General features: G+C 36.9%; 1 protein-coding gene across 1 annotated transcript; it reads left to right on the top strand.

Moving 5' to 3' along the window:
• The first annotated feature begins 6,936 nt into the window (after positions 1-6,936).
• Positions 6,937-45,205, top strand: LOC149416501 (trypsin alpha-4-like). The gene is made up of 7 exons (XM_089642011.1): positions 6,937-7,054; positions 36,772-36,933; positions 37,631-37,752; positions 39,139-39,318; positions 44,553-44,718; positions 44,939-45,066; positions 45,107-45,205. The coding sequence occupies exons 1-7, from the start codon at positions 6,985-6,987 to the stop codon at positions 45,203-45,205; spliced, it is 927 nt and encodes a 308-aa protein (XP_089498137.1). The 5' UTR covers positions 6,937-6,984.
• Positions 45,206-72,089: the final 26,884 nt, after the last annotated feature.

Here is a 72,089-nt window from a genome sequence, read left to right on the forward strand (position 1 = left end):
ACAATGTTGCTTCTCATTAAATATAGGGTTTCATCACAATATCAGCTTAATATGATTAAAGGTAATACATTTTTTTTGAAGTGTTTAAATTGGTCATTAAAAATATCTATTACATTATTAGAGCCATGTATAATGTTATAGTTTCTTAATGTTCGCGGTACAGGGGAAAAATATCCTGTATTTGTGTGGTAGGCTTTAATATAGAAAATGTCGTTTATCCTCCTTGTTGATTTTCTTGATGGAATATTGATGTTAATTTGGGATAAAATGTTTGGTGTATCAACTGATGCATGTATAATTTTGTGTAGGAGCAGTACATCAGAAAGTTTACGTCTGTCGGTCAGTGAGTGTAGTTTGTAGTGTAAAATTCGGTCATTATAAGTTCCAAATTGATCAGATAAACCTTCACGATAAGCAATTACACGGGTTAGTTTCCTTTGTATGGATTCAATCCTATAATATTATGAATCTCGTAATTGGGAGACCAAATAGTTGATGCATATTCGAGAATACTTCGCACAATTGATTTATATAATGTCAAAGTTAATTCTGTGCTTTTAAAACAATTTGTAATTCTTAGCGTTAATCCTAATACTTGTGATGCACTTTTTGAAATTGTATCTACATGTTTATTGAAGCTAAGTGACGAGTCGAAAGTCACGCCTAAGTCTTTGATTGAAGTTGTGTTTAGTAAAGGGATATTGTTAATGTGATGTGTTTGAGAATTTATTAATGTTCTTTGTGAATGAAATTACGGCACATTTGTTTTCATTAAAATATAAATCACATTGAAGAGGAAGATTAGAAGTACCAAAAATTAGACACTTTTTACAAAATTCGAACGTTTTAAGATAGTTTTTAGGATAAAAGAGGTGAATTGTTTATATGGGAAAATAAATATTGTTCAATTTACAAATATTTTAGTATGGGAAAAAGATGAAATTTATAAAAATTTATTTTTCTTTTTTACTTCTACCATCATGTGGAATCACCTCCCGAAGTTAGTGCACTTTACCCCCGGACACCCTGTATAATCGATTCAAATATAAACACACCATCTCGTATGATATTAAGAACCTTTGAAAATATAAACAAACTATGAGAATAATATAAACAAGCCATGAAAATATATAACATAATAACCTAACCTAACCTGACCTATAGTAACGTAACTTAACCTAACCTTTAATAACCTAACCTAACCTAACCTTACCTAACCGGACCTATAATTACCTAACCTAACCTCACCTATAATAACCTATCCCAAACTTACATTTAAAAACCTATCCTAACCTAACTTAACCTATAATAACCCAACCTAACCTAACCTATAATAACCTAACCTGAACTTACCTTAAAAACGTAACCTAACCTATAGTAAACTAACCCAACCTCACCTATAAAGGTATGCTGTCCCTGTTCTACTGGTATTACAATGGAAGATGTTCCGAGGAACTAGCGTCATCCTGATCCTTTCGGCACCGGTGCATGGTCGGAAAACACGACAAACGCGCGCCCAACATATGTAATTTGTCACATGAGAACGGGTCTTGAATTCAGTTGCTCGGCTGTGGCACGTTTCTTCATGCTCACTGCTTCATCTCCTCTAAAAGATTCAATTCTGTCGACTGAGAGTATCTTCCACTATGCATATTATACGAAAATAAATGTTAAATCTCTGTTAACACATTGTCGTCGTGACACGGCATTTGCCGTTTTTCGCGGACTGTCGGTCAACTGAGTCAACTTTTGTCGAGTGTCGGTTTTTGGCGGTAAACGGCATTATACGGGTTTGTTATCATCGTGAAATAAAACGCCTTGAAGGGTAATTTGCTACCTGGCTGCTAGGCGACAGTCTGTCCACGTTATTTGAGATGCCTTGTCCGGATTGGCTAGTGCACAAATTTAGAGCTTTTATGCGATCTCAATCTCCAGTTTAGTTTGAGTCATTTCACGTATTGGACTATTTTTCATACCGCTCGCACTGTTTTGTTTACTGTTTGGTATTTTATTATTTGAATATATTATAATTGTACAGGACTTTATCCCTACAAAAATGTCTTTACAAGCACTTATGGTGTGTGATGGATTATCAACATATGAAGTGTACTGATTCCTTGAAAGAATAAATACTATGATTCATAAGTGGAATGGGCTCTTCAATTCTTCATTAGGCGGAGCAACCGCCAAAGACTCTTTTTTGATAAGAAACAATTAAACTTATGAGTTATTGAGTTTTCGCCTTCGGCCTTAGGCGACACTGTTCAATATTTACGCGATCAGATTTCACACATCCAGCGATTTTAAAATTGCGGGCATGGCAAATATATATTATTATTTATTATATAACTATATGATATAAATAAACATGTTATCTTTTACATGGAATTTTCAAATATTGAATATTGAATGCTATTTATTGAATTGATATCAGATTTTTATATTCAGCTTTGAAATGTGGTGTAATTATGATTTAATCAAAGCAATTATAATTTATTTTTGATGATCAAATGTCATATATGATTTCTTTGAAAATTTCAATCGAAAATATTATTTGGTTTAGAAATTGTATCAATTTTAAGAAAGCGATATATTTTTGCGCTAATCGCGAAAAATACAAGCGAAAGGCTAGAGTCTATTGTTTGAAGCGCCCGACTACAATGTGTTAAAAATGTATTAAAAACATATTCATATCTCAAATAAACCCAAGTACAAAATATATTATGGTGTAACTCTTGTTGTAATTATAGATATATAATATGTAAAATCTTCGCCGTTAAATTGTTAAATACATAATTGGTTTCTCAGTAAATATGCATAAACCAACATTCCTAAATTAAAATAAATCGACTAGACTTTGGTAAAAACACAGTCCTTGAAGGTAGTATGCTTATCTATTGATACTAGGGGACTTAATCTGTAATCTGATAACAGACTTGACATTGCCTAATATGTGATATACCTACTTTTGAACTTTGTTCTGCGTTTGTTGCGATAACCCGATGCGAGTCGACTAATTCAGGAGAGGCAAACCAGTTATTGTTTATTTTTAGGGTAACTCTCTCGACTAGCGAGCTTCCTCTCAGGTGTAAGACCACCATTCACAATTGAAACGGCTTTGGCCATGTTTGGTGATTAGCCAGGTACTTCCGCGCTTTATTACCAACATCGTCGCTGAAATGATGTCGTTCATACCTGGTTCGTCGCTGGAATGACGTCGTTCATACCTGGTTCGTCGCTGGAATGACGTCGTTCATACCTGGTTCGTCGCTGGAATGACGTCGTTCATACCTGGTTCCTCACTGGAATGACTTCCAGCTAACCCAACAAATACACATTATATTACATAACCCAAAAATTACATGTTAACAAATATATGTAAATAAAAAATAAAAACAGAGGTATTTAATTTATGTAAGGTATTCATTTAAGGTGTAGTGACATTTGTTTAAAAGAAATGTTTTTAGTGATGATTTAAATTTAAGTATGTCGGTTATTTGTTTGATGCTACGTGGAAGGTTGTTATATACTTTAATGGCCATGTAGTGTGGTCCTTTTTGAAATATAGTTTTGTTTGCTTTTGGGATTAATAAGTTTTCTGTGAACCTTGTAGCGTGTTTATGTGTTGAGTTTTTCTGTGGGAACTTTTCTGGAGATGATCGAACTAACAGGCATAACTCCATTATATATATGTCCGTCACTGTCAGAAGTTTGAGATTTTTAAAAATTGGTCTACATGAATCCAGGTGATCAGAGTTTGGCACCTCTTTTGGATGATAAAAACATCTTTGGCGTTTACTGAGTTTCCCCAAAAAACTATTCCGTATTTTATCATTGAGTATACGTATCCATAGTATGCGGTGATTACTGACTCGATGTTTAAGATATTTTTAAGGGTGCCTAGAGCAAAAGAAAAGCTACTGATTTTTGCTACAACTTTAGATACATGTTCTTTCCAGTTTATATTTGCATAATAATAATAATAATAACATAGCATTTATATAGCGCAGTTTTGTGTTGTTTCACTTCAAGTGCGCTTAACTATAATAAACTTAAAAATAAAATTTCCTATTGTATTCCTTTAAAAAAAAAAAAAATTTATAACGTAATATGAAATAAAGAATAAACGGTTTACACAAAATCACAGAATAAAATTTAACAATAACAGTGCTATTTTAGTAGAGGACAACAATAAAAGACAATAACAGTTAACGAAAAATAAGAACTTTAAAATTAAAATATTATATAAAACAGGAAAACATTAAAATATTATATAATAGGTGGACATTAAACATAAAAGTACAATAAGGAGGAAACCGAAACCAAACAATTACCGGAAACTTCAAAACCTGGCTTATTATAGTATATTGAAAAGAAGCTTAGATTCATGAGAATATAAATGATTTTTATATTATTAAATATGATTTTTTGAATAATTTTGTTTTTAAAACCCGTTTAAATTCAGCCAAATTTAGTATATTGGTAAGGGCTGGGGGAAGTTTATTCCAAATGAGTGGGCCAGCTACACGAAAAGAGCGATCATAGTAAACAGCTCGATTTGACCGAGAAAGTTCGATTAAACGATTGGTAACATCTAGATCTGCTGACCTCAGAGTAAGCTGTCTATCGCTTAGGTTTTGTCGGACACATAATTCCGATATATAGGCTGGCGCCATTCCCTGCAATGCTTTGAAGGTCATTAAGCAGATCTTGAACTCTATTCTTTCAGGGCATCGAAGCCAATGAAGACGATCCCTTAGAAGCGGGGTTATAGGACAATGCTTAGATTCACCAAAAATCATTCTCGCCGCAGCATCGAAAACGGACTGGATTCTGTTGAATTGTTTCTTAGGTAGGCCAGCATATGCACTATTACAATAGTCTACTAGTACAACACTATTACAATAGTCTACTAGTACAACACTATTACAATGGTCCATATCTAGTTGTATTCCCAGCAGTGAACAAGATTGGGAAGGTTTGATATGATTGTTATCAACATTTATGTTTATAGGTGTAGCTTATACTGGACAAAATTTTAGAAGTTCAGTTTTGTTTGTGTTAAGCGACAGATTTTAGCCAGTTTGCTATTGATTGCTATCTTTTTCTGTTTCGCGGCATCTGACGAAATAAAAATACAATAGCTTTATTAAAATCTCGATAAGACTTCAAAAACTTAATATTTGTTTTTGAACAAGCATACATAAAGCGAGAAGGGTTTGGACAAAATGTTACGAACGGACACGCACTTGAGATCATAAGACTTAGGAGCTGTAGCTCACAGAGCACGGGGTCGATTGTACCGGTACAATCATCACCCGATAAATCGGTACAACTATACCCCAACAGTCATTTCAAATAAATACTTTAAAACCGGACCTGAAGTAACATCGTTTTACGTTTGGGTCGCTACTAATCCATGGTACATGGTACAATCCCCGGTCTCCCCTACCTACTTAATTATAAACCATATCATATTTAAATTAACAGGGTTTGTTTGTCAAATACGGAATAATACAATTTGCCCACAGTAACGTCACAAAGTAGGTACTATGATATTGATTATGTGAATCCAACACGGTCACCATGTTGAAGCGGAAACAGAACACACAAACAAATTTACAGACAGTACGTCATGTCAGGTTACACATTGTTATTGTTGAAAAAAGGAGAAGTTGGTTAAAATTAGGCCAGTTGGTCGGAGTCTCTCTTTTTGTGTAGTGTTATAAAAAAACACTTCTCTGTTTTATTAATAACAATCTCAGGGATTTCTAGTTCAGGTTAGTTACTAAATTATCGTAAACTATTGCATGGAACAAGTGTGCGCTGGAAATTACTGGCTCTGTTTACTCTATCTCCGGCATTACGTTTGTTAGAGGTACCACACATTTAAAAGCGCTTAAAGTGAACCGATGTGGGACGTTGGGGATTCTTTTCTCGTGTCCATCGCGTGGTTCAACCCTCCAGAGTAAATCTGCATTCAGCCTCACAGCTATGTGTGGGTAATAACCCACACAGCTGACGGCTGCTCGTCTCCTGACTCCCACCTGAAGTCCACGGCTCTCTGCCCGGAAGTGCCGAGTTCTCCCAACTCAAGTGCAGTCCCACTGTGTGTTCCCGCTTTCCCTCCAGTTTCGTCTCTCCGTCTCTTATTTCCCCCTCGTCCGTAGTTAATCATTCGTTTTAGGGGCATGATATTTTCATTAGCGCTTATTGCTGTTTATCGTCGATCACCATATAAGGTGATCCTTTTGATTGCACGTGACCAAGGCATGTTTTACACTTTATTGCTATGTGATAGATGTTGCGGTGTATCCTCTATGATTTGTAGTCGTAAGGATGCTTGTTTTACGGAGGATATGGGCAACTCATAACACTAGGATTTGAACAAAATTATTCAAAAGGTGTATCGGTAATTAATTTATCAACTATTTTAAGTACGTACCGGTGTTATGGAAATTTTCTGATAGCTTTCTTGAATACATCTAATTGAATTTTGATTTTGTTGTCTAGAATGAATGACTGCAAATCTTGTAAATTAACCCGAACTGAGACTCGGCAGATAAACTTGTTGTCGATGACAATGCATTCTTTTAACATTTGGTGACACACATACACGCACACACGCGCACACATTTCTCTGAATTGGTTACTGGCCGACCTAAGAGATGGCGCGACTAGGTCGTGGCGTTCGATGCGACCGTGGAGGACCATAGCGGAAAGTCGAAACTGTTTAACTATATAATAAAAAAAATAGATGCCTTTTAGTAAAAAAAACCTTTTCTGATATTACTGGTTAATATTTGAAATTTGAGCTCAAAAACCAATGTTTGCTGATCACTCGAGTTTTATCATTGATGAATTCTTTATTTTGTGCGGCGAAAAAACGCTCATTCGCTCATAAAAGTTAGTATCTCTTGTGTAATTAATGCGGATTCAGTGATATTTAGTTGCTTGCGACGCGTCGTTTTAATTCTTGCTAAAATGATTTTAGTGAAATTTTTATTATTTTTGTGTTTTTGTGGAATCAGTGAAAGTGATAAATTTGAACATGGTATGTATATTACAAAATGTATTTATTCTTATTTTTTAATGATAAACTAATGTTTATAAGACAAGGGTTTTATGCATAGCACAAGGGATAATAAATTATTATAAGCAATAATTAGTCGCCTGTAATATCAATACAAATTGAGTCCAGAGCGTCTGACCGGAAATCAGAAGGTGCGGGTTCAATTCCCGTCGGCGACATTTATTTTTACTCGGGAAATATTTTCAATTTATATTTATATTACAGGCGAATAATTATAGCTTATAATAATTTATTGCATTTATCCTGTTCAACATGCTTAGTAAATTATAGCTTAGTAAAAAATATATAATGCATTGAGTACCGACATAAAGTCGTATAATTCTAACTCTCTTTTTATTGCCAGAATAAAACATTGGTTATTTGAAAGGGGACGAACTTTCTACTAAAACTCCTTAAGCTCATAAAACTATTCAAAAAATAATATATATATATAAAAAAAAATAAGATAAATAACTTACTCTATAAAACCTTTTTTCCAATTTTTTATATGGCACGAATTTTAAACATGTACTTTTGTAGTAGAATACTACAATTTTTATTTCAACTTTCAGTTCTATTTCAATCAAAATATAATTTTTCTTTATTTCTCACCTAACTTTTAATTTCTATATTTGCATTTAGTTTTATTTATTCTTGTATGTTTTTATCTTAGATTTTCTTATTTTCATATTAATACTTTTTATCTTTCAATTATTATATTTTATTAATGAAGTATTTTATGTATGACACGGGCATTAGCCTATTGTGATAGTCAAAAGAAAATGTACTGCATCATCGTGTAAATATTGTACATGAAATATACAAATTCTTTTGAAAGCTACAGGATTTCTGCGTACTATTAACGAGTAATTTTAATCTTTGCAAGGCCAACACACACCCATATTATAACACCAACTTTATACATTTTATAGCGCCATTTTTGTGATCATGGTGATGAATTGAGGTTTCAAGGGCGTTTTACAAATTTTACTTACCACCTTATTATAATTTCCGACTTTATGTCCGCGTTAAATCTCCCAATAGGAAAAACTAAAACCTTCCACACACTTTTCCACAAATGAAACAAGAACAACACGTCAACTCACCAGAGATCAAATGGGAAAATAATTCACCGACTCCAGATATTTTCATATCAGAGGGTTCGGCTCGGTAGAACTTCTAACAGGGCCTATAAATCCTACTGATCCCTCAACATAAATATTTAAAAAATCTTTCGTAATCCTACATGTGTTTAAAATGGCTGATTTTTGCATTTTTACATTTAATTTTTTTGATAGATCTAATACGCCTAAATTTTTAATGAGAGAGATAGGTATAATGCCAGTAGCCGAAATTACAAATAGTAATGTTTTTATAGTCAAATGAATGCCAAATTCTTTTTATCTCCTTTCCTAAATCTGTGTATTTTCTTATTTTTTCATTAACAGATTTTTGAATATTACTGGAATTTGGAATAGCGACATCAATGATATGAGTTATTTTTTTTTAATTTAGTCATTTAAAACTATATCGGGTCTATTATGACTAATCGTTCGGTCTGTTGGTATAGTTTTATCATAATATATTTTATAAAATTCTTTTTCTAAAAATGAAGTTGATTCGTATTCATAATATGGTATTATGTTACGGCAGTCAATCAAGTTATGTTTAATTACCAAACTTTGGTGAATTATTTTTAAAACTTGATTGTGCCGAAATGTATACTCGGACGGTGCTAATATAGAACATCCCGATATAATATGTTCTAGATTTTCCGGAAAATCCAAACATTTTCTACATACATCATCGTTTTGATTTGTATCTTTGATTATATGCTTCCTACAATTTTTATTATTAACGACTCTATCCTGAATGGCAAGCATAAATCCTTCTATTTCTGCCCTCAACTCTCCAATACTCAACCATTTGTTTGAAGAAAATTTATCAACATACTTTTGATTGAGATGACCAGGAATTTAATAATTCCTGGTTGGGATTTATAAAAATGTTGGCATTCTCGTCGTATAAAAATGTTGGCATTCTCGTCGTATAAATTTAAAGGTGTAATGTTTCTATCTGCCTTGCAAATTATTTTGTGCATTTCTGAGCTATGAGCTTTCCTTTGGAAAAAAAAATATTTGCATTTCTACCTGATAATGTTTCAAAGAAGTTATTTTGACTATTCCTCTACCTCCTAAATTTCTAGGTAAATTAATTCGTTCTATAGCTGAATTTGGATGATGGTAATTAAATTTTGTTAGCGTAGTTCTAATTAATCGTTCTAAGTTATCTAAATCTGTATTGGACTATTTAATTATGAAAAATGAGTACGTTAATAGAGGTATTGCCCAAGTATTTATTGCTTTTACTAAATTTTTAGCAGATAGATTGCATTTTAAAATTTTCCTGATCCTAGTTTGAAATTTAATCCAAATATCATTTTTAATACTAGTATGGTCTAATCTATTTGATTGTGGGTATCCTAAATACTTATAAAAAAATAAAGTAATTTAATAAATTCCTAAATACTTCGTTATTGATGCTCTGACTTGTAGTTATTTTCTATATGTACATTTTCTATTTTACATTGTCTTTGCCCTTCACATTCATGTACTCTCCATTCACTGTCATCTATGTTTTCTTATTCGTGTCAATATTATGGTTTTAATGGACACATTGTCCGTAAATTAATGAATAAATAAATAAACAAACCTCATCCCCTATCATACTAGTAATTTGGAAATTTATAAATATACTCTCATCCCCGTCAAGTTTTTAACTACCTCGATCATTTTCTCTAAATTATGTTCAGAATTCTAAAATAATTTTATATCATCGAAAAATAATAAATGCGAAATTTTACTACTCTCCCTTGTGTTACCCTTAACTTTTATTCCAAACTTGCTTTTAATTAACATTTTAGATGGAGGATTCATTGCTAAGCAAAACCAAAGAGGACTCAATGAGTCTCCTTCAAAAATCCCTATTTTAATTGAAATGCCCGGTATTACTTTTTCTTGACTTTTAAATTGAAAAGTAAATTGGTATTCCAAAAGGACATAATATTTTCCAAAAAGCTAATAATAATGGGGTTAATTTTTTTTTTTTTTTTTTTTTTTATTATTTAATAAATGTTTACAAGTTACATGTTTAGACATTTTTTTAACTACCATACTAGGCTAATGCCCGTGTTGTGGTAGTTATAATATATATAATATGTGATAGTTATATATATATTTAATACTTCGATCAGCCACGAGTGCGGGACACTATCGAAAGCCTTTTGGTAGTCTATATAGTATTATATAGGGGATTATTGAAGAATAAAAGACAGTTGACTCAGACCTATGACGTTTATTGAGACTCTGCACATAAGTTTTTATCTCCCACGTGACGCATCAGGACTGCCAACATAGCAATACATATCATCCTTTCCTACTAACATTTTTTAAATTTTTTTTTTTCAAAAAATTTACAATGACAAAAAAAAACTTAAACATAATCACTATGACTAAATCTGACAGGGGGTTTCACCAATCATTAAATTGTTGTTCACTTGGCAAACGTGACATTACATCAGCTTGAGGAATTTTCAGTCCTTTTTTAAAAAATAATTTATAATTGTACGCGGACAATATTATAGACCATCTTATGAGACGTGATTCAGCTAAAACGGGGACTTTTGGCAAATATCTTTGGCTATCATAGCCAATTGCACAAGGAAGCCCTTGCTATTATTTTTGGAATCAAGAAATTACATAAATATTTAATTGGTCGTCATTTTACTATATATATATACTGATCTTTATTTGCCAAAAGTCCCCGTCTTAGCTGAATTACATCTCATAAGATGATCTATAATATTGTCCGCGTACAATTATAAATTAGTTTTTAAAAAAGGACTGAAAATTCCTCAAGCTGATGTAATGTCACGTTTGCCAAGTGAACAACAATTTAATGTAGAGGAATGTAATTTTGTATTCATGTCAACACCCTTAATTCCATTTCAGAAGTTGAAAGTCATTCTGCAAAAGATGAAATATTATGTAAAGTCATTAAGTATGTTTCAATCGGTTGGATTGAAAACTTGTCAAGTCCAGAAATTAAAAACAATTTCAAGTTCAGAAATTTACTGTCGGTCTTATATTTGGTGACAGAATTGTAATACCAGAATCTCGTCTAAAGTCTTAAATTTAATACATTATGGTCATCATGATATAGTCAAATCAGTTCTTATGTTTGGAGGTTAGGTATGAATCAAGATATTATTTATAAATGTGTCAGTCGGTACAAAAAGCTAACAGTGCGTCATAATTGGCCTATCGCTGAAAGTCCATGGGAAAGAGTCCATTTGGATTGTTTTTTTATTTTATTTTTTTTTTATTTATTTATTAACTTTCAAAAATACATTTTTTACAATTAAGTCCCGTTAAACTGATTGATATCAGTTTGTCAACGGGTTCTTTTAACAATTACTTCTTAAATACATATACAATTTTAACAAGTACATAAAATATACACATAATTACATTAGTACAAAAAAATTCTTTCACATAACCAATTTTTTAACATACATTTCCTTCTGTGAGTCAATTCACAGCTTTTTATTGAGTTTGGTAACATGTAAATTATTGGAACGAGGTATTCTAGAGTTCTTTGACCATATTTATTCAGGTATCTGGGAACTACAAGTCCATCGTTTGCAATTAGTCTTGTATTATGAACATGTGTCACTATTTTATTATGTTCAGATTGAGATGTATGCTGACTCGCAATTTTAAGCCACAATAAAGCACGAACAGATAATACATTTACAGAGTTGTATAGTAATGACTTTGGTACGTCATTTCTTTGTTCGTATTTAGTTCTGTTTAATAATAATTTTACCAAAGAATATTGTACATTTTGGACGGAGAGAAGATTTGTTTTTGTTGAATGTCCCCATGAAGTTATTCCGTATCTTATTAGGGATTCCGCCAATGATAGGTATACTATTTTAAGGGTATTTGGTGGAACAAAAAACTTCAATCTATAAAGTTTGCTCATTATAGCTCTAAGCCGTGTGCACACTTTTTGTATATGTATATCCCATTTAAAATTACAATCAATTGTTAAGCCTAGATATACGTATTTTGAAACAAGTTCAATATTTTTGCATGAGAATGGTTGTATTACAAAGTTATGGATGCAATTAAAGTCATGAGAAATAATTTTAGGAGTTATGGTGATGTTATTATGAGGAGATCTGATGTGCATAAGCTTCGTTTTTTTAGCATTGATTATTAAACCTACATCGTGTGACCATTTTTGAAGAGTGACAAAGTCAATTTGCAGTAAAGTACTCGCTATTAATAAATCCTCATGTGAAATAACTAATGCAGTGTCGTCAGCATAAACGTAATGTTTTACATGAGAAGAAATAAATTTCATTGCAGTAACATATATTATATACATGGTAGGGCCTAGTATGGACCCTTGTGGTACGCCTGCGAAAACAATTTTTTTTTGCTAAAATGATCAAAAAATTTTACACAAATCTTTCTATTTTGAAAGTAGTTAACAAATAATTTATGTAGGTTTCCTGTAATTCCAATGTTTTCTAGAGTTTTAAGTAATTTACTATGATCAATCGTATCAAAAGCCTTTGAATTATCAATAAATAATACGAGTACATATTTTCTTTTGTTAAGATCATTATTAATTTTATTTGAAAATTCTTGAAGTAGTAGATCTGTGCTTTTATTTTTTTGGAAACCATATTGATGGGTATCAATAATAGAAAATTTTTCAAGGTAATTTATTAGTTTTACAGATATATATTTTTCTAGGATCTTTTCAATTGCAGGTAAAATACTGATCGGTCTATAGTTTTCAATTTCACTGTGTTTACCACCTTTGTAGATGGGTCGGATTATGCTACATTTAAGATCTTCAGGTATAATTGCCTCCGATAAAATCATATTAATTAATAGAGTTAAAATAGGTCCTAAGATATTAAAGTGTTTTTTAATGTCAGACATTCTAATTTTATCTATCCCCGGCAATTGACTATTTTTTAAGCTTCTGACTACTTTTTCAATATCACAAAGTTTTGCTTGTGTTAAGAGCATGCTGTGTGGAAGTCTATGTGTTTGAATATGAAAAGCTTTTTTGTCACATTTATGTAATAGTTGCTTAACATTGTCAGAAAAAAGTTTGTAAAATTGTTAGATGTTTTTTCAGTCGTTTGTTCTTTTTTTAAAAAATAGTTTGATATTACTTGGTCGCAATTACTTTTGCTCTTCCTTCCTAACAATCTGTTTATTTCGTCCCACGTTTTTTTAGAGTCGGCAAAGTAATTTTTAAATTTTGAGTTGAAGAATTTTAATTTACATGCACTGATTAATTTTGTAACTTTGTTTCGATTACATTTGTACTCTCTTTCATAAAATTTATTTGTAGGATTATTTTTCCATCTTTTGTAAAGTGTATCTTTTAATTTGATTTTTGATAATAAATCTTCATTTATCCATTCATTTATGGCATTAGGTCTGATTTGAGGTTTATAAGACTTTACTACAGTACTTTTTTCATAGATTTCATTAAATTTATTTTTTGAAGTGAAACTTCTTTAGGCGCGTAATGTTCGGGGACGGAGTAAAACCGAGTCAGGATCGACACGAAAATGCGGGTACCCCCACCACCGCTCACCGTTCACTGTCCCTCTCTCACCATATGCGCTTGTTGAGGTGGGGGAGCCGCTCACGAACGTTCTCTCTCTTCTCTTCTTTCCTCTCTCTCAGACACCAGCGAACTGCGCCACGCCAAGCATCAGCTGCTTGGTTAGTATACTGCGTCGTGAGTGTAATACGAGTGAAATACGTAATTGATTGTGGTTCATACGGTTAATTTGAAAATAGAGAGAGAGGAATACTAGAAGTTTCACTTCTGTCTTGCGTAGGCTTGACACACCCACTTTTTAATTTTATTATACAGAGTAACGCAATCCACTTCTTTCAAAAGAATATTCCAACTATATTTTTTTATTTCTTTATCAACACGTTTTTGAGACAGAATTGTGATTTTTTCATTTTGTTCAATATTTTTGACGTCATGGTATTGTAAATTTAGTCCCGTCATAAAATGATCAGCAATTCTCGAATCAATTACACACGCGGACAAGTTACATTTATTAGATCTAACATATATGTGGTCAATACAGGATTTGGTTATTTGACCAGCAACGATTGCTTCTCTAGTCGTATCATTAATACATTTTGTTAAGTAATTACTGGTAAGTATATTTTCATAAGCTATTATATTTGAATCACTTTGATTTAGTATGTTAAGATTAATATCCCCAAAAAATATTATATTATCATTAAAGTTTACATTATTGCAAAAAAAATAAGAAATTTCATTTAAGAATCCCTTTTTATTGAGGTTAGGTGGTCTATAAATTGCTAAAATATAAAAATTACATTTATTAGGTAATGTCAATATTCCAAACACATTTTCAAAGTGAATGGTTTCAACTATTTTTTTGTTTAAAATGTAAATGTTCCCTTATATACAGTAATATTCCACCTCCTTGTTTATTTTTTCTGCAATAATAATACGATTTATATCCTGGAATATCATATAATTTAATAATTTCCTCGTTAATTGCAGTTTCTCAAAGCATAATTACATCTATGTCTTTCAAACAGTTTTTCAAATAGGCATGAAGAATATCCCAATACTTGTTTAGTGATCTTATATTTATTTGGACACAGGTTAGGTTAGTATTGCATTTATTAATATTTTGTGCGTGAATCCAACATTCTAAATTGCTTACACGGATAAATTCTACATCAGTATCATTTTCAATATAGTTGAAAGCCATATAAAAATATAATATAATATAATATTATACTCGTAACATTCAGTATAATGGTTGGAAGTTGAAATATAGCATCTATCAATAATGTACAAAATAATAATGATGTACAAAATATACTTGAATATTGTAGGCTTGTAAAAAATAAATTGAAAAATAGATTTTAATTTTGTGCATCTTATAAAGAAAAATATCGAACTGTTTGTAATAATAGTATAATCCTCGTATATTTTAATATTATGGTTGTTGGGTTTAGTATTATTTGATACTATTTCCCGAGAAGCTATGTACAACGTACAACCTAGTATTGAGTAATACAAAACAAATTTGAATAATATCGGCGTGTAAGTAGAACATTTCAATGAAGTAGAATATATAAAAAAGAGATATGTTTCAATAATAATACGAGAGAATACTGCTGTAGAGTTATGTGCAAAATACTACTACAAAATAAACTTCAAGAATATGGATTTGTAAAACGTAGTTAGAAATGTCAATTTTATGACATCCTGATGAAGAAAACATTAAAACATTACGATTTTCAATAATCAATTTTTTGGTGTGCAATTTCAAGCATTTTTTTATAAAACTTACAATTAATTTTGTCATTTGCTCGGTGATTTGATGGAAATGTCAGTTTATTTTTTAGGTTATGTTGTTCACAGTTCAGACATTTGGGTGCTTGGCTTATATTAATACAAGCCGTATGTGTGTGAGGGCCTCCACAATAGCTGCAGCTAGCTGCGTCCTTTTCTTTCCCAAGGCATCTACTTGATGTGTGTCCAAAGCGTAAGCAATGGAAACATTGTACCAGCGGGTTTGCATCTTCGGCGTAAATTCTTTGATATCCGATATTTATTTTTTCTTTTTGTATTATAGTTCTTCGGATGTCCTTGTCTACCTCTACAATGAAGTTCATCGTGTCGTTGTATTTATTTTTAACAACCTTTTTCACATTTATTAGTGATTTGATATCTGTAGTGTGTGTAAAAACTTTAAGATATTCGTTTTGTTCAAATAGGTCATCAGTAAAATCTTCAGTGTTGTAGTCATTGAAGATGCCTTTGAATATAAGTGTAGGTTTTTTTTTCATAAGTTCTTTTGCTTCTACATCCTGTAATTCTTTGGAGATTTCTTTTTGCAGCATCAGTGCGTCCTCTTTTTTAAAGCATTTTATGATTAATCTGTTTTGAGAAATTTTTTTAATGCTGTCAATATTAATCCTTAATTTTCCGTTTTTAATTTTTTCTTGGATTCATTTTTTGGAGTTTTTCATTTGTTTCTTTATTATTTTGATTCGGGGTAATCATTAGGGAAAATTCGATTTTTCGATTTAAGTATCGTTTTTTATCTACTGATTGGTCATACGACTCAAGTTTGACATTGTTTTCAGTCATTTCAATGGCGACGTGACCCATCAGTGCCAATATTGTATTCACTTTTAAAGTAATTAAGTTTTGTTGATCCTTGGTAAATTTTTTTGTTGGATCTTGTACTGCCTCCAACAGGTCTTGAATTGCCGTCTTGCATGATTCCATAAATTGGTGGTTATTTGTGTGCGTCATGTTTACCCTAATTTACACTGTGTTGTTTATTTCGTTGAGTTGTGTGTTATTGTCACAATCACTGACTTAAAAGGTTCCAAATACTTATTAGTTTGCGATTCAGATTCAAAGTGGATAGAATGTTTTTAAATGAAAAATACTAAATATTCGGATTTGTTATCAAAATTAAGTGAAGTTTTTTCCAGATTTGCGTTTCCGAAAACTATTGTTTGTGATAACGGTCCTCCATTTTCATGTAAAGAATTTTCTATTTTTTGTATAGAAAAATCTATTAAATTATTATTTTCTCCATCGTATAATCCCGAGTCAAATGGATTAGCAGAACGATCTGTTCAAACATTCAAAAAGATTTTAATTAAATTTATGTTTTCAAAAAATTATTAATTTTTGTCACCAGCTCAACGTCTAATAGATTGTTTGTATACTTATCCCTACTTCTGTGACGGGTTTGTCACCAGCTCAACGTCTAATAGATTGTTTGTATACTTATCCCTACTTCTGTGACGGGTTTGTCACCAGCTCAACGTCTAACAGATTGTTTGTATACTTATCCCTACTTCTGTGACGGGTTTGTCACCAGCTCAACGTCTAATAGATTATTTGTATACTTATCCCTACTTCTGTTACGGGTTTGTCACCAGCTCAACGTCTAATAGATTGTTTGTATACTTATCCCTACTTCTGTGACGGGTTTATCTCCTATGGCTAAAATATGTTCGTATGAGCCACGTACACCTCTTCATATTTTTTCATAAGAAAATAATGTAAATAAAAGTAAGCAATCAAGAAAAAATGCATTGAAACAGTATGAGGAAAATGATAATGTATTGGTATACTTAAGGCGTCTGAAAGGTCCTATGAAAAGGGTTCAGGGAACTATTAAGGTAAAATTAAGTGCATGGGTGTATTTAATTCATTTAATCGGAGGAAAGGAAAAAAGTTCCACGTTAACCAAATAAAAAAAGTTGTACAAAGTTTAAATCAAATTATGAAAATCCCGATAAATGGTACGACTTGGGAAGTCAAGAAAATTAAAGTGTTAGTGATCTTTTACCCAGCACTAGTGGGAAAACTGGTGTAATAACTAGGGCTGGCAGATTGGTGAAACTCCCGGTCAGATTTAGTCATAGTGATTATGTTTAAGTTTTTTTTGGTCATTGTAAATTGTTTGAAAAAAAAAAAAAAAAATGAAAGTAGGAAAGGGTGATATGTATTGCTATGTTGGCAGTCCTGATGCGTCACGTGGGAGATAATAACCAATGTGTAATAGCAAAAAAAATAACAAAAATAACACATCTGCCCTGATGATGGACACTGCAATGCTGTCCGAAACGTTGGCTAAAGAAGGAGTTAGCGCAACACGGCATAACACCCCAAAAACAAATAACAAAAATACTTTTGGCCGTGAAAATCTTAAATCATATTTAATGTGTAATAGGTCTGAGTCAACAGTCTTTTATTTTTTAATAATCCCCGATATAACTTTTTTTTCTTCATTATTTTGAAGAGCTGTTACAATCTCGTTACAAGTTAACTCTTCAATATTTTTCGGAAGAACTGTTTTTTTTTAAAAATTATATTTCTCCGCACCAATAATCATACAAAGATATCCAATTTTCTCTTTGTCCGTAATATGAATTACTTTTAAATAAATTTTTTTTTTTTTGGTTTTAGGCCTTTTAAATAAATTTTTTTTTTTTTTTTTTTGGTTTTTAAGTAAATTTGAACACGTTCTAAAACATTCCGAAAGTATCACAACTCGGCTCATATTGCGGCACAGGTAAAGTACTCTTAGATATGTGAAATGATTAATATTACTCGTTTTTAATTCAACTCGTCGCCAATTGTTATTTCAGGGATTAAAAGACTGTTGACTCAGACCTATGACGTTTATTGACACTCCGCTCATTGGTTATTATCTCCCACGTGACGCATCAGGACTGCCAACATAGCAATACATATCACTATGGAGACAACATTATTTATCAAACACAATGTCATGTTTAACAAATGCCTGTGTAAATGTGTGATAATGATTCTAATATTCGACTTCACGAACTGATGGATCAGCTATCAACAAACACTTCACAACAAATTAATATCTCCAATGAATTCATACAAAAATGCAATATAACAATACATAGAAAATATTACCTGACGCCAAAAATCGAAGTCACTGTTGGCACCTAGCATCGTGCTACCTACCTTTATATCCTTTATAAAATTATTGTGGCCTATCGACCTCTCCCCTCCTCTCCTCTCCTATGCCGACGTTAGTTGAGTTAAAATATTCGTCCTGTCAACATCGTTTGATTACGGAGCCCCCTTTATCGTGTCGCGCGTTGGACCTGGGGTGCCCTGACTTTCCCTCGGCCAGCTCAGAGCGGGGCATGAGACGTCTCTCTCATAGTCAGGGTTCGGGGTCAGCGCGAGGCTCAAGAATCCATATCCCACCGTCTACACAAAACACTCCCATACGACTGCTATCCCCAAATGAAAGAGGTTAGGTTTTTTATGAATCAACATTGTATTTGAGCGGCAAAATGGACATTACATGGGTGAATAACAATAGAATACAGGTTGTTACATTCTAACTGGAATTATCATCAAAGGGTTCCCTAATCTCTCTCTGGGGAGTAATTAACAGCTCTCTCTCTAGACCGACAGGCAGCGTGGACGAATTTAGGTTATTAGCGGACACATTCAAGGGGTAATAGGAAGCGTAAGAAACTCACAGCGTGGCGTGGTCGGGACATGGGAGTCCTCGGGGCATCCTGTTGATTGTAGGGCTGAGCGCCGTGTTTCAAACAAGCGGTGCCAGCCTGTCGATGTTCAAAGCGCGCCATTCTCGTACATTATGCTTTTCAACCGTGCGGTGCGAAATTGGGAACGCGGGGCCGGAACGCGCACACGTCCAGCTAGGTCAGAGGTCGGGGCGTAAGAAGGGACGAGGCGCTTGGTCGCCGGGGGTGGGGGAACTCTAGCGGATCTTTTGTGCGTTTTCAACTCCGTTTGGTCCAGCAACCAACCTGATAGTTCCCGCTACTCAGGCTAGCAACTGTAGGATCTTCGCGCCTAAAATCTGTTATATGACACCTCCCCCCACGCTCGTAAAAAAAGGCGACGTGGCAATGGAGCATCAGGGTTAAAAGATCCTCTATATGCCTCCCTTGGGGTTTTTTTGACAAAACAAAAGTTGCCCTTAGTTTGAGAGACTTGGATGGCCAGAGAGATGCCTAGCTAAAACATAATGACTAGCTTATGCCATAGGCTAGGTAACAATATTTGTGGGGAGAAATGAGGAAGGGTACATAGCATGTTTGGAGCAAATAATTTTGGGGAGAGAGCAGGTGTGGAAACAACAAGTAAAATTATGCAATTAGAAAACAATAGACATGGTTATGCAATTGAAAGACAAAAGGCAAAATTATGCAATTGAAAGACAAAAGGGCATGGTTATGCAATTGAAGAAACAATAGACAACATTATACAATTGAAAAAAAAACAAAAAAGCATGGTTATGCAATTGAAAAAACAATAGACAACATTATACAATTGAAAAACAAAAGACGGAATGTTAAGGTGTGATTCTAGGGTTTCATTGGTCTGGAAGCTAAGTTTGCGTTGCGTTGGTTTTTTTGGTTTCGAAGAGTTGCGAAGGAAACGAGATTTCACTGACTCTAAAAGATTACATTATCACTGTAATCTGACCCATTGAGATAACACTCAGGAGTACACTTAGGCCTTGGAAAAAAACACTTTGCTTCGTTGTGGGCGTTGATGTTTGCGAAGTGGGGCTGTGGTTTGCGGGGCTGCGGCTATGGTTACAGTGGTCATTGGAGAGAGTAGTCCAGGTTCCGTAGTTATGCCAGTACGAGTCCTATGTGCTATTATGGTGGGCACGGGTCGTATGTGTTGGTTATCGGAGCATAATGTAGCTCAGGATAACTTTTTAGAGATGCGCAGTTTGTGTTTACTGGAGGGGCAAAGGGTAATTATGTTTCACCCATGACCTGGTATGCGTCACTGCATGACAGAGCAAGAGACGGTATAACTGGCATTGGCATTGAGGGCAAGAATTTGAACTCCGGGACTAGCGTGTCCGAAAGGTAGTTCAGAGTGTCATAAAGTATAGTGGGACAACTCGGCTTGCAGTGGTGCGACAAACGTCATACATATGAGTGGTATGGTCTGTGCTTTCAGGAACAAGATGGAACAAGTGTGTAGCGAGTAGTAGTCGAGGGACCTTTGTAACCACAGCGCAGGCTGCTAGGAGGTGAGGCTCAGCTTGGCTGCCGGAGATGGCATCCGCCTGGGCTTCTTTTTAAATCCGGGGGGAATTATTATTAAAGCAAATTTCTTGAAGTTTACCTGCCTAGGGACCAATGAAGAAAAGTTTGGAGAGAAACAAAATGTGTCCAGAAAAATAAACAAACGAGGTTTAGCTGCCGGTCCAGAGAGTGACGAAGAGTGTGAGAGAGAGGTAGAGAGAGGTTCCTAACTAGTTTTGATTACATAAACATTATCCTTTATTAGGATGACTTGGCGTTTGCCGAATGACAAACTGTCTTGGTTGAAAAAAACAACCGGCCTTCCTTGGCCTATGTTAACATACAGGTGGTAACATTTTCGTAGGATTTCAAAGAACAAGACAAAAAATTCGTGAACGAGTCACGGCAACAGCAGGGAAACTAATTCATGAATAAAGGTTGTCAGAAGAGACAGACGATACGCCAAGTGCGTATCATACATATTCAAAATTCATGAATGTGTTTCGTTGAGGAGAGAAAAAAATGACAACATACGTGAAAGGTGAGGTAGGAAGCCTGTTGGTGACCGGAACAATTACCGATTCGAACTCGAAGTGAGGGCGAAATATGGTCGACAACAGATTTTCCACTTCATACATATGCCTGAGGGCATGGGGGTAGGGAGGGGGAGGAAAAAGGACGGGAATTGAGTTACGAAATTTGCTAGAGACTGGACTAATTTCCAATTCAACCTCTATGTGAGAGTGAAACATATTCAACCAGCAGATTTCCTGACTCTTTACATTTTAATAAAGTGGATTAATTTTAAACAGCATTTGAATACACATTGTACTAAAGAGGCTAATCTTTTGCGTGTATTTGGCAAAAGATTAGGGGTCGTTTTAAACTTCTACATGATTGTGAGAAAAGACAGACCCTAGTTCCAATTTCACAAACCTGGGATTCTTCTTATTCGTTTCCCAGATGACGAGTTTAGTGGTTTTGTGCCCATCGATTAACTCCTGCGGCACTATGCCCCATAATTGACAGTGAAGCTGAAAACTAGTCCTTTTGGGATAGTAGATATTCCTGGGCTTCTTTTCTTTTTGGAAAGCAGCAAAAACAGGAAGTCCACGGGCATTGGCGTTGAACAAAGGGGTTTCTGTGAAATACTTACGTAGTTCACATATAAAGGTTTGATATTATTTCGTTCGCACGATTCATGGTGAGTATTGTAACGTCTTCACGTATAGTGTACAAGTATGCAGTATATGCAAGGTACAACTCAATTATAGACAGAAGTCAAAGAGTGTAAAAACAGTTCCTTAAAGGAGATGACGATGTCGATATTATGTCGTTCACACGAATCACGGTAAGTATTATTATTACGTCTCCACGTCTCGTGTACAGGGTTGTACACAATTATACACAAAAGCGGTTCTCATGACATGTTAATGACACACGACCAAATTATACACAAGGGCGGTACTCATGGCAAATTAATGTCACACGACCAAATTATACACAAGGGCGGTACTCATGGCAAATTAATGTCACACGACCAAATTATAACACATGGTTATAAGTATTAAGTAATTGTAACGAACTTCTCGTGTAGTGGTGGATTTTTTAAGGATCTCTCCTATCGCGTGACAATTTTTTACATTTAAATATAATTCAACAAAAGCTAGCAGTATCATTTGATACTGTTTGCAAAGATTTGTTAGATTGACTAACTCCGTAGCCTGGAGAGGCGTACGATGGAACAATAGAGAAGATAAACAATTTTAATGTTACTTCATGTGTTACAAGGTGCAAGATGATGGTAGAAGGTATTTCTACTTACATCGTGCGATGGGTGAGAACAGGCCCATAATGGCTTTACATACTGTTCATTGTAGCGTGCAATTGGGTTGCAAACACTTGGTTAAATGGTGAGACAAAGGTTGGGTGTTTATATTATGCAACGATGATCGAACAAAGTCCTGTTGATTTACGTTGTGATATAATTATTTGCGTTCGAAGATCAGGATAACCGTAAGGTTTTACTAACCTGTCCCGTAGGGTTGAAACGTGAGGTACGAGACATACGTGACGTAACAGTAGAGAAAAGAAATCGAGATCTCGTCATACAATAAAAGACCTTAATGGGTTTTACGTACTTTTAGTTGAAGCGAGTCCAGTTATTTGTATGTGGTTTTATAGGACCGACATTTGGTTTTCTTTTATAAATACAATTTCCCAAAATGGATGTGTCAAAATCCGATTTTTGGTAAATGTGAGCTTGGGTAGGACGCCATCAATTTTTGAAAGGAAAAAATTGAAAAAAATGAAAAAATTATATACATACAAAGAGGACAATTATGTGATTAATTGCTACTTGGTTCTTGCCTTTGAGACCACTATAGGGTTTTACATACTCAAGGCAAAGTTGAATTGGACAAGAAAGAATTAATGGCTGTACTTGACAGGTTTTCTTTTTTTTTTTTAAAAAAAAAAAAAAGGGGTCGGTATTTAACACTTTGGAATTTACAAAATCCGAACTCTTTTGGATGGCACTCTTATGAGTGATTACCAATCGTTATTTTACAAGGACAAAAACAAAAGTGGGGTGGTTCTTTCTAACACGACGAAGGGAACAAAATGAAACGAAAATGGGGTGACATGACATAAACATTGCATAGTGTAGAAGTTGAGAAGCAAAAGCGGGTTCGCGACTTCCCGGCGATTGTAACTCGAAAACGTGTCTCTATTCTAAAATGATCAGTTTCAGAACAGGTGAGAAAATAAAAGGTAAAAAGGGAGAAAACGATTGTCGTGAGGGAAAGAACGTTATTACAGGAATAATACTTCATGGTCATAATATGTTAATATACATTTATTTACAAAGGTAGGTTAAACTCGTTTTTGACGAATAGGTTGACATGTAGTTGACACTTTACACGCCCAATTATGGTAAGACTTCATAAGCTTACAATAGTTTGTGATAATGCACAATGGGTTAGTTTAAAGTTGCTGGGGTGGTGGGGCAGTTTCAACTGTCTCCTCACTTCCAGACTTTACAATGTCCTTAATATGGTAATTACCAGTATGTTTGCCAGAGGAGTCGGACAGGTAGTAAACTAAGTCCGATATTTTTCGAAAGATATTGATTCAAATTTATTGATCATTTCCTTTAATTGGAGAGCCTGGTCAGTGCTTAGGTTTTCGTGAGGTATTATTGTACGAATCTCACCAACTTGAGCGACCGGAGGTTTTTGGCCAAGAGTATTAAATACTTGTGGAGCAACGTTAAAAGCCTTCCAGAAGTCAACGCCAAGGATGAAATTCTGGGATATAGAGGGTACTATTAGAAAGTTAATTGTAACTGTGTTATTGTTACATTTAATTGGTAAGGACAGAGTACCGATGACTGTCTGGGGAGCATTGTCCGCAGTTGTCACGAGTGTAGGTTTGGAAAAAACTTTAAAACCGTTGTTAACAAAAGGCAGGTGGGCATTGTTGCCAAGGCAACTAACAGATGCACCACTATCCAGTAGTCCAGAGAAGGGGACATTGTTAACGGAGAAAAGGGCATAAGGTCTTCCATCTTTAGCTTGTTTGCAACAAACCGAAGAAACATTTAAAGTCTGGTTAAAATATTTAATGTGTGATAACCAATCAGTCCATTCCTTAGACCTTGGTACAGAATGAATACCTGAGAGGTTATTATTTAGTTTTTTGGTTTTCTTGCATGAAAATTCGGTGGGGGTTTAGAGAAATCCACTTGAGGTTTAACAAAGTGAGGGTCTTGCAACCTTTCCATGTTATTTCTTGATCTTTTGAAAATTTCACGCAGTTCGTCGCGTGGAGGAGAACGATCCCTGGAGCGATGTCTCTTTAAGGTTCTGGGTTCTTTAGCTTCCAGAAATTTGGCCTGCTTGAAACAAGTGGTAGCTAGGTGACCTACTTTTTTGCAAAAGGAGCAAACTTTTTTGTTGTCAAATTCTGGTTTTAATCCAGAAGGACGGCTTGGTACAGTGATATTGTCCGTGGTGGTTTTGTTGTTTTTCCTGTCTTGGTGGGATTCCAAAATGAGGCAAACTTCGTTTAAATGGGCCAACGACACAATTTTCTGTGAGGTGATAATGTTTTCATATCTTTGTAGGAGGCCATCAGTTATAACTGGTAATAATTCGGCTTCCGAGACAGGGTGGGAAAGTTTGATGTTGATGGACTCGGCCCTCTCTATGAATGTTGCCACAGTTTCGTTTACTAATTGTTTAATGGATAATAACGATAATTTAATTCTGTGTTGGGCCTCTGATTTGCCGAAGCTAGTGATCAGGGCTGATCTGAGTTTATTCCAGTCCTTGCATTTTGATTTTTGTATTCGGTGCCACGGGATTAATTCTGGAGATATTAGTTCTATAAAGTTTTTCTGCAGCACGTCAAATGGAACATTTTTAATTGAGGCCGTTTCTTCGATTCGGTCAATGAAATCCAGTATATCAGAAACACCGTTATATTTGATCCTCCAAGGAGTGAGATCGTATATTTTTTCTTGTGCCGTGATGGGTGCATTGTCTTGTTTTACTGTAACATGTGTCCTGGTTTCTTTGTTAGAAACGGGGATTTCCAAAACTGGGGTATTGGGTGCCTTGTCTTCACTTGCAACGGATAGGTTTATTTTCCTGATGAACTTCTTGTTGAATAACAAAGCGTATGCTTTCAATGCTGACTTTGATTTGTTTAGTGGTGATATTCCTCTGTCTTTTAAGACGGCTTGTAGGTGCACTTTGGATAAGTTGTGTACATTGGGAATGACACCCATGTCCAAAGATGTAGCCATTTGATTGGAATTCATTGTTAAAAATGGTTTAAAAAGGAAAAAAAAACTCCGAAATTCTTCTAAGTCTTTTTGAAGAAAAATTGGCCAGGGGGACACTTTAGGATTTGCATTATTTAATTTTTGTGGGCACTATTCGCACTTATATTCACTGCACTTGAGGAAAGGCACGAAAAAAGGCACAAAAAAAAAAAAAAAAAAAAAAAAAACAGCACTTCAGGAGCGAAAAAACACTTTTGATGGAAAGATTTTATATTTGCTTCATTTACTGGCACTAAATCGTGAGATTGAACACACGTTCTTATTATTGCGTCGAGAAAGCACTTCTTTGCAAAAAAACACTGCACTTCTGAAGTTAATTTGAAACAATTCACTTAAAATCACTTTTATAACAGTCAATGCTGAAAAAAAACAAGAATATGGACAAACACCGTACCTATATAATTAATAGGGATAAAGAATTATTTGTGTTTTACAGGTTGTAGCTGATATACTTTTTAGAAATCAGCTTCGATGGGCCGTTGAGTGTATTGTGCTTTTTTAAAAAAGTCACTTCCGGTGTAAAAATTGGCTTCACAGTTCTAAATCCTGACTGTTATTATTACGGTGCAATTTATGCCGAAATTAAAACAGTGGGTTTGTTTTGTTAAACAAAGAACACAGAATCTAGGTTATTGAAACAAAACATTATGTTCGAACTTTCGTTATCACAGCATTTGGCGGGAATTTCGCGCGTCTCTTTTATTCGTTCGAGAGAATTCCTACCGTTATTTTTTTGCGGCAAAATGCGCTTGGCAACAAAGTCACGACGGGATTGCGTGCGTTTCTTATTTATTCGAGAAACTTCCACCGTAGTTTTCGCGGCAAAAATGCTCTTGGCACAAAATTGCGCGCTTTGTGTGGACAAAATTGCATAGTACATGTTTTCAAATTGGGGACAATCGTAAAGGTAATTCTGTGCAGTCGGGAAGGATATGTTTAAAAAAATTCTGCCCCATGTTGGTCGACAGTGTCGCGCGTTGGACCTGGGGTGCCCTGACTTTCCCTCGGCCAGCTCAGAGCGGGGCATGAGACGTCTCTCTCATAGTCAGGGTTCGGGGTCAGCGCGAGGCTCAAGAATCCATATCCCACCGTCTACACAAAACACTCCCATACGACTGCTATCCCCAAATGAAAGAGGTTAGGTTTTTTATGAATCAACATTGTATTTGAGCGGCAAAATGGACATTACATGGGTGAATAACAATAGAATACAGGTTGTTACATCCTAACTGGAATTATCATCAAAGGGTTCCCTAATCTCTCTCTGGGGAGTAATTAACAGCTCTCTCTCTAGACCGACAGGCAGCGTGGACGAATTTAGGTTATTAGCGGACACATTCAAGGGGTAATAGGAAGCGTAAGAAACTCACAGCGTGGCGTGGTCGGGACATGGGAGTCCTCGGGGCATCCTGTTGATTGTAGGGCTGAGCGCCGTGTTTCAAACAAGCGGTGCCAGCCTGTCGATTTTCAAAGCGCGCCATTCTCGTACATTATGCTTTTTGACCGTGCGGTGCGAAATTGGGAACGCGGGGCCGGAACGCGCACACGTCCAGCTAGGTCAGAGGTCGGGGCGTAAGAAGGGACGAGGCGCTTGGTCACCGGGGGTGGGGGAACTCTAGCGGATCTTTTGTGCGTTTTCAACTCCGTTTGGTCCAGCAACCAACCTGATAGTTCCCGCTACTCAGGCTAGCAACTGTAGGATCTTCGCGCCTAAAATCTGTTATATGACAATCGACCGTGTCGAAAATTCAAAGCCACCGTGAGCTCGCGCGTGGTGAAATTTGTGAATTGTTGTGAACCAGCGCAAAGAAGGAAAGAATACCGTGGAAGAATAGAAAAGGGTAAGTCGGCATTCCGAACCTTTCCATTTCCTATGATTCCGCGTTGCGACGGTGCGTTTCCGTCCCCAACATTGGTCATTCGAGCCTGATAATTTATATTAATTGAAAAAATTGTGGTTAATTTAATTATTTCAAGGTTAAATTGTTCATAAAAGTTGAGCTATGTGTAAAATTCGCGTCAGCCGTGCTGTTAGCGAAAATTGCCTGTAGGTAGTAAAAAATACTTAACTGGTGACAAATTTGTTAATATTTAAAATAAATTGTTGTATTCACTCGGCATTTTTGTGCAGATTAATTTCTCAATACAATGGCTGAGAAAAAAGTACTTTTGTTGCAATCCCGACGTGAGCGAATAGTATCTCGTATTCGTATTACGCAAGAGCTCATAGCGAGCACTTATGATGATAGTAAGAAAAAAGATACGTTTCTTGCTAGATGTGAAAAGTTAAAAGATTGGTTACAAAAATTTGAATCAGTTCAAAACGAGATTGAGGAACAATTACTGTCGTTAGACAAGATTACAGAAATGTCAGAACTGGGAAACATTGCGAATAATGTTGATTCAATGTATTTCGAGATCATGCAAATGAAAAGCGTTATCACTAGTAATAATGAAAATTCAATTCCTAAAACGGCAAGTAATTCGGTGATTCGTGCACCAGTGATAAAGCTGCCCACTTTTGATAGTAACATTAAAAGTTGGTGCTCATTTCATTCATTATTTAAAAGTCTTATACATGACAGCAATGCATATACTAAGGTAGAAAAATACCATTATCTTTTATCAGTTATTACAGGGCCGGCACTGGCACTTATACAATCATTGCCTCTTATCGAAGAGAATTATGACATTGCCTGGAATATTCTGGTAAATCAATACCAAAATTCTAGAATTCTTTTCACGCATTATGTTGATGAAATTCTTAATTTCAAAATATTACAGAACGAGTCTGCGTCAGGTATAGCGCGGTTACTCAGTACGTTTCAAGAGAATTGCGCCGCTATAAAGGCGATGAAGATAGAAAATATCTTTGATAAATTTGTTGGTCATATTATGATACGATCGATGGATCTGACAACTAAACGTCAATTTGAATCCAAATTGCCCGGTGAAGAGATTCCAGAATTGGATTCAATTTTCGAGTTTCTGAGAAATCAAACGCGAATTTTAGAAATGTTATCTCCACATACTACAAAAGAGAAAAAAGGTTCGTTTTAAACGTTGTTATCTGCCAATAAGAATGATAATAACCTTCATTGTCCATTATGTAAAGGTGCACATTTTCTTTACAAATGTGCATCTTTTACATCTTTAAGTCCCCATCAAAGGAGGGACAAAATTAAAACTTTAAACCGCTGTTTCAATTGTTTGAAACAACACCATGTAAAAGATTGTGTATCAAAATTTACATGCCAGGTTTGTAATAAAAAACACCATTCAATGTTGCACATTGCCGCCGAACCATCGGGCGAAAATGAATTTAATAATTCAAGTGCAACCCTGACCGCAACAACGATTCCGAGCGTTTCTACCGTTTTGTTAGGAACTGTACAAATTGAGGTCCGAAATCAATATAATGATTATATACCTATCCGCGCCGTCGTAGATTGTGGGAGTCAAGTCTCTCTGATTACGGAAAGATGTGCTCAGCTTTTGGGTTTGTCAATTAAAAAACATCGTATTTCACTGAACGGTTTAGGAAATTCTAGTATAAATTCTTGTCATGGAAAAACAAAATGTTTTATAAAACCTCGAAATAAAAAAGGGCCTATTCTTCAATTTCAAACTGTCGTGATTACAGAAATCACTTCTAATCATCCGTCATATGATTTACCATCGAGTGGAACGTCACAATTTAAAAATTTAAAATTAGCTGATGAATCATATTACAAGTCCGGCAAAATAGACCTTTTGTTAGGAGCTGACGTATACTTGGATATATTTAATAGTGGCCATGAAATAATTCACGGCTCTCCATGTGCTGTAAACAGTGTATTCGGTTACATTATAATGGGGAAGATGGAAAATTCGTCATTTCAAACGCCTTCGTCTTTATTTGTTGAAACAAATTCGTTAAGCAATACTCTTAGAAAATTTTGGGAAATTGAAGAAACACATTCAATTGTGACGAGTAATCCGGACGACGAATTAGCCGAAACAATGTACGCTTCGAATCACTATCGAGAATGTGATGGTAGATATGTTGTACCATTATTAACAAAATCTGAAATTATGCCTTCTCAAAATTCCTTAAAACTTGCGGAATCGCGATTGAACAAACTAGAAATTCGTTTTAAAAGGGATCCCATGTTAGCAATTAAATATGGAAATTTTATACAAGAATATGAGGGTCTGGGAAACATGACACGGGTACCTCGGAATTTAGATGCATTCTATTTACCTCATCATTGTGTTTTGAATCCTGACAGTAAAACTACAAAACTACGTGTGGTTTTTGATGGGTCGGCAAAAACCCAACCAAATAACTTATCTCTAAATGACTTATTATTGAACGGTCCAAAATTGCAAACTGAAATTCGACGTATGATTTTAAATTTTCGTTTTCATAAGTATGTATTTACAGCTGATATTTGTAAGATGTATAGGCAAATATTATTAATTCCATCTCAGCGTAAATTCCAAAATATTTTGTGGAGAGAATCTCAGAATGAACCGGTTATTGATTTCGAGTTACAAACTGTAACGTACGGGTTGTCTAGTTCACCATTCTTAGCCATTCGTACCCTTCGCCAGCTAGCACAAGATGAAGGATCAAAGTATCCTGACGCTGCCAAGGTTCTATGCGATGATTTTTATGTAGATGATTTGGTAACAGGGACAGAAACGATTAGCACAGCCCTCAGACTAAAACAAGATATCATTGGATTGTTAAATCTTGGGAAATTAGAACTTAGTAAATGGCAATCTAATACACCGTCACTTTTGGATCACGTTTCGCAAGAGCACCAGCAAGATGGTCATTCTTTTGATAACGCCGGAACTGATCAAATTGTTAAAATATTAGGCATTCAGTGGAGTCCAACGACTGATAATTTTACCTACAAGGTCGATCTACCTTCAAATAAGATATGCACAAAAAGAACAATTTTATCAACGGTAGCTCGTTTATTCGACCCACTTGGGATCATCACCCCAGTGACATTTTTCGCAAAATGTCTATTACAGGAACTATGGAAGTTAGGTGTCGATTGGGACGATCGTGATGTTCCACCACATATTCATAATACGTGGAGTAAATTTGTAAGTCAACTTTCATTACTTCGAACATTGAATATTCCTAGATATTACAACACGGTGATGACAAGTCGTCTTTTCCTCGTAGGGTTCTGTGACGCTTCACAATTGGGTTATTCTGCAGTGGTATATTTATTAGAGCGTAATAGCAATACCACTCACATCTTAATGGGAAAATCGAAGGTCGCTCCTTTGAAAACCCTGTCAATTCCACGACTAGAATTATGTGGGGCCGTTCTTCTCACGAAACTTGTAAAGTATATTATGTCATCTGTAAAGTTTGCCGAACAAATAGAAAACGTTTTTCTATTTACAGATTCGACTATTGTACTAGCGTGGCTAAAAACGCCGCCATATTTATTGAAAACATTTGTCGCTAATAGGGTTGTACAAATACTGGAAAATACACCAAATGCTGTTTGGAAGCATGTTGTCTCGGAGGAAAATTGTGCCGATTCTGGTTCAAGAGGGCTTTTCCCAGCAGACATTATATCACACCCTTTGTGGTTTACGGGACCAAAATGGCTTCACCAACCAATAGCACTCTGGCCTTGTTCAGCTGTGTACAATCAATCTGACGGAGAAATACCAGAACTCAAAAAATGCAACCTTAAAACGTTTGTATCATCTCAAATAGTACCTAATTCGATTATTAGTAAATATTCTTCATTTTATAAATTGCAACGCGTCGTCGCTTGGATAATGCGTTTCGTAAATAATTGTCAGAAACGTCCTGGTAGTGGAAATTCAAACTCGACTTATCTAAGTTCTCGCGAACTAAATGATTCGCTTATGAAAATCGTACGCATTGAACAGGAAACGTATTTTTCTGTTGATATACGTAATATGCGAAATGGGAGTCCATGTTCAACGCAAATTCAAAACTTGAAACCGTTTCTTGATAGCCACGGTATTATCAGGGTGGGCGGTCGACTCAAGTATTCAAATTTGTCATATGAAAGTAAATTTCCGATCTTACTTCCGAAAATCTGTCATTTAGCTTATTTAATTATAGATTATTATCATAAACTATATCTTCATGTTGGGCCACGAAGCCTTCAATTCACTATTCAGCGTAAATTTTGGATAGTGGCTGCACGGAATAAAATTCGCTCACAATTGTCGAAATGCATTGTCTGCTATAAAATGAAATCTTCGGTGCTACCTCCCCTAATGGGTGATTTACCTTCCTCTCGAGTGCAACAAAGCCGGCTTTTTCTCGAGTTGGTGTAGATTTCGGAGGACTTTTCACGTTGAAAGATCACAAACGTAGGGGAGCAAAAACGTCAAAGGGTTATTTATGTCTATTTGTATGTATGGCGACGAAAGCAGTTCATTTAGAGATCGTGTTTGATTTATCTTCTGAAGCTTTTATTGCAGCCCTTAGCCGGTTTACAGATCGTCGAGGTTTATGTTCTGAAATCATAAGCGATAACGGAACCAATTTCGTCGGTGCAAATCGGTACCTACTCGGTATAAATAAATTCTTGGCATCACAGTGTGATGTTATATCCAATCATCTAATTCAGAGCGGCATTATTTGGTCTTTTAACCCTCCAGCAAGTCCTCATTTCGGAGGCTTATTTGAGGCAGGGATAAAATCTGTAAAATACCATTTAAAACGGGTGATAGGTGAGACCGTTCTAACTTATGAAGAATTTGCGACAGTTCTCACTAGAATTGAGGCCATCCTCAACTCCCGCCCTTTGTGTTCAATGAGCTCAGACCCCGAGGATGTGAATGGACTCACCCCGGGCCACTTTTTAATCGGTGGATTCCTACTAGGTTTGCCTAAATATGACTTTCTTGACACCACGTCTAATCGTTTAAGTAGGTGGCAACATCTCCAAAAGATGTCGCAACATTTCTGGAAACGTTGGCATTTAGAATATTTAAATACGCTTCAACAACGATCAAAGTGGTGCAAAATCAATCCAAACATTAAATTAGGTCAATTAGTGTTAATAAAGGACGATCGTCTTCCACCGATGAAGTGGGTATTAGGACGAATTATCCACGTTCATCCCGGTAAGGATGGAATAGTTAGGGTAGCTACTGTTAAAACTCAATCTGGTTCGTTGGTTCGACCAGTGATAAAGCTTTGCCCGTTACCGGAAGAATAAAATTATTATTAGTGATAAATCTTAAGATATACATCTAAAATAAAAATACGTTTTCATTTTCCATATTTTTGTTGTGTTTTATTTTTTATTTTATTTACCATTGGGATCTATATTTTTTTTTGTTGTTGTTTAGATGTCTATACTCTAATTCTCGTTTTGTTTCTTACTCAGATTCTAGACCAAAGGAATATTACCAATTTTAAATATTTTTCAAAACCAAAAATTTTGTTATGGTCCAGGAACCATTCTTTGAAAAGTTATACTTAATTTAGTAAAGAGTTATTTTTTTATTGTTTTCTGCGAGGCATTACGGATACAACTTGAATGAACAATTTACCCATGTATATATATTTAAATTTACCTTTTATTAAATTTTGTATCATAATTATTAATTCGTTCAAATTAGGTGGGCGGAAATGTTGGCACCTAGCATCGTGCTACCTACCTTTATATCCTTTATAAAATTATTGTGGCCTATCGACCTCTCCCCTCCTCTCCTCTCCTATGCTGACGTTAGTTGAGTTAAAATATTCGTCCTGTCAACATCGTTTGATTACGGAGTCCCCTTTATCGACCGTGTCGAAAATTCAAAGCCACCGTGAGCTCGCGCGTGGTGAAATTTGTGAATTGTTGTGAACCAGCGCAAAGAAGGAAAGAATACCGTGGAAGAATAGAAAAGGGTAAGTCGGCATTCCGAACCTTTCCATTTCCTATGATTCCGCGTTGCGACGGTGCGTTTCCGTCCCCAACAGTCACCATTAAATTTTTTAACTAACTAACTAACCATCACGCCGTTTCCCCGCAGGGGTAGGCTGAGAGGACGGACCGCCAAACAACTCGGTCTTGGCACATACTTCTTGCCTCATTCACATTCATACATACTCTTCTATTATTCTGACTCTTGACATGGCCCGACTCAAGTATCTGATACACTTAGTCGTGCCGTGTCTTCCTCGGGCGTCCCCGACTTCTGCTACCATTCACCTTTGCATCGTATATTCTTCTTAAACTCCTTTCTTCGCTCATTCGCTCTACATGCCCAAACCATCTAAGCGTCCTTTTCTTGATCTTACTCGTTACGCTTACATCAGCGTTGTACTCTTTGCGGATCTCCGCATTTCTCACACGATCGTACATGGTGTTACACACAAACGCCTCAGGAATCTCTTAAATTTTTCAGCTGGTGAAATAGCATTCCGAAAACGAGTATCATTATTTTTAATTAGCGCTCCAATCCTTTCCAATATGTATTAGAAGTCAGTTGCTGTCATTTGGATAAAATTAAAGAATTGTTGTTGATTCTCAATTCTTAATTCTGCCGTTAAACGAACGAAAGTCCCATCAGTACTTCTTCTTTGAAGCCAACTCCTAATCCAACACTCTGCGGGCCATTACGTTATTGTTTGACTAAATTGTGCATATTATCGCAGCGGCAATCCGTTGTGTGCGGAAATGGGTATTATATTATATGGGGATCCATGATCTAACTGTAAATAAACAAATCGCTGTCATCAAATATTACTAACTGACAGCCATAAATCAACTATTTGATAGCTGTCAAAGTCGGCGGCAACGCGTTGTTGTCAGGAAGCCATCTTACCAACAATAGAATTACTGGTGTAGAGGTCTCTGTGAGAAGTTCGTAAATTAAACTTCCAAACAACTTCCGTGAGCATTATTTACGATAAGTTGGACGCATATGTAATCGCTCCTGTGAGTAACTTATCAACAATTTACGAAAGTCGTAAAATTTACTTACACGTGTAAACCCAGCCTTATAGGGTACTTGAAGCAGCTAATGCTACGTATACATCTGCGAGCGGAACTGCTGAACTGAACCTCAACTTCTTGGAAAGAAACGAAGCAAACGCCGCTTGCAGTTGATTCGTTCCATGTTCGTTCCTTTCCCGTCGTTCGTGGTACGGTTCGCGTTTCGGTGTAAACGTTAGTGGTTACATGTCAGATATGTTAGTACTCACTTTAGCCTGTGAAGTGGTCCGATTTGTTTCCGAGTTCAGTGTTTGTGACGGACGTACTGCTCCGATAATGATAATGGATAATGAATAAATGAATATGGATAATGAATAAAATTAAATGAATCCCAATTGTCCTGAAATTGTATAAAATGTATAATGTAAAGATGTAAATGTATGTAATAATGTAAGAATGATAATGAAAACAATAAATAAAGCGTCGGAGCTTGGTTAGAAGTATACGGGCAGAGAAGTATGGTTAGAGCTGGTAAAATCATGAGCATTTAATTCGGGCACGGTTATGAGAATCGTGCTTATACGAGAGGGAACGTTCGGCCGCGACCCGAAGCAAAGGGCCGTGCGCCGTCATAGCGTGCGAGGTGGTTTGCCGCCCGAACGTTCCACAAGCGCGATTCTGAGGACCGTGCCTGAACAAAGAGATGCCGTGGTCACGTTCGACCACAGGGCCCGAAATTACCGGCCGAGAGGCGGTAAGCGGTAAGGCGGTAGCCCGGCGGCGGGCCGCGGGCGCGTCACAAAACACGGGCCTCGATTCCAGGAATCAAAGAGAAAGCAGGCCCGTGTGAGCGTCGCTCGGCCAGCGAAGGCCGCCGGGGTCCTATAAAACGGGCAACAGTGCCTTGAAAAGACAGATATCCAGCAACCACCACCAGCTCTACACTTCTCTCTGCTCAGCCTTCTACCTCACTCCGACTTCTGACTCTACTCGCCTTCTCTTCTTCTTCTGACCCTCGCCTCACCCCGGACCTCTCTGCCTCTACAACAAGACCCGGATCTACGACAAGGACCAGAATCAGCATCGGACCAGCTACAACGGCTTCAGAGACGGCCCCGTTCTACCCCTCCACGCCACTGAAGGAAGACATCTCACGCCTCCACGGATTGGGATCACCGCCCTGTTTACAGTCTTGTGTGTCACACATTACGTCTGGCACAGTGTTTATTGAGGATTTTGAAATAATTGAAGCAATTGAAGATGCAGAAGCACACGAGAGGGCGGCAGAACGAGAACACCGCGACTTCTAAGAGCTCGCGTTAATGTTTTGAAAGTATTGGGCGATATTGATTTCGAATCACGATTTCCACTCACGAAAAATGCTTTTCATCTAATTCATGACCAAATTAAAGATAAAATCTCTCAAAGGACCACCCGGTATGTTATTTTATATAAATATATCACGAAATTGTTATATTTACATCATATTTCAACAAAATTAACACCAGTTCATTGCGTTTTACGTTTCTAAAATCATTATGTACCCAAATAAATACTGACATTTAATTTGATCGTTAAAAATTAAATCTTTGCACACATTTATATCTGATTCCATGTTCCAGTACTGTTTATCTAAAGAATTTATTTGATTTTTAGATATAGACCAACCTGTAATACAGTAATTTTTAAATTTAGCTGAGTCGTCCATAGTTACTTTTTTTTAATTTCTTCTAATTAGTGTGGTGTTACTGCCATAAGGATGATTCTAGTGTTTACATGTAAATTAATATCGTTTTCAAAAGTTAACGTTGACAGTGCTTACCTTGACAGTGTGTCTGCATTCTGCGATCTATAGATATTATTGTCTGGAATGTGAGACCATGTAATCTGGCTGGGTATGTCATATAACGAATTTTTAAATAATGTAAATGGTTTATGATCGGTTTGAGAATATAAATATTAATTAAATTTATGACATCCACATACTATTGCAAATAATACTTTTTTTAATTCGTGCATATCTAATCTAAGTATTTGCTACTGGTCTTTTGTCTTGCCTAATGACCATACCTACTGCTGATTTTATCCAGTCAACAGATAATGGTTTGTGTTTATCGCAATGTGCATTGGATTGTGATACTGTAGTGAAGATGTCAATGTACTAGTATCGGTGCGCGCGTCCTACGTGAAAGGCTATAGTTGAAGATGACGTATTTATGTTTCCAGATTGTGGGTTGGAGGATACACACGCGACTACAATGATAAGGGGGGGACAGAAGGTGAGAGCAAATGAGTTTCCTTGGCAGGTGGCCATATTCCGCAAGGAAGGAGAAAACTTCATCCAGATATGCAGTGGCAGCCTAGTGCGGAGCAGGCTAGTGATCAGCGGTGAGTTTTTAGACAATCTATTTTATTTTAAAATATATATTTACATGATGCCTAGTTTAACAAATGATTGTACAAGTTACGAATCGTTGCAAGCAGCTGTAAAGATCACCTGTGGGTGGTAGAAATTATAAAGGGGATTTTCCTATTGAATCTCTCTTCGAAGAGGTAAACTAACCATAGATTTAAAAATAAATTTCAACATAGAAACAATAGTTACCGACAATAGCGTTGGTAGTCAGTCTTGGATACTCATCAGGAACAGATTAGCGAATGGTCTGCCAGAGCTCTCTGAATTATCCCACAAACTGATCCAATATAGTTGTCTTGTAGGCTGAACAAGTGTGTAGTTCTTCCTTCTGAGCTGTTAATGTATATGTTCTATACAGTATAGACATTTTTGTTGTTGTTTTTTTGTATGTTTTATTAACTAATAAATTAACAAATAAATAAAGTAACAAATTATTTCTATGTCATTAAGGACACTTAACACTTCATCTTAAACTTACTCTTTACAGTATTTAAGGATAACCTACGAAAAGCAGCAAGGCTTTTAGCTACATTAACATCTGTCGGTAGTGCATTCTAAATCTTAATTCCTCTAAAACAGAGATTATTTTGGGTTCCCCACAAATTTGTGTCACATAAATGAATGAAAATATAGGAACCTTAAAAGCTTGTTTATTATTTTGCTTTTCAGCTGCTCACTGCTTCTCTGATGAAACTTATAACCATCGAGTTAATGTGAGTAATTATCTAGTGGTTGCAGGAAGTCTCTCTTCTTCATGGACTGTACAAAGGCCAGGCAGACAGCAAAGGAGGGTTGGTTACAAAATACACTTTCATGAATAACAAAATATTTCTTTTCCGTATTTAAGAAGAATCGGCATAACCCTGCAAGCCTCTGAAGGACATTACTAGCCACAAGCATCATATTCCGTAGAGCCTCTGAAGGACATTACTAGCCACAAGTATCATATTCCGTAGAGCCTCTGAAGGACATTACTAGCCACAAGCATCATATTCCGTAGAGCCTCTGAAGGACATTACTAGCCACAAGTATCATATTCCGTAGAGCCTCTGAAGGACATTACTAGCCACAAGTATCATATTCCGTAGAGCCTCTGAAGGACATTACTAGCCACAAGCATCATATTCCATAGAGCCTCTGAAGGACATTACTAGCCACAAACATCATATCCCATAGAGCCTCTGAAGGACATTACTAGCCACAAGCATCATATTCCATAGAGCCTCTGAAGGACATTACTAGCCACAAACATCATATCCCATAGAGCCTCTGAAGTTCAGATCTGAACAGGCATTTAAAAAGTATTTTTTTATTTTTTGTTAGTCGTCATAAAAGAGAAATTAATATTCTTCTTAGTTATAATGAAATTAAATCTAAGTTAAAGATAAAAGAACATTAAAGAAAAGATTAAATCTTAAAAGTCTCTACACAAAAGGAATGTGTTTTCTTAATATGGAATTCTTTCAAAATTGAATTCGAATAAAAACAAATCTGTTTGTTTTTTTATCAACATTTTAATGTTTGATATTAAAATGTTATTATTAAGAAAGATCAATGTTTATTTCACACGCAAATATCTGAAAGATAATGTTATCTGGTTTCTAAAAAAGTATTTGTTTTTACGACAACTTCAAAAGTGATAAATACATCTGGACGCTTGTTGGAGCTGGATGTTGTCCGCCATTATCAGTTAATTGAGATCCGAAAAACAATTTGAGAAATGAGTAAACAGTTTTATTGCAGTATACAGTATTCTACATATATTTAAAAATACCTCAGAAGCATTTTGAAATTCAATACGAAACTTAACCTTCGCACGGTGTCTTCATTCCATAGAACCGATGGGACATACTGAATTTTGATGATATAACGAAATTAACACCTTTTATGATTGAAAAAACTTTTTGAGTGATTTGAACGTTATTTTTTTATGCAACCAGCTTGAACATATTCATGGTTTTAGTGGAAGCAACTAATTTTAATTTAGATGTTGAAAGTGATGAACAGAGATATGCAAATCTACTTACATATTCTAAATACTATTAAATATTCTGCGTCACTCCAATATTCAACAGAATTTAAACAGCGTTTCAGCCAGTTTCTGTTCAAAATTGATTTGTGTTTCACAATGATTTTTTTTATCCATTATCAATATGAAAACATATTTTTTTTTTTAGGTGCTTGTTGTTCGTTTGGGGGAGCGGTACGGAGGATATGGCCGAAACCTTCAGGATGACATCGCCCTCGTGCAACTCGAGACCGGTTTCACCTTCTCCAGCGTAGTGCGTGCAGTCTGCTTGAATCTGGTAGACAGAGAGCTGCACGATACGCAAACTAGCCCAGGCAGTGTGGGGAAGGTAATAAATCTACAACTGGAATTTACGCTTAACTAGAACTATGCATTCTGAAGAGAGGACTGATTTTAATGTCCACCAGCTTTATTTATCATCGCATTCAGAACAAGTGAATGGTTTTCAGCATTTTATTTATAATACGTTCAACACAAAGATGATTTTGTATTTTTTTAACTTTTAAACTAACATAAAAAGGTATTTGACACACTGTAAAAGTAAACCTTTTTCGCATTCTGGATGTCATATATTTCTTTATGTAGGTACGTAAATTACCAATACAAATAAAAAAATGGAACTAAGACTAGATGAAATTGAATATACATCAAATCTGCACTACCTAGAAATTGCAGGAATTCCACAAAAAAATGGTGAACAACTGGAGAAAATTATAAAAAAAGTCGCATCTGCAGCTGGAGTTCAAATCAAACACGCTGATATAAACAATGTGACCAGAACTACAGACCGAAGACTTAATGCTCCGCCAAAAATCCTAGTAAAATTTACAGAAATTAAACTAAAAGAAATCCTTCTATCTAAAAAAAGAGAAATGGACCTTAATTTACTAAAGGATTTGACAAACGAAAAAGTGTACATAGGTGAAGTAATAAGTCCCTACAAAAAAGAGTTGCTTTGGAAAGCAAAGCAACTAGCCAAAGAAAAAAATTATGAATTTGTTTGGATCAAAAATGGGAAAATAATGGTTCGTAAAGGTCATGATCAAAAAATTTTGTACGTAAATCATCTGGACGACCTCGATAAATTAATATAACAAATCACTTACTTGAACACACCAAACTGAAATACCTACTGAGAACATTTCTTTTCACCATATATGTTAACGACATTTTCTTTCAACCACTACATGGCCAAATTACTTCGTATGCCGACGACACAGTTCTAATAATAAGCGAAAAAACTTGGGAAAACGTAATACTTAAAGCCACTGAAGACATAAATACTCTTAAGAATTTCTTCGACATTAATTTGCTATCACTAAATAGCGATAAAACATATGTAATTCCATTTGCAATACACACAAAAGACATCCCTAAAAATTTTAACATTATCATTCATGACAATTCCAAAATACATAATAAAAATTACTGTCTCCAAAACTGCACAATACTAAAAAACACAAACACAATCAAATATCTAGGAGTAATTATCGATAAAAATTTGAATTGGAAGGAACAAATATGTCGAATTGTAAAAAAAATCAGAAAACTGATATATGTATTTTTAAGAATCAGAAATTTTTTGTCTTTAAAAAACCTATATTTAATATATTATGCCTTGGTCCAATCAACGCTACAATATGGTATCATTAGTTGGGGATCCACATACAAAACTAACCTTACTCCAATAGAAGTGGTACAAAGGTTAATAATTAAAATAATATTACGAAAACCTTCCGATTACCCAACGGATCGATTATTCGAAGAATTTCAAGTGCCTTCATTTAAAGATCTTTATATTAAAAATGCACTAATTCAAATCATAAAAGAAAAAGACAAGTATCAATTTCTAACTGAAAACCGTACTAGACTTAAATATATTTTTCCATGCCCAAAATTAAACACTTCCTTTGCACAAAATTATTACACTTACCGGGCAAGAATTTTTTTCAATCGACTACCTGAAGAAATTAGAAACATTAATGATAACATCAAAATAATAAACACTGTAAAAAAATATTTTAAAGACAAACTCACAAAAAATAAAAATGTTTCCAATTGAATTAATCTTTAGAATAACTCACTTCATGAAAAATAACTCACTTCATTTAAATAAGTTTAAAATCATTTAATTTTTAATTACTTACTTATTGCAATAAAACAATGTACACTCCTCTTCCAGCCACAAGCTAATGCTTCTATGGAAGAGGGGTCCTGAAATATTTTATCTTATATTGTAACAAACAAACAAAAATGTACTTATATAATAAATGTAACAAATAAAAAAAAAAAAAAATAAAATAAAATAAAAAATAAAAAAAAACATGGATAAGGAAACAATAACTACAAACAAACCAGACGAACTGCTAACTCTTAAAAACAATTTTAATATATTAAATAAAAATATACGAAGTATCAACAAAAACTTCGATGAACTTCAAATACTAATTAAGAATCTAAAAATTAATCTTGATATAATTATCCTCACTGAGTGCTTGATAAAGGATAAATATTCACCCTCACATATTAATAATTACACCTCATATGCAACCAATTTGAATTACACAAAAAATGATGGTGTGATAGTGTACATTAAAGATGACACTAAAACTGAAGTCAATGAAATAAAATTCCCAAATGCAAACTGTTTGAAAATCAAAGTGGGTGATGAAACCACTATATTAGCTCTGTATCGATCACCAGCTACAACTAATATTAATCAGTTTCTTGAAACGCTTTCTAATGAACTCAATCTTCTAAAAAACAAAAAAAATGTCTTCCTCATCGGAGATATAAATATTGACATACTAGAAAACGGTCATCCAAATAGAACTGATTATCTGCAAACACTGGCCGCCCACGGACTTGAAAGTTTGATAAATAAACCTACGCGTGTTACAAATGACAGCAAATCTTGCATCGACCACATATTCAGTAAGACTGTTAAACCAACCAACTCTATCATATTCACCTCTACTATAACCGACCACTATACAACAATTTTATCTATTACAAAAAAGAAAATACAAAGATCGCAGCCCTACCCAATTATCGTGCAGAAGACAGAAACCATATGGAATGAAGTAAAACAACAATTACTAAATACAAACTGGATAAACCTACTGGAGAACCTTGATACAAATAGTGCCTGGAGTAAATTCATTGAATATTTAACTCATACCATCATGTCAAATACCAAATCAATAGAAAAAAAGATTTCACATAAAAATCAACATCTCAAACCATGGATAACCCAAAGCGTTATAAATTGCATTAGAAAAAGAGATGAACTACACAGGAAAGTTAGTTTAAATCCTTGTGATATTTTTATACAACGATATTATAAAAGATACAGAAATATTTGCAAAAATGTTGTACGCAATGTCAAAGAAAATTATTATAAGAAAAAAATAGATGAATGTAACAATGACCCACGCAAATTATGGAAGATCATTAATGAAATTACAAGTGCAAAATCATCCCATAACAAAAGCATAGATGAACTAACAATTGAAAATACCCAAATCTCTTTCGAAAAACATCCGGACAAAATTCTCGAATACGTAAACGAATTTTTTACAAATATAGGGTCAAAATTGGCAAAGCAAATCAGACATCCAAAAACTAGCATTTTACCAGAAGAAAAGGAAAGTATGAACCAGATAGATAAATTAAAGTTAACTAATGTAACCAATACTGAAATCAGAAACGCAATTGTATCCCTCAATGTTAATAAATCATCGGGAAATGATATAATCTCAAATAAAACAATAAAACAACTCCAAAATGAACTGACCTTCCCTTTGACATACTTGGTCAATCTGTCTATATCTACAAATGTATTCCCCTCATGCCTTAAAAAAGCAACAGTTATACCTATACATAAAAGTGGTAACAAAAAGGATATATATAACTACCGACCCATAAGTCTCTTAAGCTCCTTTTCAAAAATCTTGGAAACTGTAATGAAGAAGCAAATTGTTCATTTTCTTGAACAAAACAAATTATTATCACCATCCCAATATGGCTTTAGGGAAAATCTAAGCACCAATGATGCCATAGAAAATCTAACAAGCATAGCCATAAAAAACATAGATGAAAGGAAAAAGTGTTTGGCTTTATTCATAGATCTTCAAAAAGCTTTTGACACAATAGACCATAAAATACTACTAACTAAGCTAAAAAAAATAGGAATGGCCGAAACAACAATGAACTTATTAGAGTCATATATAACAGGGCGAGAACAACAAGTACAAATTGGCAAACAAAAGAGCAAACTACTATCTTTAAACTATGGCGTCCCTCAAGGAAGTGTACTGGGACCGATCCTATTCATTATCTATATCAACGATTTAACTAACCTTACCATTAAAGGAAACATAATCAGTTTTGCTGATGATACTGTTTTATTATTTCAAGAAGAAAATTGGACGGATACATTTAATGAGGCTGAAAAGGGGCTTAGTGCACTTCAAAATTGGCTTAAAATCAACTCGCTTACCCTTAATATAAGCAAAACAAAATATATAACATTTTCAATAAACGCAAGGAGCCAACCAATAAAATCACTAGAACTAAAACTACACGAATGCCATGGAAATAATATACAATGTTACTGCCCCGTCATCGAAAAAACCGAAATAATCGACGAAAATCTTAGATGGGACCTACACATCAAAGGTATTACGGAAAAACTCACAAGCCTTATATATTTCTTTAAAAATCTAAGAAACGTATTAAATAAAAAGGATATGAAAAAGGTCTACTACGCATTATGTCATTCTCGAATTGAATATGGAATCATAGGATGGGGATCTGCTACACATACGTACCTACACAACCTGAATACGATTCAAAAAGGAATCATAAAGACCATATTGAAAGTACCAATTAGAACGCCTTCAATTGAAATATTCAATTCCTTTGACGTACCAAATGTACAGCAAATATATGCCAAAAATATATTATTGAAGCTCTTCAAAAATAACAAATCCTCTACTAGACTGTGTATGCATAACACTAGATCGAACAAAAATGATATAAAAAATATTCCAAGTTATAAAACCACATTCGGACAAAGAAACTATACATACTTTGCAACAAAACTCCATAACATCCTTCCCCAAGACATAAAACTAATAAAAAATCCTAATGAATACAAATCATTAATAAAAATATGGCTGAAAGAGGTCAATGAAAAAACCCTAATGAAAACACTAAAAACGATATAGAAGACACTAAAAACGACATAGAAGACACTAAAAACGACATAGAAGACAAATAAACCATATTTAAATAACTTTAGTCCGCCTCGGCACAGGACCCCCTAGTGAGGAGGACTAAGAAATACAATATTTTATACTTAATTTCACCATTATATTTTGTATGTAACAAATATATTTTATATAGTCGCTAAAATAAAAAAAATAAAAATTGGTCCAATGATAGTCCATTGCAGAATTCCTTAATATAATGTATTTTTAAATATTATTGTACGTAATTAATTAACCTTTTTACCCATTGTTTAAGATCAAAAGTGAATGAAAGTAATTGTTCCTGCAGGTGGCGGGCTGGGGGCTGACGGAAACGGGTCAGGTGTCCGACAGACTCAACTTCCTGAAGGTCCCTGTGGTGGGGGATCTAGAGTGCACGAAGCAGCTTATCAACACATCCTTCTCATATTCTAGATACATCACCGCAGACAAGATATGTGCGGGACTCACTAACGGTAAGTAACGCGCTTCAGTGACATCTATAATCCCTGTCTAACCGATACTTTATTACTGAATACAATTCCAGGATCAGCTGGTGCGAGCTGGTGTTACTACTGCAGAACACACCTGAAGATCCCCCGCGCTGGTACCTGGGTACAGTTCTGAGACGACTTCTTACGATCTCAAGAATCCCTGTCTGACCTACACTTTGATCACCATGTAATTCCATTCCAGGATCAGCCACGTGCCCGGGAGACAGCGGGGGCGGACTGGTGTTCCCGCTGCAGAACACACCTGAAGATCCCCCGCGCTGGTACCTGGGTACAGTTCTGAGACGACTTCTTACGATCTCAAGAATCCCTGTCTGACCTACACTTTGATCACCATGTAATTCCATTCCAGGATCAGCCACGTGCCCGGGAGACAGCGGGGGCGGACTGGTGTTCCCGCTGCAGAACACACCTGAAGATCCCCCGCGCTGGTACCTGGGTGCAGTTCTGAGCAATGCGCCGACTTCTTACAATCTGGATAATGCTTGCCGGATTAACGTGCTCGCCCTTTATACCAGTGTATTTAAGCACCGTGTATGGCTGTCCACCAATATGGAGGGCCTTCAACCGCAAGGTAAATCTAACTTCACACAACTAACCCAATATTAGATCGCGACCTTCTTATTATAACATTTAACAAGTTACAGCGTTGGAAGACTTTGGGAGGCGGCTCTAAATAGAAAGTCTTGGCACATTTATGATTTAAAGTTTTTATGCCGTGTTGCGCTAACTCCTTCTTGGTAAATTGTTGATTTGGAATTAACATAGAATCCACACATAAGACTTGGTAGAAAAGAGAATATTTATTTAGAGAGGGACAAGAAAAATACATGAATTATAAATTCCCACTTCTGTGGACTCAGAAAGTACAATATGGATAGTCAAGTAGGTGAATTTTATAAATATTTAAAGAAACGCAATAATTTCCAATTCTCATTGAAATATGTGAATATTTTTTATAGAGATTTTTTTAAATTGTTGGAACCACAGTTTTGATGGGATCTCATTTGTACAGATGCATTGGAGAAACAGATAAAAATAAAGTTTTTTTTTTTCGGTTGGTGTCCTTTCAATTCCATTATTTATTTTTTTTATTTATGTGATTTTCAACTGTTTAAAGTTTTATTTTTATTGTTAACGTCTAAAATCATTTTGTAATATAAAATTGTATACTATACATATGTAACACAAATTAAGTTGGTTTAATTAATATTATCTAATGTAAAGTAAAGTGACTAGTTGCCACAACACGGCTCAAGCTAGCGTAGCAACTTGGAAACATCTGTACCTACCTATAATATTATCTCATATAAAGTAAAGTGACTAGTTGCCTTAGTTGTCACATTGCATCTTCTTCTGGTGAGCAGACAAATGAAGCTGCCGTCGCTGTTTGACGGTCTCCGTGGTTGAGTGCTTACGATTCTGGATTATTACGGCTTCCATTTCGTCATGATTTGTGTTTACACTATGATTGAAGATTTTCACTAATCGGTTGTTGAGTTTGGAGTGATAATTCCATTATTTCCCTATCCCTGAATAACAGTTGTATGTTTTGGTTCTTGCAGAAGGTTGCAGACTAAAGGAGTCCGTCGGTGTTTGCAAGATTTACTCTGACTGCCCGAGAGCCAAAGAGCAGGCAGCACATGGAATTCTACCGCAGGTATAATAATATGTATTACCCGGGAATATAACACGAGGATGGCTGATAAAACCCTAGATCAATACGATATTGAAAAAATCCGTCGTTTGTGGTCAGTTAGTGATATTTGCGATGGCACTGATTCCAGCTAGCCTCCAAGGTGTCAGATAACCTGTCATTATACAAAAAATATTGTATAATTTCGTTCTTTACGCAAAATAACTGACTTATTAATCAATGGAGGTGAACTACCGAAGCTCTCAGGCAGCTTATAAGCAGCCGATCCACGAATTACGGGAAATAAACGAAGCAATCGAAAATGCGGCGTAATTCGTGTTTCGGCTTGCGCAAACTTCGCCGTGTTTATACGCACCCTTAAAATTGAAAGAAATTGTATACACAATCCTTAATTAATTCATCTAAGACACAATCAATTGATTCCGTTCCTGATTGGAGAAACGAAAGTTGTCAGTTATGACTAAAGACCTCAATTAATTCTCAGCTTAGTAATGTCAATTCATGAACAGGTCCGCTAGTGCTGCTATTTCTTATTTATTTCGTGTCAATATCGGTTCGGTTATCGATAGCGCAACCGTGCTAGGAATATCAGTATACAATTGTAGGAAGTTGAGCTAATAGATTCGATATTGTCAAGTGATCAATTCGATCGTGTTAGAAAATAAGTTAGGACCTCAGCTTTGTGTGAGTGACCGCTAGTTACCTCGCGGTAGAATACGTCAGGCGATGGATCTCTCACCAGCACCATCAGCTCACTGATTCACAGGTGCAATAATGTTTGTGTGAGTGACCGCTAGTTGCCTCGCGGTAGAATACGTCAGGCGATGGATCTCTCACCAGCACCATCAGCTCACTGATTCACAGGTGCTATAATGTTTGTGTGAGTGACCGCTAGTTGCCTCGCGGTAGAATACGTCAGGCGATGGATCTCTCACCAGCACCATTAGCTCACTGATTCACATGTGCTATAATGTTTGTACTATAAGCAACTTTACAAAATATGATTCTCATTTTTTTAATTTTTACACAATTTCCCCACCCATTTCCAAAATCAATTTTCTCAGAAGATATTTTTCAGATGATTTTTGAAAAACTTCCATACTTCGAATAACAAAATCTAGGAGATAAAATTTGAATAGAAAAAATTGTAACTTATGAACCCAACTTCATGTAGTCTGATATATATTTTTTTTCATATACATACATTTATTTTTTTAAATATAGATCACCTCCATAGATATAAAAATGGCTCATGGAATGAAAAAATAATCATTATTATTTTTTTATTTTTTTATTCACTTGATGCTACTAAAATAACAATAAATTAGCTTTTTCAATGGTTGCATCCTTTTCAATACATTTGAAGTGCTGCACAAGGATCCCAAAAGCTTAGCTCTTAGAACATCTTGCTTGTAGTATCCCACGACCAAGTCTTCAGGAATCTTTAAATGTTCGGTCACAAACAACAAAACACGATGCGACGGTTCCCCAGGCAGACGGAGTTGGTCCAACCGCTCAAAATACGCTGCAGGTGATCCAACTTGGTTGGCGGTTCGCTGGTTGGATGCTTTGGGGTTGAACAACCGTTCAACTTGAAAGCCACGCCCCTTATCTTACTTTTATCCTTACGAAGAAACCATTGCTTTAATAATATAGCTATTATTTTGATAAAACTTTTATTTACTGTCAATAAATTAAAATAATGCCACAAAGTGTAGTATAAGTATTTTTATTTGTTTTCTGTTCTTCTGTTGAGTTTTGGCGCAAATAACTGGCTGTCCCGATAAACTGTCTGTGTACATTTTAATACAAGAGTGTCCCTTTTCCCAGCTCTGCTCGCCCTCCAATCCAAAGATCTGCTGTGTGGAGTCTGTGGAGTTAGTGGAGACCTGCCCGCCTCTACCCCGTTCTACTGTCAGCCAGCGGAAGACTGGTTCAAAGGCCAACGACTGTAAGTTGCATTGCTCTGCATTCATTCTGGATCTAATAATAATGCACACACTTGAGATGACTTATTGCCTCCATCATATTATTATGTATCGTGTCACAAAAGCAAGTCCAAGCTGGCCAACATTATCATCACCATCTCCCTCCTCTAGTGGAGCTATGCTGGGCATGTGACAGATGACCGCTGGAATCTCAGTTTCATCGAGTGGCGTCCGTGGTTAGGAAAGAGAAGCAGAGGTCGCTCGCAGATGAGATGTGCTGGCGATTTGACGAGATCTGCATGCTCCATACGTAAAAGATCCGCCATAAATCGAAAAATCTGATTATATTTGAGGGGCGACTATATGCAAAGCTGGACGCTGGAGGCTGGAAGCTCATAGAGAAGAAGAAGTTACGAATGCAACAATTTAAGGTACCGCTGCCCCAGCAACCATTTATCGGTTAACCAATACCTCTGCCAAAGGTCACCCCAAGTGGCAAGCTACGTTTTGTGACTTAGCAGGAGTGCCCGGGTTCATCTCGTGAGGTGTGTTCAGGATGCGCCTACTCACGGAATCGGGATAGATTGGTTTGGGGAGACCCTTTGACCTCCTCAACTGATCTCTCTTGACCCATCGCCTTGCGCTGCTGCAGGAAGGATACATAATACGTCCATCAGTCCTGAATATACTGATCTCTAGGTTCCTACCAATACCTTTTTCCTTCCCAGAATTTCCACTCCTTCCCTTCCTCAAAAACACCCTCCACACAGCATCCTCAAAGATAACATAGGTCTTGGTGGGAAATTATTTTCTCAGGTCCACCTGGGTGGGGTCAGTGGTTCCAGGAATTCGCCCTGGAAGACTCACACACAGATACATACGTACACCATTCGCCCATCCCGAGTGGAAGTTGTGCCATTGTAGGCAAGTTGTGCCATGGTAGGCAAGTTGTGCCATGGTAGGCAAGTTGTGCCATAGTAGGCAAGTTGTGCCATGGTAGGCAAGTTGTGCCATGGTAGGCAAGTTGTGCCATGGTAGGCAAGTTGTGCCATGGTAGGCAAGTTGTGCCATGGTAGGCAAGTTGTGCCATGGTAGGCAAGTTGTGCCATGGTAGGCAAGTTGTGCCAAATGGTAAAATTTTATTTACATGATCAGCAGTTAGAGAGATGAATAGAATGGTACTTGTGTAGATATGGAGGCATGATGCGTGTCTTCGGCAATTAGCTAATCATCACCGCATCACACTAAACACCATTTAATAATAAAAAAATAATTAATCGAACAAAGAAAATTGCCATTGGATTAGGTAAGTCGTTTAAAATATTATTATTATTATTATTATTATTACAAATAATGTTTTCTCGTTGCTTGCAGACTGCGTAGACCTGGCCGAAAAACTACACCCGTGCCAGCGGAACGGGTCGAGCTGGAGCAGAGGGGATCTGTGCGGGGATGAACCAGACAAACACATTTCACAATACCGCGTGGTACCCCTTACTAAAGCCAGCCCCTCGGAGGTCCAGACATATGTGAGTACTTGTTCAAATAATAATATAATGGTAGAAGATTATATTAGCACCAGACCGAGAACCATGGGACAAATAATAATCCCTAAAGTCAATAAAAACAACGGCACAACACCATTACACATACTCAGCCATTAAATAATCCCTAAAGCCAATACAACAACCGCACAACACCATTACACATACTAAGCCATTAAATGTTTAAACAAACTCCCTAAAGAAAACAAGCTGTAAAGAATAATATTTTTTTAATGAATTAACATAAAATACTTTACCTCAAATTTATTGGTTGTGTGACGTCATATCTATTGTAAACTTTGAAAAAAAACAGTTAAAGTATATGTATACTAGCCCGTTAATTATTAAGAAACCACATTTGGTATCACACATCATATGCCGTTATGAATGCAGGTAACCAATATTGTACCAGAGCGACCATACTTTATTAAAAATTAGATATCTCTCTTCCTTTCATGCCAACATTTGTGATTTTTTTTTATTTCTGAAAGAGAACGAAATGATGTTCCTTATTGCTTTAAATATTTACACTCGATTCAAAAGAAATAATAACCCAACCTATCCTATCCTAACCCAACCTAACCTATATTAACCTAACCTATAATAACCCAACCTAACCTTACCTAACCTTAAAACTTTTTATTTTAAAAAAAAATAATGTTAAGCGTGGCCAGCGATCTCAAATAATTGCCGAAATGGGTGGAGATAAATTAAGTAAATTACAGGGTGTATCGGCACGTACCCAACAAACTTAAACCAGCGATTCCTGAGCAAATATGGAGTAAAAAATGTTATTGCTACTTTGCGGTCCGGTAACGTTTTTTTATTATTCATATTTTCACCACATGTCACCACTGTTTTATCCTTAGTCAAAGTTTGAAAGCAACGTCGCGTCTCAACTCAACACGCGTACGTACGTACCTACATTGGCGCGCTTTTACTATCAAAACGAAATGGCAAGGCATCATTCGTCTCATTTTTAACTACTATTATTTAGTGTGTTTCGACTTACTTGCTAACAACTGCTGTTGAACACGAGAAACAATGCCGTCAATAAGGGTCCCATTCGAGAAAATTGATGTTTTTTAACCGCTGTATCTTTGAAAACAATTTGAATGGTGTTTTTTTTATAGTACTCACCAGGATTATTACTCATTCTATAGATTTTATATAAGATTCGAGTTAGATTATTTTTGATAAAATATACTTTCACACAAAAGACGCGAATATAAGAAGATGGTTAAGACTTGAATAACAGTTTTTTTACACATACACATTGGACCCTTACAAAGAGATTGATGTATACTATTCATATAATATTATAGGATAGCAATGCCTTTCCCGCCATTCGATTAGGACCAGCGTAATGGGTAGAAATACCCTTCACGCACAATGTTTGATAATATCAATATTATGTGTAAATGAATGACATTGTGAGAATTTTACCAATAAATAATAAATGAAAATGCTGACATGTAGGTTATGTTATAATATTTTTTACTGGAGCATTTGTTCGAAATGACTGCCATTTTTATCAATGCAAGCGTGTAGTCTTTTAAATGTTTAAGTTGGCATGGTTTGCTTTCATTTCTGCAGCGGCTCCCATCAGACATGATGACAGGCGAACTCCCAAAACAACACTGACTATTTGGGAATGTCACTGGACTTGAGACAGAATATGTGTGAAAGAGGTGACAGTAGCGAGGAGGGATGTCGCTTATTTCACCTATTTACTCTGGACAGTGACGGAGTGTGCTTTTTTGTTTTTAATTATAAAAAAAAGTTACCGGAAGTGCCCATAACATTTTTACTCCAAATGTGCTAAGGAATAGCTGGTTAAAGTTTGTCGGTTTTGTTGTTTTACTATACATATAAGTACATATCAGATTAGAGATTTGTTGGCTAATTTTACAATCATTTATTATTAATTGTATTTAGATTTTTTCGTTTCTAGCTTCCGATTGTGTTTCATGTTTTCTATTGTTAGGTTGGCAGTGCCTACACTGCCTACAAACAAACGCGAATTATGCGCAAACTTCATATCGGTGTTCTGTCAAAATGGTGCGTCTGTTGGCATAATTTTCGCGTAAATTATTATTTACTTAAATAATATTAAATGTCAATATTTTTCAAAATCGTAAATGCAAAAAGTTGTTGCTAATTATCATTCTTCTTCTTCTTTATGTGCCGTATCAGGTCCCCCCGACGTTGGCGATCACTCTAGAAAATGTCTCTCTGTCTTGCGCTGCCCGGAATAGCTCCTCCACACTTCTAATGCCGGTCCACTCTCGTATATTTCGCAGCCAAGACATTTGTCTCCTACCAGGCCCTCTGCGACCCTCTATCTTGCCTTTCAATATTAACTGGAGCAAGTGATACTTCTCCCCTCGAATTACATGACCCAGATATGAAATTTTCCTGATTTAGTTATTATTAAGTTGAATCAAATGTTTGAATATTTTTAATTGCGTATTAAAAACGGTAGTTGTAGGTAAAGAATTACTGATAATTTCATCTAGTTTACAAACTCTATACTAAATTTAAAATATCTCGGAAATATTCCTAAAATTAATGACAATTTCAATGTCGCTTGGGACTTTATTTGAACATATTTAAAATACTGAACGGCTAGTGGATCCCCGTCAATACTTCGCTATTGCTAATATCTTTCTGGGGCGCCTCCGACTTGTTCCACCATTCACTACTGTATTTGAACATATTTAAAATACTGAACGGCTAGTGGATCCCCCTCAATACTTCGCTATTGCTAATATCTTTCTGGGGCGCCTCCGACTTGTTCCACCATTCACTACTGTATTTGAACATATTTAAAATACTGAACGGCTAGTGGATCCCCCTCAATACTTCGCTATTGCTAATATCTTTCTGGGGCGCCTCCGACTTGTTCCACCATTCACTACTGTATTTGAACATATTTAAAATACTGAACGGCTAGTGGATCCCCCTCAATACTTCGCTATTGCTAATATCTTTCTGGGGCGCCTCCGACTTGTTCCACCATTCACTACTGTATTTGAACATATTTAAAATACTGAACGGCTAGTGGATCCCCCTCAATACTTCGCTATTGCTAATATCTTTCTGGGGCGCCTCCGACTTGTTCCACCATTCACTACTGTATTTGAACATATTTAAAATACTGAACGGCTAGTGGATCCCCCTCAATACTTCGCTATTGCTAATATCTTTCTGGGGCGCCTCCGACTTCTTCCACCATTCACTACTGTATTTGAACATATTTAAAATACTGAACGGCTAGTGGATCCCCCTCAATACTTCGCCATTGCTAATATCTTTCTGGGGCGCCTCCGACTTGTTCCACCATTCACTACTGTATTTGAACATATTTAAAATACTGAACGGCTAGTGGATCCCCCTCAATACTTCGCTATTGCTAATATCTTTCTGGGGCGCCTCCGACTTGTTCCACCATTCACTACTGTATTTGAACATATTTAAAATACTGAACGGCTAGTGGATCCCCCTCAATACTTCGCTATTGCTAATATCTTTCTGGGGCGCCTCCGACTTCTTCCACCATTCACTACTGTATTTGAACATATTTAAAATACTGAACGGCTAGTGGATCCCCCTCAATACTTCGCCATTGCTAATATCTTTCTGGGGCGCCTCCGACTTGTTCCACCATTCACTACTGTATTTGAACATATTTAAAATACTGAACGGCTAGTGGATCCCCCTCAATACTTCGCTATTGCTAATATCTTTCTGGGGCGCCTCCGACTTGTTCCACCATTCACTACTGTATTTGAACATATTTAAAATACTGAACGGCTAGTGGATCCCCCTCAATACTTCGCCATTGCTAATATCTTTCTGGGGCGCCTCCGACTTGTTCCACCATTCACTACTGTATTTGAACATATTTAAAATACTGAACGGCTAGTGGATCCCCCTCAATACTTCGCTATTGCTAATATCTTTCTGGGGCGCCTCCGACTTGTTCCACCATTCACTACTGTATTTGAACATATTTAAAATACTGAACGGCTAGTGGATCCCCCTCAATACTTCGCCATTGCTAATATCTTTCTGGGGCGCCTCCGACTTGTTCCACCATTCACTACTGTATTTGAACATATTTAAAATACTGAACGGCTAGTGGATCCCCCTCAATACTTCGCTATTGCTAATATCTTTCTGGGGCGCCTCCGACTTGTTCCACCATTCACTACTGTATTTGAACATATTTAAAATACTGAACGGCTAGTGGATCCCCCTCAATACTTCGCTATTGCTAATATCTTTCTGGGGCGCCTCCGACTTGTTCCACCATTCACTACTGTATTTGAACATATTTAAAATACTGAACGGCTAGTGGATCCCCCTCAATACTTCGCTATTGCTAATATCTTTCTGGGGCGCCTCCGACTTGTTCCACCATTCACTACTGTATTTGAACATATTTAAAATACTGAACGGCTAGTGGATCCCCCTCAATACTTCGCTATTGCTAATATCTTTCTGGGGCGCCTCCGACTTGTTCCACCATTCACTACTGTATTTGAACATATTTAAAATACTGAACGGCTAGTGGATCCCCCTCAATACTTCGCTATTGCTAATATCTTTCTGGGGCGCCTCCGACTTCTTCCACCATTCACTACTGTATTTGAACATATTTAAAATACTGAACGGCTAGTGGATCCCCCTCAATACTTCGCTATTGCTAATATCTTTCTGGGGCGCCTCCGACTTGTTCCACCATTCACTACTGTATTTGAACATATTTAAAATACTGAACGGCTAGTGGATCCCCCTCAATACTTCGCTATTGCTAATATCTTTCTGGGGCGCCTCCGACTTGTTCCACCATTCACTACTGTATTTGAACATATTTAAAATACTGAACGGCTAGTGGATCCCCCTCAATACTTCGCTATTGCTAATATCTTTCTGGGGCGCCTCCGACTTGTTCCACCATTCACTACTGTATTTGAACATATTTAAAATACTGAACGGCTAGTGGATCCCCCTCAATACTTCGCTATTGCTAATATCTTTCTGGGGCGCCTCCGACTTGTTCCACCATTCACTACTGTATTTGAACATATTTAAAATACTGAACGGCTAGTGGATCCCCCTCAATACTTCGCTATTGCTAATATCTTTCTGGGGCGCCTCCGACTTCTTCCACCATTCACTACTGTATTTGAACATATTTAAAATACTGAACGGCTAGTGGATCCCCCTCAATACTTCGCCATTGCTAATATCTTTCTGGGGCGCCTCCGACTTGTTCCACCATTCACTACTGTATTTGAACATATTTAAAATACTGAACGGCTAGTGGATCCCCCTCAATACTTCGCTATTGCTAATATCTTTCTGGGGCGCCTCCGACTTGTTCCACCATTCACTACTGTATTTGAACATATTTAAAATACTGAACGGCTAGTGGATCCCCCTCAATACTTCACTATTGCTAATATCTTTCTGGGGCGCCTCCGACTTCTTCCACCATTCACTACTGTATTTGAACATATTTAAAATACTGAACGGCTAGTGGATCCCCCTCAATACTTCGCTATTGCTAATATCTTTCTGGGGCGCCTCCGACTTGTTCCACCATTCACTACTGTATTTGAACATATTTAAAATACTGAACGGCTAGTGGATCCCCCTCAATACTTCACTATTGCTAATATCTTTCTGGGGCGCCTCCGACTTCTTCCACCATTCACTACTGTATTTGAACATATTTAAAATACTGAACGGCTAGTGGATCCCCCTCAATACTTCACTATTGCTAATATCTTTCTGGGGCGCCTCCGACTTGTTCCACCATTCACTACTGTATTTGAACATATTTAAAATACTGAACGGCTAGTGGATCCCCCTCAATACTTCGCCATTGCTAATATCTTTCTGGGGCGCCTCCGACTTGTTCCACCATTCACTACTGTATTTGAACATATTTAAAATACTGAACGGCTAGTGGATCCCCCTCAATACTTCGCTATTGCTAATATCTTTCTGGGGCGCCTCCGACTTGTTCCACCATTCACTACTGTATTTGAACATATTTAAAATACTGAACGGCTAGTGGATCCCCCTCAATACTTCGCTATTGCTAATATCTTTCTGGGGCGCCTCCGACTTGTTCCACCATTCACTACTGTATTTGAACATATTTAAAATACTGAACGGCTAGTGGATCCCCCTCAATACTTCGCTATTGCTAATATCTTTCTGGGGCGCCTCCGACTTGTTCCACCATTCACTACTGTATTTGAACATATTTAAAATACTGAACGGCTAGTGGATCCCCCTCAATACTTCGCTATTGCTAATATCTTTCTGGGGCGCCTCCGACTTGTTCCACCATTCACTACTGTATTTGAACATATTTAAAATACTGAACGGCTAGTGGATCCCCCTCAATACTTCGCTATTGCTAATATCTTTCTGGGGCGCCTCCGACTTGTTCCACCATTCACTACTGTATTTGAACATATTTAAAATACTGAACGGCTAGTGGATCCCCCTCAATACTTCGCTATTGCTAATATCTTTCTGGGGCGCCTCCGACTTGTTCCACCATTCACTACTGTATTTGAACATATTTAAAATACTGAACGGCTAGTGGATCCCCCTCAATACTTCGCTATTGCTAATATCTTTCTGGGGCGCCTCCGACTTCTTCCACCATTCACTACTGTATTTGAACATATTTAAAATACTGAACGGCTAGTGGATCCCCCTCAATACTTCGCTATTGCTAATATCTTTCTGGGGCGCCTCCAACTTCTTCCACCATTCACTACTGTATACCACAATGTTATTGTTGAAAAACTACATTACATCGACTTTAATTAGACTATTTAACTCATTCCGGTGCAGAGATATTGCATTAAGTTTCCCTCGGGCGTCACCGACTTCTTTTGCCATTTAAACATCTCCAAACACTCCTGGCAGAATGGAGCTATTGTTCAATACTTGTTTGCACTTGTCTAGTTCATGCGTCGCATGCCTCTCGAAGTCAAGACGAAGCTATTACTTGATACTTGCTCGCACTTGTCTAGTTCATGCGTTGCACGCCTCTCGAAGTCAAGACGAAGCTATTACTTGATACTTGCTCGCACTTGTCTAGTTCATGCGTTGCACGCCTCTCGAAGTCAAGACGAAGCTATTACTTGATAATTGCTCGCACTTGTCTAGTTCATGCGTTGCACGCCTCTCGAAGTCAAGACGAAGCTATTACTTGATAATTGCTCGCACTTGTCTAGTTCATGCGTTGCACGCCTCTCGAAGTCAAGACGAAGCTATTACTTGATAATTGCTCGCACTTGTCTAGTTCATGCGTTGCACGCCTCTCGAAGTCAAGACGAAGCTATTACTTGATACTTGCTCGCACTTGTCTAGTTCATTCGTCGCACGCCTCTAGAAGTCAGGACGGAACAATTGGATTGCCTTCACAGATTGGATTCACAGAGTAAAGAGTTTTTCAGTTGTTAAACAAGTATTTTGTAGACTTCATTGAAAATTAACATTTTTTTACGTGGTAATATTATTCTTAATAAATAGTAATTTCTGTTATGACTCCGGTTCAATGAGCTCTAGAACTTTTGCTTTGAATTTAAGTGTGACTTTCAATGTTGTTTCTTTGGAAAAATCAGACTAGAAATAGAGTAGGTTCCTACCAATACTATAATACTCGTATTTTTACCAGAAAATTATTTAGTTGCCATTTAAAAAATTGGAACTGATCTGTCGAGATTTCATACAATTCCCTTCGATATATTCTACTTAGATGAGACACGAAGCCAAAAATTGGTCCACTTTTGTACAAACCAATTAGTCCAATTTAACCTGCAACGACAGGAAATTACTGAATTCGGTCCCTCGCACTGCTACTTGCGTAATAGTGGAACACATTTCAAAAGATATATTACTACCCAATAGTACCTCTACGACTATCCCGTGATTTTTCATTATAAACTTTGCTCTGGTTATAAACCAAAATGTTTTTGATTTTTTATTAATAACTTTTTAATAAAATATGAAATGTATTATTATAACACAGATATTAAATAAGATTGTGTTTTTCCAGGGATTGTTGCCTGGCGGATGGAGGGGGGAACCAGTGTTCCTGGTAAGCGAGCGCTGGCTCCTTACCAGGGCATCAGACTGGAACAGTCAGCTTAGGTAAGTTCTAGTAGTAAGTTACAGCGCGCTTGTGCTTGTAGGGCGGACTGATTATTCTCAGTAACGGAACTTATATTCCCCTGGCTAATACTATCTACTAATACTACTGCACACCTAATATTGTTTACACTTTAACAGCCTTTAGTATGTAATCATTTTTTTTCTTTAAAGCTAACACAACTGATATACAACCGTTAATCATACGTAAATGGATGTTTATAGTTGTGTAAAATTTAAAACATTTAAAATTTAGACTGGAATATACAAAAATTGTTTATCTTATTGTTTCAAGTAGACATTTCTGAAATATATTGCTTCAAGAAGACATGTCTGTAATATTTTGTTTTAAGAAGACATGTCAGCATTATATTACTTCAAGGACACATGTCTGTAATATATTGTTTCAAGATGACATTTCTGTATTTTTTGTTTGAAGAAGACATGTCAGTAATATATTGTTTTAAGAAGACATGTCAGTAATATATTGTTTTAAGAAGACATGTCAGCATTATATTGCTTCAAGGACACATGTCTGTAATATATTGTTTCAAGATGACATTTCTGTAATATATTATTTCAAGAAGACATATCAGTAATATATTGTTGCAAGAAGACATGTTGGCAATAGTTATGTTTGTTACATTAACTCCACACCGGGAGACCTTCAAAAAAACATTTTCCCTCATAACCTGTGTCATCTTTGGAGATGCTGTGTGGAGGGTCTTTTGATGAGAGGAAAGAGTGGGCATGGGTCTTGAAGAGACCCGTGTTGTAGGAGGGAGGAAACACGGGAGGTTTCACAGCCGAGCTATTCAACTCAAGAACGAGTCGTATAAACGACCAGTTCTCATGTAACAGATGTCAACAGTGTATACATTTTTGCCGTGCGTTGGACGTGTTTTCCGACCACAGATGATATTTAAAATAATTGTTCATTACGCATTTACTGCGGAGTAAATAAACAAAATAATTTAATAGTATTTGTTTGACAGTTCCGTTAATTGTTCATTACGAATTTACTGCGGAAAAAATAGACAAAATATTTAAATAGTATCTGTTTGACAGTTCCGTTTATTGTTCATTAAGTAGTAAAATTCCAATGTTTTAAGGTAGTTTTAGTTAAAATTTTGACTGCTTCTAAGTTTTGATAAATACATACTCGCACAATTGCAGTAAAAACAATGGATTCTCACGCATACACAAACCCAGTAACCCAGTATACCCAGTAGACAATTTTACATGAACAAGTAGATTTGGTATTAATTACTGCATTCTCAGCTTCCGTTGATAATTGTAATTCTTTAAGTGAGTCGGTATTATTCCTTTTGACCTGCTTTTAAAACTTTTTCAGGGCATTTTTCAAAGATTTAAATGATAAATGACAGATTCACTTCTCACTCGGAATGATAAAAACACCGTGATATGTGTTGACATTTGATGGCAAATGATTTAATTATTTATAACAATAGATATCATGTGTGTATTATCTACATATCTTACATCAACAAAATATTGTCTAAAACTATAGATTTATGTTGTAAATGTGGGTTTTATTGCGTATCACTGTTTTATTTACTATGGTTGTATGTCTACATTAATTACGAAAATAACTCTGCCATTACCAAGCCTGGGAATGGCATACGAAGGGTAGTTTTAGATGTGTTGGTTGTTTTCTGTCAAATTACATCATTTTGCCTATCATATACCTTTAATGAATCTTACAAAATATGCTCTCATATTTTTCAACGCCTAATTTAATCACAGTGAAATTGAAACTTGTATAAATCGATGACTGTATAAATCATTCATAGAACAAAGATAAAATTAATAAAAGATTTTTATTAAACTTTCTACAATTTTTAGGCAAACAAATTTAGTTTGTTTTTGTATAAACCGTTGTCAGTTACTAATGCCAATGGAATGTAAATAATACTGTTGATTGCACGTTGATTGGTTGCAGGGGGCGTGGAGAGGATATCACCCCCCCTCCAGAGGTGGTGTTCACCGTGGCGAGGAGTGTGCTCCATCCCCAGTTCCTCCCCGGGAACGACACTGAAGATCCAGGAACTAATGACATAGCTCTTCTGGAAATGGACCGGCCGTAAGCATCAAACATTGATAATAAATGACTATAAATTTACAAATTAAATATATTTTTATTTTTTATTTTTTTTTTATTTATACAAAAAACAGTTTTTAATTTAAAAAACATACTCTGCACATCTCATTAGGGCATTCCTGTATCAAGATGTGCAGCTTTACAATTACATCATTAAAAAATACATACATGTTAACTTAAAATAACAATAATATTAAATGTAAATTTAGTATTTTAACATTAAATTTCCATATTAATATTATAAACCTCCGTGGTAGAGCTCGCGGGTTCGAATCTCGGAGAGAGCATTTTTTGGTTGAAAAATATTGTGTTAGTTCATATATAATTTTACAAAACTTATCAAATTAGCGACACATTCCATCACAATAGATACTCTCAGTATCGCCCCGGTAGCCGTGTTTGATGATCAGATCTGAATAGCCAGGTACTTACTGCCCCCCCCACCGCCTTCCTCTCCCTTAATCCCTTTGGCATTATGTGGATGCCATAGTCCCACTGGCTCTGGGCAGTTGTGACCCTCGTGAGGTAATGTCACAAGACCAATTACAAATTAGCGACACATTCCATCACAATAGATACTCTCAGTATCGCCCCGGTAGCCGTGTTTGATGATCAGATCTGAATAGCCAGGTACTTACTGCCCCCCCCACCGCCTTCCTCTCCCTTAATCCCTTTGGCATTATGTGGATGCCATAGTCCCACTGGCTCTGGGCAGTTGTGACCCTCGTGAGGTAATGTCACAAGACCAATTACAAATTAGCGACACATTCCATCACAATAGATACTCTCAGTATCGCCCCGGTAGCCGTGTTTGATGATCAGATCTGAATAGCCAGGTACTTACTGCCCCCCCCCCCCACCGCCTTCCTCTCCCTTAATCCCTTTGGCATTATGTGGATGCCATAGTCCCACTGGCTCTGGGCAGTTGTGACCCTCGTGAGGTAATGTCACAAGACCAATTACAAATTAGCGACACATTCCATCACAATAGATACTCTCAGTATCGCCCCGGTAGCCGTGTTTGATGATCAGATCTGAATAGCCAGGTACTTACTGCCCCCCCCACCGCCTTCCTCTCCCTTAATCCCTTTGGCATTATGTGGATGCCATAGTCCCACTGGCTCTGGGCAGTTGTGACCCTCGTGAGGTAATGTCACAAGACCAATTACAAATTAGCGACACATTCCATCACAATAGATACTCTCAGTATCGCCCCGGTAGCCGTGTTTGATGATCAGATCTGAATAGCCAGGTACTTACTGCCCCCCCCACCGCCTTCCTCTCCCTTAATCCCTTTGGCATTATGTGGATGCCATAGTCCCACTGGCTCTGGGCAGTTGTGACCCTCGTGAGGTAATGTCACAAGACCAATTACAAATTAGCGACACATTCCATCACAATAGATACTCTCAGTATCGCCCCGGTAGCCGTGTTTGATGATAAGATCTGAATAGCCAGGTACTTACTGCCCCCCCCACCGCCTTCCTCTCCCTTAATCCCTTTGGCATTATGTGGATGCCATAGTCCCACTGGCTCTGGGCAGTTGTGACCCTCGTGAGGTAATGTCACAAGACCAATTACAAATTAGCGACACATTCCATCACAATAGATACTCTCAGTATCGCCCCGGTAGCCGTGTTTGATGATAAGATCTGAATAGCCAGGTACTTACTGCCCCCCCCACCGCCTTCCTCTCCCTTAATCCCTTTGGCATTATGTGGATGCCATAGTCCCACTGGCTCTGGGCAGTTGTGACCCTCGTGAGGTAATGTCACAAGACCAATTACAAATTAGCGACACATTCCATCACAATAGATACTCTCAGTATCGCCCCGGTAGCCGTGTTTGATGATCAGATCTGAATAGCCAGGTACTTACTGCCCCCCCCCCCCCACCGCCTTCCTCTCCCTTAATCCCTTTGGCATTATGTGGATGCCATAGTCCCACTGGCTCTGGGCAGTTGTGACCCTCGTGAGGTAATGTCACAAGACCAATTACAAATTAGCGACACATTCCATCACAATAGATACTCTCAGTATCGCCCCGGTAGCCGTGTTTGATGATAAGATCTGAATAGCCAGGTACTTACTGCCCCCCCCACCGCCTTCCTCTCCCTTAATCCCTTTGGCATTATGTGGATGCCATAGTCCCACTGGCTCTGGGCAGTTGTGACCCTCGTGAGGTAATGTCACAAGACCAATTACAAATTAGCGACACATTCCATCACAATAGATACTCTCAGTATCGCCCCGGTAGCCGTGTTTGATGATAAGATCTGAATAGCCAGGTACTTACTGCCCCCCCCACCGCCTTCCTCTCCCTTAATCCCTTTGGCATTATGTGGATGCCATAGTCCCACTGGCTCTGGGCAGTTGTGACCCTCGTGAGGTAATGTCACAAGACCAATTACAAATTAGCGACACATTCCATCACAATAGATACTCTCAGTATCGCCCCGGTAGCCGTGTTTGATGATCAGATCTGAATAGCCAGGTACTTACTGCCCCCCACACCGCCTTCCTCTCCCTTAATCCCTTTGGCATTATGTGGATGCCATAGTCCCACTGGCTCTGGGCAGTTGTGACCCTCGTGAGGTAATGTCACAAGACCAATTACAAATTAGCGACACATTCCATCACAATAGATACTCTCAGTATCGCCCCGGTAGCCGTGTTTGATGATAAGATCTGAATAGCCAGGTACTTACTGCCCCCCCCACCGCCTTCCTCTCCCTTAATCCCTTTGGCATTATGTGGATGCCATAGTCCCACTGGCTCTGGGCAGTTGTGACCCTCGTGAGGTAATGTCACAAGACCAATTACAAATTAGCGACACATTCCATCACAATAGATACTCTCAGTATCGCCCCGGTAGCCGTGTTTGATGATAAGATCTGAATAGCCAGGTACTTACTGCCCCCCCCACCGCCTTCCTCTCCCTTAATCCCTTTGGCATTATGTGGATGCCATAGTCCCACTGGCTCTGGGCAGTTGTGACCCTCGTGAGGTAATGTCACAAGACCAATTACAAATTAGCGACACATTCCATCACAATAGATACTCTCAGTATCGCCCCGGTAGCCGTGTTTGATGATAAGATCTGAATAGCCAGGTACTTACTGCCCCCCCCACCGCCTTCCTCTCCCTTAATCCCTTTGGCATTATGTGGATGCCATAGTCCCACTGGCTCTGGGCAGTTGTGACCCTCGTGAGGTAATGTCACAAGACCAATTACAAATTAGCGACACATTCCATCACAATAGATACTCTCAGTATCGCCCCGGTAGCCGTGTTTGATGATCAGATCTGAATAGCCAGGTACTTACTGCCCCCCCCACCGCCTTCCTCTCCCTTAATCCCTTTGGCATTATGTGGATGCCATAGTCCCACTGGCTCTGGGCAGTTGTGACCCTCGTGAGGTAATGTCACAAGACCAATTACAAATTAGCGACACATTCCATCACAATAGATACTCTCAGTATCGCCCCGGTAGCCGTGTTTGATGATCAGATCTGAATAGCCAGGTACTTACTGCCCCCCCCACCGCCTTCCTCTCCCTTAATCCCTTTGGCATTATGTGGATGCCATAGTCCCACTGGCTCTGGGCAGTTGTGACCCTCGTGAGGTAATGTCACAAGACCAATTACAAATTAGCGACACATTCCATCACAATAGATACTCTCAGTATCGCCCCGGTAGCCGTGTTTGATGATCAGATCTGAATAGCCAGGTACTTACTGCCCCCCCCACCGCCTTCCTCTCCCTTAATCCCTTTGGCATTATGTGGATGCCATAGTCCCACTGGCTCTGGGCAGTTGTGACCCTCGTGAGGTAATGTCACAAGACCAATTACAAATTAGCGACACATTCCATCACAATAGATACTCTCAGTATCGCCCCGGTAGCCGTGTTTGATGATAAGATCTGAATAGCCAGGTACTTACTGCCCCCCCCACCGCCTTCCTCTCCCTTAATCCCTTTGGCATTATGTGGATGCCATAGTCCCACTGGCTCTGGGCAGTTGTGACCCTCGTGAGGTAATGTCACAAGACCAATTACAAATTAGCGACACATTCCATCACAATAGATACTCTCAGTATCGCCCCGGTAGCCGTGTTTGATGATCAGATCTGAATAGCCAGGTACTTACTGCCCCCCCCACCGCCTTCCTCTCCCTTAATCCCTTTGGCATTATGTGGATGCCATAGTCCCACTGGCTCTGGGCAGTTGTGACCCTCGTGAGGTAATGTCACAAGACCAATTACAAATTAGCGACACATTCCATCACAATAGATACTCTCAGTATCGCCCCGGTAGCCGTGTTTGATGATCAGATCTGAATAGCCAGGTACTTACTGCCCCCCCCACCGCCTTCCTCTCCCTTAATCCCTTTGGCATTATGTGGATGCCATAGTCCCACTGGCTCTGGGCAGTTGTGACCCTCGTGAGGTAATGTCACAAGACCAATTACAAATTAGCGACACATTCCATCACAATAGATACTCTCAGTATCGCCCCGGTAGCCGTGTTTGATGATCAGATCTGAATAGCCAGGTACTTACTGCCCCCCCCCCCACCCACCGCCTTCCTCTCCCTTAATCCCTTTGGCATTATGTGGATGCCATAGTCCCACTGGCTCTGGGCAGTTGTGACCCTCGTGAGGTAATGTCACAAGACCAATTACAAATTAGCGACACATTCCATCACAATAGATACTCTCAGTATCGCCCCGGTAGCCGTGTTTGATGATCAGATCTGAATAGCCAGGTACTTACTGCCCCCCCCACCGCCTTCCTCTCCCTTAATCCCTTTGGCATTATGTGGATGCCATAGTCCCACTGGCTCTGGGCAGTTGTGACCCTCGTGAGGTAATGTCACAAGACCAATTACAAATTAGCGACACATTCCATCACAATAGATACTCTCAGTATCGCCCCGGTAGCCGTGTTTGATGATCAGATCTGAATAGCCAGGTACTTACTGCCCCCCCACCGCCTTCCTCTCCCTTAATCCCTTTGGCATTATGTGGATGCCATAGTCCCACTGGCTCTGGGCAGTTGTGACCCTCGTGAGGTAATGTCACAAGACCAATTACAAATTAGCGACACATTCCATCACAATAGATACTCTCAGTATCGCCCCGGTAGCCGTGTTTGATGATCAGATCTGAATAGCCAGGTACTTACTGCCCCCCCACCGCCTTCCTCTCCCTTAATCCCTTTGGCATTATGTGGATGCCATAGTCCCACTGGCTCTGGGCAGTTGTGACCCTCGTGAGGTAATGTCACAAGACCAATTACAAATTAGCGACACATTCCATCACAATAGATACTCTCAGTATCGCCCCGGTAGCCGTGTTTGATGATCAGATCTGAATAGCCAGGTACTTACTGCCCCCCCCCCCCCACCGCCTTCCTCTCCCTTAATCCCTTTGGCATTATGTGGATGCCATAGTCCCACTGGCTCTGGGCAGTTGTGACCCTCGTGAGGTAATGTCACAAGACCAATTACAAATTAGCGACACATTCCATCACAATAGATACTCTCAGTATCGCCCCGGTAGCCGTGTTTGATGATCAGATCTGAATAGCCAGGTACTTACTGCCCCCCCACCGCCTTCCTCTCCCTTAATCCCTTTGGCATTATGTGGATGCCATAGTCCCACTGGCTCTGGGCAGTTGTGACCCTCGTGAGGTAATGTCACAAGACCAATTACAAATTTCCTGGTATCAAAACTTTTTCATTAAATTTTTCTAATCTAAAATAATGTTACAATGGTAGTAAAGGTACAAATAAAATGGTGATCGGGTATATCATCAAAATGACAATTCAACACACAATAGGTTACATAGCGTCCCTTAGCTAACAACACCGCATAAGTCATTTTTACCAACTTTACAGGAGACGAAAAAAACTGTTTATTTTAAAAACTCGGTGGATTTTTTCTGTTATTACTTAATAAATACCCTAGTTAGAGGTTAAGAAATAATTATTTATACTTACTTTGACAATTTACTTTATTTTAACTTTTATTTTATGACTTGAGCTGTGTTGACTGATATTTTATTAGATTTAGGCGGTGTTGCTTGCGGAAATGTTAGGGAATAAGGTATTAAAGATGATTTACAAAGAAAAGTTTTTATCAAGAAATATTTCAAAAATAATTAACGATCGTTATAAATAGGTATTTATAACCTAAATCTTAAGAATAACATTGTTGAGATCAATTGCTTAAAGTTATTTGGTGACACACGAACCTTTAGAGCGTACCTAAGTGCAATTATTATTATTTATTTTTTTTATTTTACCATGAAAATATTTAAAACATAGTCTTTAATAAACTCCAACTAAACAAGATATAATAGTAATAAAATTATAAAAATAAAAAAATATACTCGAAATCTCTAGTCTAATAGTTAGTTGCAGTCTTTAGCGATTGCTGTGCGGAAGGTCATCATAAAAAGAGTGGCAACTAGATGGTAATACACTTTTTAGGTCTTACAAATCTTTATACTTCCGATTTGTAATTGGTATTCTAGCTGCATACAATTTCTGCAGGTGATTTATTTGTTTAATGCTGTTAATTGGCGTGGGACGATGTGGTAACGGCTGAAGCTCGTCATCAAAACCAATTTTTTACCAAATTGTGCCATTTGGTCTGTATTCTAGCATACGTACATCTGTGACGACTGGGTCACCTGCTTTTTTACAAGGCCGTATATATTTATAAATTAATTCTTTCGAAAAGTCGGTAAAAAAGGTATAGTCCAAATAACGAGCTTCGTAAGTCATAGGATCACTCCTAGCGGTTTTAGTAATAGCCATGTATTGTTGTGGAAGGTAAATTTCTTTACCTTTTAATTTACACTCTATTGCACTGTGTACGGAATCACATTCCATGTGGGTATGGCCTTTTACCAGGTACTTTTGAGTAATTACAATATTTTTTTTCAATCGCTAAACGTAATAAAGCATTGCTTAAGGTAACATAGCGATTTTGAGCACAACAGCCATCGGAATATAAAATCACAGGCAATAATTTCTGGCTCAAAACTTTCTCTAGATAGTCTACTAAGCATGAAGCAAAAACAAAGGCTTCAAGTGTGCTATTTGACTCATCGAACCAATAACACATTACTTCTTTAGTTGCTAAATTGTATAATGTAAAATTATGGATGCATAATTTAGTTTTATAATAAATTGCATTAGCTTGAAGATACGGAGCCAATTTTACAGATTCAACATCCTGTGTGAATACATGACAAGCTCCGGACTGTGCAATATCTTTGTCAGTATCTTTCTCTCTCATGGCTCGATCTTTCTTCAAAACATGTTGTGCGTATTCTTCATCCGTAATGTTTGCAGATTTATGACTGCAACAATCGTTACATTGATTTTTCTTCGGGTAGAATAGGCTCAGATTGAGTTTCAAAAATAATTTGTCGAATAATTTACGACCAAGGCATTCTCTACCCTCTAACTCACAATTCTCTTGATATGTGTGGTAGAGCTGTGTCATGTTCGAGAAAATTGGTTCTAAGTATTCTCGTGATGTTTTAGCACTACAGTAATGCGATGGCATATTTGGAAGACCTGCTAAAAACTTTTCAACATATTTGTGGTCTTCAATTTTCTCTGGATTTCTGCGGTTACTGGTTGAAGTATACAAATCTGGAGGCATGGCACAGTCTGTTTTTGTCAGCCAATATCTTATAAACGAATCTTTAATGCCAAGAGTGGCCAAGAACATTTTTTTACAGACTTGGTGACGTACATTATCAATCTTGAAAACGTAAGTTCGACTATCAGTTCTTTTGGATGATTTCTGGATTTTTTGTAATTTTCTTTGGTACTTTATTAACATGAGAAGTTATAAATGATCTTTGCTGCTCCCAGTTCATGTTCTTCCAGAAATTTTCAAATAAATATTACCGCTTTTGTTCGTTATGTTGTCACATGATCTGAGTTTAGATTTCTTGCAAAACACCATCATCACCTGAACTCCATGAATCAATTTCTTCTCCATCCATAGTGTATTTCAATTATTGAGCTTCCTCAAAGAAATAAAATACATTTTGAAACACCGCCCAAGTTAAAAAAGCTGGTTAGTAAACACCGCTTAAGTAAATGAAGATATTCAATAATGACTTCTTTCTATATGAATATTATGTGATAATCAATAAACATTACTGTATTATATAGCTTACCTCTTAATCTTCTATTAAAACATCTTGCAAAGACCTTTCAGCGATAAAACTCACATAAAAATATAATAATCACGGAGCGGGAAGTACTCTTACGAGAAATGTATGACAGACTAACGACTTGTGCGGTGTTGAGAGGCTATCCGACTTGCGCGCTGTTACTCCTTTTTGAATGAAGGCTTCTAATTGACTGAAATCTATATCATGTGACCAATGGTTAGACGCGCAATGAGCAGCTCTATCTATCGGCATTAAAATGTAAAAACCGCCAATTTTCGACTTGAGCGGTGTTGTAAGCTATGGGACGATAGGTAACTATTAAACCTAGTTTTTGTTTCATCACTTTTAATGAATCTTTATCACTTTTTAAAGATAATGTAATAAGTAAAAATAATGATAGATAGAGTAACTCTGTGATGGTGTTTCAGGGTCATCTTCAGCAGGAAGTATCGGCCGGTTTGTCTTCACACGCCGCAGGACTCTGTGGGAGGACTGACACTCTCTGTGTGGAACTGGGAGGGCATTAAGGTAAGTTAACCATAAAGCCCGGGCAATGAATTTGCAGAGGTCGCTGATATTTTCGTTTTAAATCTAGACACATTCAAAGCCAAATTAGTTCAGCACTTTTAGTTCATGTAAATAACGAGTAGGTAATCATTATTATTCACAATATCCTTTTCAATCATTTTTTGTTTTATTACACTCATATAAATTTCAAATGCTTTTTTTAAGTTAGCGAGATACTTAAGAAGTTTTTTTTTAATTTTGTATTTTTTTGAAGATTAGCAGGAGAACCTGAAAAAAATCTTTAGAAAGAAAGTTCTGGGAAGGTAAAAAGGAATGAGGGGTGGGTAGGAATCAATATGTCCAGAAGGAAGGGATGTATTATTCCATCCCTCCCACTGCGGTCGAAAGCGATGGGTCGACAGGGTCCGGCTGGAGAGGTCAAAAGGTCTCCCTCAACCAGTCTCTCTCAATCTGACCCGCCAAACGCAAAGACCTAGACTAATCTCACCCCATGAACCCGGGCACCCCTGCTAAGTCACCAAACGTAGCGAACCACTGGCATTGGTTATCCAATAAATGGTTCCCGGTAAATAATATTAATATTACATACACTCTCCTGATAAAGCTGACGCTTGTGCTTAGGACAGGAGAACTTATATATTACAACTAAGCGTGTATATTATTGTGTAAAGTTAACTAAACTAAGTTTAAAGTGAAAAGTAGATAGTTAAGTTAAGTGATGTGCATGTTTTTAAGCTTTATGGGTCTGACTAATAAAAGTATTTTAAAACTAACACAACTGTTATACAACCATTCATATATGGCAATCTGTTAAAATTTAAAATACGTTTATTAGTAAAGGGATAAGTATGGAAATTATTGGTCTCCAGCATCTCTTCAGTACGAAAGTAAATACAAAATAATTAGTTGTTATTGTTTCTGTGTATATTCACAGGAGCCAGCGACCCTTCTGTCCCAAGAGGAGTGCAGCAGACTGTTCCCGCGCGGCAGTGAAGGAGCACCTGGCGGAGTTACAGACGGACACATATGCAGCAGCAGAAGAAGGGGGCTGTGTGTAAGTAGCAATGACGCAACTATTCATTAATTCAATGCACTGCTCGATGGGCCTTGCGGGCTATTCTGTGATTTTGTTAAATCATTCATTTATTAAATTTAAGGGCGGCTTGCACCATAAGTTAAATTTGATTTAAATATAATTTTAAACACATTATTTGATTTAAGTCGACTTGGCGTCTTGCACCACAAAATTTAAGTCGTTAAATGCGTTTAAAGAACTGTCAAAGTTAAATACCCAAAAGCGGCCGTTTAACCGAGTTAAACGTGTTTAGCCCCACTCTAAGCAGTACTGTCAAAAATTTTTTTAGGTTATCTCTTCGATTTCTGATTGTGGTTAAAATCTATCTCATTTTAATTTGTATTCACAATGAACATTTGGGATTTGTTTTCTGACGATCATTAAGAAATTATATTATAGAAATTATAATATAGTCAGAGAAGTAAACACATGAACAAATTTATTTGAAACACTCAGTGCCAAGAAGTTTCAAAGAAGATTTCGTCTCAGTAAAGAAATGACATCATTATTAGTGCAAGAAATTGAACCTCAGTTAAAATTCAACACCAATAAAAACATCAGCGAGGTGCTCGTCACCTGGAGCTAACGCTCCTTATCGAGGAGTACTTTGCAAGGTTGTAAACTTCTAATCATACCTACAGCATTCTTATAATACTTTAAAACAATATAATATTTAAAAGAAATAAAAAACAAAATTACTCGGATAATTGTTTTATTTTTAATTCCAACAACAGAAGCTCTTTTTGTCTTATTTCATCATTATGTCTATTTGATTTAACTTTTTCTTCATAAAATAAATGAAAACACTATTAAACCACTCACACAATCACAAAATATTTTGACACTTCAAGTAAAATGAAACATCGTAGCTGTTTTATTTACGCGTAAATGGCGGTAAACACGCGGTAAATGTTTTACCGACGCGTTAAACGCGTTTAACTAAAATTGCCACCGAACTGCGTGGTGCAGGACGCAACTAAACGCATTTAAGTTAAATGTATTTAGGGTCTTAAATACGTTTAGTTAAATACAATTTAAGATAAAATTTGCGATAGTTGGTGCAAGTCGCCCTAAATATCCCTTTAGTTCCCATTTCTTATTAAATTAAATGATTAACACACAAAGGGATCTTGTTGTATTGCTTCATTCAATCGCAAATGTTAATATGATATTACAATAATACTAAATAGAATATTTGGTTATTTGTGTAAATTAAATGTTTTCTTTAGGTAGGTACTTACTCTTTTAACACGTAATACCCGGAGGTTGAAAATGAAACACATGCGGCGGTGGTGGGTCCAGATTGACCCGGCTGAAATGATGAAATTAAAAGGCTTTTTATGCATTTTTCGTTCATATTCTTACTTTTATATGATATTATTGTAGTTCCTCATTAACTCATAACATATCCCCTGTGTTTCTTGTATGAACATGAAAGTTTTAGAAATTAGTGTTCCGTAAATTTTGCGGTTCGTCGATATACAGCGGCGCGGACATCCCGCGCAACAGCTAATCAACGACTGAATCGAAGACGGCCCCGACGGCCGATGCGGGTGCCGGGCGATGGTCAGGGGAATGAGGAGGGCAGTGCGGGAGAGGGGGACAGGAAGCGTTCGTCAGCGGAAACAAACATTTTTATTTCTATAATTATTAAAATTTTCGATGGTGTGCATTTACAAGAATATCGTGTATTATTTAAAATACCAGAAATAAATCACGTATTTGATAATTTCCTTGTGGCTGTACCTCTAATAGAAAGATGTGTAAAGAGAAAATAAATTCAATTTATAGCCATATTAAACGATGATTGCTTATGCAAATATTAGAAAATATTATATAATGGCATTCAAATTCAAGTTGAGTATTTACTTCCTCACACATTTATTTGTCACAATTAAAACCATTGAATGACACACATTAAAATATACTAAAACTTTTATTTTTCAATATAACAAATTTAAATTAACAATTTTCATTTAAAAAAAAGGAATAAAAGCAATATTCTAAATACAAAAATGATTCGACGATTAATAAAATTTATATACATACACAAAACACCAAATGGATTTATTATTACAAATTCAGCGGCAA

Source organism: Hesperophylax consimilis, chromosome 17 (assembly GCF_061612785.1).
Source record: "Hesperophylax consimilis isolate HC1 chromosome 17, BYU_Hcon_1.0, whole genome shotgun sequence".
NCBI classification, from domain to species: domain Eukaryota; kingdom Metazoa; phylum Arthropoda; class Insecta; order Trichoptera; family Limnephilidae; genus Hesperophylax; species Hesperophylax consimilis.

Coding starts and splice junctions, on each gene's coding strand:
- LOC149416501 (XM_089642011.1), top strand. CDS start 6,985: ATGATTTTAGTGAAATTTTTATTATTTTTGTGTTTTTGTGGAATCAGT. Junction 7,055..36,771: donor AAGTGATAAATTTGAACATG/GTATGTATATTA, acceptor TTATGTTTCCAG/ATTGTGGGTTGGAGGATACA. Junction 44,719..44,938: donor ATGTGCGGGACTCACTAACG/GTAAGTAACGCG, acceptor ATTCCATTCCAG/GATCAGCCACGTGCCCGGGA.